Source organism: Bos indicus, chromosome 22, assembly GCF_029378745.1.
Source record: "Bos indicus isolate NIAB-ARS_2022 breed Sahiwal x Tharparkar chromosome 22, NIAB-ARS_B.indTharparkar_mat_pri_1.0, whole genome shotgun sequence".
Taxonomy (NCBI): domain Eukaryota; kingdom Metazoa; phylum Chordata; class Mammalia; order Artiodactyla; family Bovidae; genus Bos; species Bos indicus.
Genome location: NC_091781.1, coordinates 31360381 through 31432469, shown reverse-complemented (window position 1 = coordinate 31432469; position 72089 = coordinate 31360381). Strand labels below are relative to the sequence as shown.

The 72089-nt window shown below is 39.0% G+C and overlaps 1 pseudogene; it reads right to left on the bottom strand.

The window, feature by feature from the left end:
- Positions 1 to 31887: 31887 nt before the first annotated feature.
- Positions 31888 to 36958, bottom strand: LOC109575853 (small ribosomal subunit protein eS25-like; annotated as a pseudogene).
- Between the last annotated feature and the right edge of the window lie 35131 nt (positions 36959 to 72089).

Here is a 72089-nt window from a genome sequence, read left to right as displayed (position 1 = left end):
CTAATAATGAAGGTAAGCTGGGCTCGTCAGGGAAACATAAAAAGCAAAACAAAACTAAACAACAACAAAGTGAACAAAACTTGGCATGAGCTTCAGGGAGACATTCTTACGGTATTTTTGACACAGTATTGATATGTTTATAAAATTTTGTCTAATGTATTTTAAAGATCATCTTTATTTGCAAAAGTGGAACATGCTTACTACGGGACACTTAGATCATATAAACTAAAGAGAATATTTTTAAAAAATGCAGTTTTTATTTTTAATGAACATATATTGTCCCTGATTTACAAAGATGTGGTATTCAAGAGGAGAGTACCAGTGCGTGTTTTTCCTTTACTAGAAAGTCACGATTAATTGACTGTCATCCATTCCAGAATTCTTGTATACCCCCACACTTTTTGAACTAAAGAAGAAAAGGTTGTCTGGATGAATCCCAAATAACTTCACATTTAGGGAAACACACCTCTGGTGTTAAAGAAGATAAATTTTCAGAGAAATGGAGGAGTTGGCTAAGGGTTTGAATTGGCCTTGAAGGCCAGTTGCTTGCCATTTATGTATCGGTTGACTAATTCTGTTTGAGATAAGATGAGATGCTTTTTATAGTTATGCTTGTCCTGGAAAAAGAAGAGCTTAAGAGGGGTATAGGATCACCTGCAAAGAATTTTCATGCGGGTGGAAACGTGGGATAGTATTCCTTGAGGTCGGGTGGCATAAAAGAGCATCCACCAGGTGCACCTGAGACCTGACCTTCTCTGCTGCTGCTGCTGTCAGCCCCGCTGTCTCGGGCACATCACTTATTCTGTTGGTGAAATAGCTAATATGGGAACTGTTCCCCACAACTTGTTTTTCCTCCTGTGCTGGGGGAAAAAGCCCATAAAAAGGTATCTATAGCTCAGAATTGAGCACTATTCCAATATCCAGGGATCCCTGTGATTTATATTCATGCGCCCAGTTAAGTGGATGGTTGAAAGAGAGACGGTAACTTGCTTTTGGAGGGACCGACTCTAATTGGCCCAACGAAGAATAGCTCTTGGATTCCCAACATTCTTAAAACCAACAGGCATTTTCTTTTCCTGTTCAAGAACTGCTGCATTTATTGAAGTCTATCTTTAGACTCTTGATGTGATTTCTGAATCGCCAACCATTTTGTAGACCACAGCATAGTTAAAAATAAAGTAAGAAATATTGACCAAGACTCCTGAAGCCTGCAAGTGAAACAAAGCTACCACAGCAGAGGTTTACTATGGAATCTCTCTCCCGCAGTTCTTGCACTTTGAAAATGACATGATCTATCCCAAGGAATAACTTAAAGCCTGATCCACTTAAAGAGCTGCAAGTGATTTATCAGAAATGTGCTTATTTGGAAGGTTTAGCAAGACTGCTTATGGGAGGTTGTGGGGTTAACTACCAAAATTGTGCATAACTTGGATCCTGTGTATGGCAATTAATCAAGAAATTATATTCTTTGACTTTCTAACAACCCACACAGAGTGCTACATCTGTGGCGTGTTTAAATAGAGAGAGAGAGAGATGAAATATTTCTTCTAATAAAATGCTAATGGTTTTTGTTTTGAAGAAAAATATTGAATTATTGGGGTGTTAGATTTATCTGTAGGAGGGTTTCTCAAGTCACAGTCAATAAGGACTTAGGACAGAAAACCAGCTACTTCATGAAGATGATTTTCCATTCCTTTAAGTGACTTCAGGGTGATGGCGAGAGCCCTTTGTGATGAGGAGGTGAGAGCAGAGGAATAAACATGGTTACAGGGAAGGATAGCGTCCCAGGCCATTACTGTGGGCATTTCTCAACTTTTCAAGCATATTATTTAACCAGCAGCCCATGGGCATATGTTACTAAAGACAGGTAAGACCCTCCCATTATTGCTGGTATTCTGCAGATGTAACTTTCACTTAGTTACTCTGGGACCTGAGTGTTCACAGCAGGGTTTTTGTTGGTGGACACCTCCTGGGCTTCAGAACCCAGAACTTACAGCTCTCCTTGAGGCTAAGTTTCACATATTCAATTTCTGGAAATTCAAAAGAGGTACCATCCTCGTAAAAAGAAAAAGGTTTTGGCAACCAGAATGGTTTCGTAAATGTCTTTTTCACTGCTGGGTCCTTAGTGATGTGGTTCAAGTGGTTTTTAAGTTTTATTTTTCAATCATTAGCTTTTTAAAAATTAAAAAAAAAAAAACATTCATGAGACATCTCTTTTGTACTGATGCTGGGCAGGAGACAGGAAGCTGCAATGGCAGCTGACTCTGCCTTGCCTATCAGGATTTCATATCACAGCAAAACAGAATCAAGAGAAATATTTACGGTCTGGTAGATGCAACAGTAACAAAAAAAGCTTGGTGCTGGATGCTTACTGAGTGCCCGGTATCATTAGTCTCTTACAGACAAGGGAGCTGTGGCTTGGAGGTAGGGTAGATCATGTAGTTAACAAGAGGAGGGACCAGCATTTAAAGATCTGTATGGCTCGGGTTTCCTCTTCTTTATCCTCTACTCACTTCCTACAGTAGAAGTGTATATACAAAGCAGTACCCTAGGTCATGGCTGACATTGGTGTAGAGTGTTGTTACATGTCAGGTTTTTGCACCCACTGCTTCATGTAAACCTCACAGTAATGCTATGCACTAGATACTGTTATTATCCCCCATTTATAGATTAGCAAACTGAGGCTCTGAGAGGTTAAGCAACTTGACTAAGGTTGAGCAGATAGCATCCGAGAAACAATCTGACTCTAGATTCTTAACCACTACACTTGACTGATGTGAGATCAGGGAGACATTGTTTCTGCTTGGGGAGGTGGATAGGTATTAGGACCAGAAAAGGTATAAGGCAATCAGAGAAAGTTAGAGACATGCCCTTGATCAGGACTTGAAAGATGGTAAGACTTAATCTGACTTCCCTCAAGTTGGAGTCAATTGGAGGATGCATTTTTGAACCTTTCAGAAATTTCTTTGAAAGCTCTGTAGATCTAAATTTTAGTGAAAAGCTATTTGATTTCCTTGCATTGTGAAACTCCAACATAATGTCTGGGAATTCAGACTTATAAAACTTGGATAGAGGTGATTTTTTTTTCTTTTGAAATAATTGTAGATATATAAGAAGTTGTAAAAAAACAGCAGAGAGGTACCACATATCCTTAACCCAGCTTTCCTTTATAGTAACACTTTACATAACCACAGTATGTATCAAAAGTGAGAAACTGACGTGCAAAATAGTCAACTGGGCTATAGTTCCTTATGTGATTCTGTCAGTTTTTCAATATGAACAACTATTTTGTATAATTCTATGAAATTTTATCACATGTGTAGATTTGTGTAATTGCCCAAAGGTGATGCTTTATAATGCTGGCATAAAGGAAAAGAAAATGTTTTGAACCCTCAGTTTTTTTTTTTTATGTTTTGGGATTACTCTGTCCCTAAAAGAGTAGAATATTCTTTTAATTTTAATTCACTATTACCATGATGCAAGAATGATTAATCATAGTATAGAAAGGTTACACTTTATAGAAAATGATTCCTCTCAGAGGGTATAAAATGACTCCATTAAAAAAATAAAATTCCCGTACATGTACGGTTTAAACCTTACCTATTAGATTTAATTTCTAAATATTTACAGATGGAAATGACTCTTAACTTTTCTGTATATCTCCTGCACTGAGTTGTATATTGAAGGACATAGCCTTGTGTTAATACGGGCTACACAGTCCATTGTGTGCTTTTGTTTGTAGCTCTTTTTAACTCAGAAGGATATGCAGGCAAAACCCCCAAGTTTTCAGTGTGTTCCCCAAAGCCCCAGATATCAGAGCTTCAAGAGCTTAAAAAAGGGTTAAATTTTAATGAAAATATACCCTCTCGTCATTGTGCTTTAAATTATAATTTTAAAAGCCAATCACTTGCTTTTTTGACTGACATGTGGCATTTTGGAGAAATTTTTAAATCTTCCAAGTCTGTAAGAGATGAATTTGGGGGGCTTGTAGGTACTGTATTTAGAACAGAAAAAAAGGAGCGCTCAAATCAAAGGGGCTGAATTAAAATCCTTTGTAATTCCTCATCACAAAGAGACAGTCTCAGAACATCCATTTATATGTACATCTGTACATCTGTGCTCCTGCCTCTGACCTCAGCTTTCTGGTTTCTGTCTCCTTTCTTTACAAAATCTTTGGTTATGCATAGATACACACATTAGAGAGGAAATGGGGGCAAATGATTTAGGAATGTGCTAATTAATTCTCATTAGGTCCTATGAACCGAAAAAAAGAAGTGAAAGGTTGTCCGCCTGTGCATGTAAACGATGTATATTTCTCCACACTGCTTTCCTTCTGTAGGAAAGTTATGTTCATTTCCCCTCCCGCTCCCCCTCACCCCCCGGTTCTTACACACAGTGACAGCTCGCAGCGTCCAAAGTGCTGACATGATGACTTAGAGATGTGATAAAGAGAAACACGGACGGCATTTTCTGTAAGTAACTGTGGTTCCTGCATCCAGAGAACACACGTCATCAGATCCCTGTTCTTGAGTTTCTTAATTGAAGCATCGTAATTTCTAATGAGCAGGTAGACTGCGTCCTTTGTTACTTTGTCTTTGGTTATCCGTGATGGCCAACCTTTGCTAAACAAAGATCTGTGATCCACCTTGGGATAGTCACAGATTTTCTTTTTTAAAAGGTTTTAACATTTGATAATAGGTTTTCCAGTAGCTTGAAGGGTGGCTTTTAACATTTCTTTTGCAGTTGAAGTATTTCCTGAGTTCTGTCCAAGCCCTCGATACTGAAAGAAAAGGCTTTCTGACATTTAATAGACAATGTTGTGGCTTTTTCTCTTCTTCAGACAAATGTATAGGCATTTAAACAACCACATCGTATTCTTGTAATTGAGACACCTTGCAGAAATGGCAATTATAGGGTGATTTGTGTCAAAAATATTCAGAATAAATTGTATATTACCTGATGTTTTGAAACTTTCAAAGGTACCTCTCTCTTTTCTCTCTGACTTTCTTTTTTTCTTCCTTCTTTTAAATATGAAGTAAATACTTTGCATGTTCACATTTATCCAAGTTGTCCCAGGTTTTCTCTGGATTTAGCAAAAGTCCAAAGGAACTCTCAGAGCAAAACAATCAGTGAGGACTAAGGTGTTCTTCATTCCTGAAATGAAAACAAAACAGATGTCAGGACGCTCTGTTTTGCTCTGGCTCCCAGCTTGGCTGCTTGCTCTGAGAATATTCTTGCTCCCAAGTTAGTTCTAGATTTGTTTATTTCGTCCTGGGCTCAGTGAACTTTCCACAGCCATCCTCTTCAAACAACACTTTTTTTTTTTCCTGAGCTGGAGTTTATTTTGTACTCAGCCCTCATTCCATGGGCCCTGTGAATAATTCTAACACAAAGGAAAACTCTCCTCCCGACCAGTGAAAGGGGAGTCTGAGAATACAGATAAACACTGCAGCTTTAATCCAAAAAGCAAAGGGCTTGAGAATAGAGAGAAAAGGAAAACAACAACAACAGTAAAACCTTTTAATGAAGAATTCAATACAAAACAGGTGTCTGATGAAGAGTAAGAAAAAAATAAACAGCGAGAAACTCAGCAAGATAAAGGCACATCCTTGACATGTATTTTAGCTGTTACGTTGTTTTCATTTATGAGGCAAATATGTATTTCTCCAAATTTGAATGTAGAACATACATTTATATATTGAAGCCTATGGATTTTTTGATTGATAGTATTAAGTGGGGTAATAGCCCTATTGAAAATCACTTTCCATTGGTTTAAGGGTACAATTTTTTGGCTACAAAAATTATTAAAATGATCTTTGACCTCTGTGGAATGTTGAGACTAGTGAAATTTCTGCTTATGGAATTATCCTCCAACTGCCTTATAGGGATTTCATTTTCAAAAGTTAGAAGGGAGAGGGACTCTACTCACATTTATATTCATCCAGTGCCCAGTCGCAGATGAATAAAAACTTGGGAAAGCATACAGGAGCCCAGGGCTCCTCCTTAGGAAGGGCACACTGGCGGTGACAGCAGAGTGGCACTCTTTGGATGTAAATCATTTGTGATTGCAAATGTATGGGTACGAGAGAATGGAATTGTTCAATCCTTGTAGTTTTAGGCATTGATACGTATGTTTTTGAGGCTATCGAGAACAAGAAAACAGCTAGTTGACAAATGAACTATTCAAGTCATAAAGGGAAAGAGACGTATTTTATTTATTCATATAGTGAGTGTCTACTCTTTGCCTGCTCCGTGCTTGTTTTAGGGATTACTGTGGTGGCCAGGACAGATACAGTTCCTGCCCTCATGGAGCTTATCCTCTACCAGAGAGGTGGACCAGTGGAAAGAGTGAAACAGAATTCAGCCAAGCTCAAGTTGAAAAAGAGAAACAATCTCACATTATTTAGGAAGAGGCAGCATCTTACAGTAGTTACCACCCCAGGCTTGGAAGGCTGCGACTCAGATTGGAATCCTGGCTCTGTCATTAACTGGTTCACGGTCTTGTCCAACAGAATGGAAAAGGATCTTTTATAAAACCCAGGGCTGAGAATACTGCCTTCAAAGGAAGGTTCTAGAGATTAGATGGCATACTGTACGTCACTGGCTGAGTTCCTGACAGATAGTGTGCTGAAATTGTTAGCTGCTAAAATATTACTGTTACTATTACCATGATTCTTTTGCCTTTTATGTTCTAGGAGCAGTGTCTGTATTATAAAATAGCTAAGAAATAGTGAATGATGTATTAATCAATCCACAAATTTTCTCTGAAACCAACTACCTAGCTTTGATATTATATAACGCCTTATCTTTTGATGGTTTTTTTTATTTTTGCCCATTCACAAAAAGCAGGTTTTTTTTGAATGTTAAAGTTCAAAACTGTTTTCAATAAACTAAGTGTTTTGGATAAACCAAGACTCTGCCCCATGAGATGCGACTGCTGTCTTTTCCTCCAGACATTTTGAGGACTAAAGATTAAGCCAAATTTCAGTTAGCCTCTTTAAGAGACAGGGAAATTTGTTAATATTTACTTGATTCAGGAGCGATTGAGACATATTCTTCAGTGTGTCTGTATAGAGGAAAAGGAGATCTGTGTCTTGTGAAATCAATCTTACTGTATTAGAGACAAACCCTAGAAGGGTGCTGGGGGAATATGTATTTATATAACTTGATAGCATGGAAGGTGAACTTTAAAAATTAAAATTGTTACTCATTTTTAAAAATCAGGGTGTCTTCTGGTCCATGTTCATGAGAATTTTTCTGTTTCAAAAGTGCTCACATAGCCTCCCCCACATTTGGTCTTCCCCAGAGCAAAAAGATAGGAAAGGTAAAGGTGAGTCAGACAGAATTCAGATCTTTCTGTCTGTCTGTACTGTGGATGCTCCTGTCCGCCCCCACTCCCATGTACCCGCCCAGCCTAGGATTTCGTATCACCAAAACTCTTTTCCATGACTGGTTCATGTACCTTCCAGCCTTCTGGTTTGCCTTTGTGGTTCATTGTGCCTGAAATGCCCTTTCCTGCTGGATTGAAGTGTTAGATATCACTTAAGATCTGATTCCAGTGTCAGCAATTGTGTGATTTCTTCCCCGGAGCCCTGGGCAGAGTCATCATCTAGTCTTGTCTTAGGGTCTCGTACGGCTTTGTTCCTCTCCCTGGTACATAATAACTTTGAGTAAGTGTCTTTCCTGCCCCTCATACACTTTCAACTCCTCAGTGGTGGGCTCTCTGTTTTATTCATTTTTCCGCAACTAGATATCTGTCTTCAAGGAGTTCACAGTCTGGGCAGGGAGACAGACATATAAACATACCATGGTATGTCAGTTTAGAAAGTGATATTAAATAATTGTCTAAATTAGTGCACACAGATGAGCACTAATTTACTAAAGAACTGTATTTTCTTGTGTAAGAAATGAGCAGTAGGCATGTAGGTGTAGTGTGTTTCTTAAAATAGCAATGTTTTCCCCAGTGTTTGTATCAATATTTATATTGTTGCTTGTGCTTTAAAAAAAAAAAAAGCTCTCAAATGACATTGTATATCTAATGGTAGTGATGAGGAATTTAGGAATCTGTTGAAACTGTGAAATACATCAGGCATGATACTTAGTTCTCCAATCCAAATAAAGTACCATTGAACCTGAGCCGTAAGCTAAGACTTTAAGTGCCATTTATTTGTTGAGTTTTGCCACTCTAAATTGCTCACTCTGGCAGACCTTTGAAAGTATTTATAGTTTAATTGGTATGTGGTTTATTTTAACTTAAAATGACCTGCTTGTATTAAAATGACATGTTTTCCAAAACCTAATGTTACCTTCACAACATTGTCCTCGTGGTGAAAGATTTCAAAATGTTATTCTAAAAAGCAAGGGAAGGGATTTCAGACAAAAACACAGCCCATATCTCAATATTTTTGTTTGTATGCAGTTCCCAGGACATAGTTATAAAGTCATTTTCACTTTTATAGATGGGTAGTGTTTGGGACTTTTGGAAAAAAATTTTTTTTAAGTATTGTTATATTTTGGTACCTGTCTTTTTTTTTTTTTTTTTTTAATACTCACTCTGAGTTAGTCAAATTGCAGCAGGCTCGTGACACCGTAACCTTTATCCATATATAGTCAGCCAAAGCTTTCTGCTGTTGAACTTAGGAATACTTGAGAGAAGGAAAGCATTGCTATTCTTGAACAAATTCAGAGAGTTTAGAAACATTATTTTGAAATGTGCTTCCTTAAAGTCAGAAGAACTTAATTAAGTTCCCAGGGTTAATTGTTTCTGAAGTGTTAACATGTCATTTGTCTATTCAAACTCCAAGGCAAATCTAATACGGGATTTAATAACCTGTTTATGTGAATAGAAATTTGGGGTGGGGGTGGCGTGGGAGCAGAGGGAAAAGCTAATAAGCTTTTACCTAGTTAGTGGGTTTAAGGAAGAATTCTTTCTCAGTTTGAAACAAAAGGCACATCCCAGGTTCCCAACTCCTTTTCTTTGAGAGCATAAATTGGGATGACAAGGAAGTTTCTGAACAAAACAGTATTTTTATACTTTGTTCATTTCATATTTATCACTAGCTTGTTTGCTAATTTTCATTTGCAAGAGGCAATTCTTCCAGCTAACTGGGTGCCTCAATGGGCCACTGATTTCTTTGAAGTGACAGTCTGTAAATATGCATAAAAAAGGGATGCAATTAGCGTGTGTGTGGTTCAGTGCAGCCTGATTCCATTGGCAAGTTTACCCACAGTGTTGATAAGCTACATTATCTAGAAAATTGGCCGCTGAAAAACAGCACCTCTGATTGCCAGCAAAGGTTCCAGATAACAGGGTGCTGAAGAGAAATATAATTGAGGTTGAATATATTAACCAAGGTGTCACATGCTCCTTAGAAGCTCTAATTTATCAGCATGTTGGAATTTTTATTAACATTTGGAATGCATTTCTACCACACTAATGAAGTGGAATTGGCAGTCCAGGTTTTACTTATTGTCATTTCTGAGAAGTTAAATGTAATTTCTCGTTAGACACAGTTATGTAAATATATTTGTTCAGGGGCTACAAAAAATTATACATTTTGCAAAATACAAATACGTTGTTAAGAGGCCGTGTGACAAATCGGTGATGGCTCCAGTCCTGAAAACCAGCACGGCCACACACCAAAGGCTGCATTTTGTACGTTACAGCTCTTCTTTGTGGGGAGAATTTGAGAGAAATGAAGGAAGCTTAATTTCATTAACTCTGCAACTTGCTCACCATTGTGAAAAACAGTTGAAATTAGCCACTGTTTTAGCCGACTGGCACATCTGAAAGGATTTTATGATTAAACTATTCTTTTTTTAAATGAAAACGTGCTCAAATTACAAGGTGAATTAACCATTCATGGAAGATGTCTGCCTTTCTTTTTTCCATCCTTTTTGGAAATACTCAAGACTTCTGTTCGTTTTCTAATTCTGATAAGTTTTGACAAATGTTCATTAGCAATAGTATTAATTTCTATCACCTGGAAATCACTTGTGGTGTGCAAACTTGAAATGATTTCAGACTGCACATATATGGGATCAACTATATATTTTTTAAAGCAAGAAAAAGAAATTACAAACTTTGGGATAACAAAAGAGAATGAGTTAGAAATATGAGGGAAAACACACACAGGCAGCTTCAGCTCTAAAATTCTTAAGTTACATGGTGGATTTGAGAGTACTTCATTATTTTAATCCATAATCACATCTTTGGAACATATGTTTGTGTATATCATATATCATAATACAAAACATTTTTAAAGGAAATAGCTGCATTTGTATTGACTTATAAATTCTCTTTTTTTGTGTGTGGAAATGATTATGAAGTCCAGTCTATAGAGCATGGTATATTTGTAACATGCTTAGTATTACTTAGCTCTACCCATCTCTGACTTCAGGGAGCAATGCTAGTATTTTTTCCTTCCATTAGTAATAGATATGATGGTCACAAAGCAGTGGTTACCTTAAGGTGAACGGCCTATCTAAAGCATTTTCTCAACTTTCCCTTTGCATTCACCCCTTAGCAACGGACAGCCTTCTCTTGTCCTTTAGAGCTCGTAATTTTACTACTTCTAACCACTAACCACTACCACTCCTGGCATTCCTTGATCCAACTCTTTATGCCCCTTGCAAATATTCCTTTGTATGTTAAACTTTTTGTATGTTTTCCTCTGTCCCTCAGCTAGAAACTTCTGATCCCTATCACCAGTCCCATGATACACTAGTTATGTTTGTGTGTGTGTGTATATGTGTGTATTGGGGGCCATGAATGGTGTTTCCTTTACCAATAGGGACTTAGGATTGGAACTGGCTATGTCCCAGTGAAGTCTCAAACCTGTTGGACAGGCAGCCTTAAGTTCTCATCAAATAAAGCCTTTCCCAGAATGCCTACTATGGTGAATGCGTTGGTTTCATCTTCCTTCTAGGATCATCAGTTGGGTAGCTAAAATCCACAACTCTCTGACTCTCTTGCAGCTAGGGTTCTGAAAGAACATAGGCCCCTGCAAGTGCATGAAGATGGTGTTTGGAAGACAGAAGCGAACACCTTTCCTGTGACTCCAGCTGCTGCTGGCAGGCACAAGCCTGAAGATGTTGGGTTTGTTTGCAGACATATCCTTGTGCTGTTCACTGACTTCCTGGGGTTGAGTGGCAGTCGTGGTGGCCCTGACCCTGGACCGTACCTGTGTCACTGTGTCTTTGAACTCAGCAGTTCCGTGGCAACTTTCTCGTGGCCCACATTCTTGAGGGAGGCAGAGGCAGAGGCTTCCCCGCTAGTCTGCTTGTCTCGCCTCACCTCACATCCTGAGATGCTATCTAACCATCTCATCCTCTGCTGCCTCCTTCTCCTTTTGCCCTCAGTCTTTCCTAGCATCAGGGTCTTTCTCAATGAGTCAGCTCTTCACATCAGGTGGCCAAAGTAGTTTCATCACTACTTATAATTTTCTAGTTGATTTGTTTACTGAAAAGACTTTCTTGCTGGCGGGACACAAAAGATACGTGTCGACTTTCCAGGGCTACAGTGCCATAATACAGGCTCAAGAAATATTTTTAGGGTGTGGGAACAGATGAAACCGGTGATGGGGATTAAGAAGTACAAACTTCAGTTATAAAATAAATAAGTCACTGGAATGTAAAATACAGCATAGGTAATATAGTCAGTAATATTGTAATAACTTTGTATGTGACATGTGATAACCGGACTTATCATAGTGATTGTATCATTAATGTATAAAAATATTGAATCAGTATGTTATACACCTGAAACTAATATAATATTGTAAGTCAATTAGACTTCAGTGAAAAATTGAAGTATTATTGTAGTGAATCAGTGAATGATTGAAGTCACTTAAAGAAATTTACCAGCCTGTTTTTCATGAGGCCAGACACTTTACCTATTTGAGCTGGATAAATCCAGTACTTTTCTATGAAGTACAAGTGTATACTCATGGGTCTTTTTTCTGAAATTAGTTCTTGTGTAAAAAATATAGAAACTATGCCACATCTAAAATTGAAAATTTAGATTTTGCTTTACTTATTAAGATTACATGCAGTACCCCACAAATTCTTTTATCTGGGTACATTCAAACAGTGAATGAATGACAACACTTTCACTAAACTTCATAATTCAAAAATGTTTGGATAGCACAGAACAGCTAATAGTTTACCTGTTTAATGACTTTGTTGATAAGTGCTGACTTCTTAAAAAGCGACGCAGGACTTCTTGGGTTCTTACTTTTCCATCTTAATGACTTGATTGATAACCAAGACACTTTATTGTCAACACTTCTCTGACAAATGTGCATGTGGTCAAAGCTATGGTTTTTCCAGTAGTCATGTATGGATATAAGAGGTGGACCATAACGAAGGTTGAGCACCGAAGCACTGATGCTTTCAAACTGCGGTGCTGGAGGATATTCTTGAGAGTCCCTTGGATAGTAAGGAAATCAAACCAGTCAATCCTAAAGGAAATCAACCCTGAATATTCATTGAAAGGGCTGATGCTGAAGGTCCCATACATTGGTCACCCGATGTGAGGAGCCGACCCATTGAAAAGACCTGATGCTGGGAAAGATTGACGGCAAGAGGAGAAGGGGGCAACAGGATGAGATGGTTAGATGGCATCATCGACTCAGTGGATATGAGTTTGAGCAAACTCCAGGAGATAGTGAAGGACAAGGAAGCCTGATGTGCTGCAGTCCATGGGGTCACAAAGAGTTGGACACGACTTAGTGACTGAACAAAAACAGCAGCTTCATTGCCACTCAGGACATGAGACAAATGTAGTAGAACAGTCCACTGAGGCTTGAGCATTTATAAGTTTCCAGGCATCCTTCCTTTGCTATGTTACTTCTGTTTGAGGATAAACAGGACTTGAGCTACAGATTGGTGGGAAAGGTGGTTTGTGGGGGAATCCTTATTGGTAAATTCACAACCTGTCTTCTCAAGAAAATGGCGCTTGCACCACTGTTATTTCTGGCCGTCTCCTTGCCTTCATGCATACTCACTTGCCAGTGCTTACCGGGAACATAGTGCAGTCAGTGGGAAAAACACGGAGCAGTTCAGACTTGTGTTTGCATCCTAGCCCTGCCCCGTGCTTAGCTGTGTATTTTCAGGTATCTTTCTTCTTTTCTCTGAACCTAATTGACTAAACAGCTTTCTCTCTGGGGAGTGGGGAGGATCAGCATTGGTCACCCTCCTGATGGCAGATTCGGCTCCAGTGTATCCCGTGTATTCATTTTGTTGTGTATCACGTCCATGTGAGAGAGGTGCTGTTGCTGTCTCCACGTCTCAGAGGCAGAAACGGAGGTGAAAAGCTTGGGTCACTTGCTCAAGATTGCATTGGCTGTCAAATGTTGGAGCTAAAACTCAGCTCCAGACAGTCTGGCTCTAGAGTCTGTGTGTTTAGTTACTGACTCTTGATTTTGTAAAGCAGCTGGCTGAGTGAGTGTCCAGTTAGGGAAACTCGGATAATCTTCACTGCCATCCCCTTGGCCATTGGGAAGTTTTGGACTCTGAAGGCCTTTGTTGTTCTGTGGAACCATTCAGGGGCACACAAGTAACTGGAAGAAGCAGCGTTCACTGTTAGGAAGGAGCTCAGGATTCTAGTGATTTGCCAGAACTGGTCGTCTCGAAAGACTTTTATAGTGTGCCATTTGGCTTTCATTCCGAAGCCACATGTGACGGTAACATAAATACTCTTGAAGGGATATCATTACACTGGAGCTTAAAGTTTACATGTCAGCTCCCTGTCTTTACAGAAAGTGTTGCAGGCCATTTATCTTCTTGTTTAAACTAAAACGAGAACTCGAGAAAGTTGTTCTCTTCCACAGATTTTGTATCTCCCACAGCCGTGACTCTGAGAGGAGGGCTGAAGTGGTCTTACCTCTGCCACCTTTTAGTCATCAAATCTTGGGATGCCTGACCTCCAAAGACGGGACCAGGACCTTTGTTTATAAGCCGTCCTCCTACCACTCCTGGGTTTCCTTGCCTGCTTCTTGGTGTCGAGGGGAGGAAGGAGGAGATGTGCTTCTCGGCAGTGGAGACTCACACTCCTCTTGCTGCCTTTTCCCGCCAAACCTTTCCCTTGGTCTCTGCTACTTCCCTCTCAGGCCTGAGTTCTGCATGACATTTTACAGCATAACCTTCCTTTCCTTTATAGTGGCTGTCATCTTTAGTTAACCTTCTTATATTTGTCACCCAGCACTGTTCACTGTGAACTATCTACCTACCTATTATCCATCCATCTATCCATTAATCCATCCATCTCTTCGTTTATATAATTCATTTGAATGTCTGTCTTTCCAGTAAAATTGTGAGCTGCATCCCAAGTAGGAGCTCTATAAATGTGGGTTGAATGAATGAATGAGTAGAGATGAATGCTGCTTACATAGATATCTTTCCTAATGGTAGCTTTTTCAATCATCCACGTGTAATTAGGATCCTAACCACAGACATTGGTCTTTGCTATGAGATATACCAGCGTGTGCACTTTCCACACATTTCTGTTCCCCATCACACCCTTCCGCTCTGACAGCTTTGCGTCAGGTTATACATTACATACCTGCTCTCACTTTTTTGTCTTGTTTTTCACTATGATATGGATTAATAAACATACCTCACTGGGGCCCTCAGGAATTCCTCCCAACCATTTTGACTGGAGACTATTCAGTAGGGTTTACCTCTTGCCTGCTGCAGCCTTTTGTAGCATCATGTAAGGGTAAAGTGGCGAACAGGAATGGATTTGAAACAGAAACCACCATTGCAATTGACACTAATTAACAGAGCTGAGAAAATCTTTCATTAGGAGCGTTTAAATCTTGCAGCCTGGTTCTCCTCAGAAGGGAAAAAAAGTGGCCTCTGAACCATTTAATGAAATTTGAAGAGATTATTTTTCTTCCTGCATTCTCAGAGGATATATAAGGATTGGAGAAGATACACTTGCTCAGAAGTAGGGTAACAAAAAAGGATGTAAGAACCCCTGCCTTCACGCCAGTCCACACTTTGTCTAGTCCCCATCTCCTGTGCTCTGTGGTCTAACTGGGCAGCTCCCTGCATGACAGAACTTGCTTTCCCTCTTACTTCTAGATTTTGCAGTGCGATAGTCATAACCATGAGACTCGCAGCTGATACTTACAAGCAGTGGCAACAGTTGCAAAATGAGCCAACATCTGTTGATCCCTTACTGAATGCCAGACACATTGTGTGAATTATTTAATTTGTAGCCAATTCTGTGAGATAAATACCATTATTATTCCCTAATTTACAGATAGAAATTGAACCATAGGAGAAGGCAATGGCACCCCACTCCAGTACTCTTGCCTGGAAAATCCCATGGATGGAGGAGTCTGGCGGGCTGCAGTCCATGGGGTTGCTAAGAGTCGGACACGACTGAGCGACTTAACTTTCACTTTTCACTTTCATGCATTGGAGAAGGAAATGGCAACCCACTCCAGTGTTCTTGCCTGGAGAATCCCGGGGGCAGGGGAGCCTGGTGGGCTGCCATCTATGGGGTCGCACAGAGTCGGACACGACTGAAGTGACTTAGCAGCAGAGTTAGTGAAAAAATCAAACTGATAAATTAATCTGTTGCAATGGGTTACAAATTAATCTCTCCAGGACAAAATGTGTGTATTTTAATAGTATGTTCTTATAATTATGATGTCTTACCTTAAAAATGGGGGTGGGTTGGGATGGGTGATGTTGTACAGAAGTCAGTGAGGAGGGCAGAGAAGAGGGTTATTTACCATATCTTAAAAAGAGGTCAAGAAGTTATATTTTGTAGGTAGAAATGTTCAGAGGCCCCTCACACCAAACCATGGAGTGGGTACCATTTTCAACTATGTGCTGACCTGAAATTGCTTACATTCAGAATAAATGACCATTCTGTCACTAAACTTCCTAGTTTTAAAATGTTTTGAGAGCAAGGATCAACTAATAGTTTATCTGCTTAATGACCTTCTTGTTGGTATGGGCAGACTTCTTAAAAAACCATGCAGGACTTCTTGGGTTCTTTCTTTTCCATCATCTTCTTAATGATTGATAACCAAGGTATTTTATTGCCACTCAGGACATGGGACAAATGTAGAGGAAATAGTCCAATGAAGGTTCAGCATTTGTAAGTTTTAAGGCAAAATCCTGCTTTTATTATGTTGCCTACATTTTAGGATGGTCCATATAGCTATGCCATAGCCATGTGTGCGTGCTCAGTCCTGTCTGACTCTGTGACTCCATGGACTGTAACTCACCAGGCTCCTCTATCCATGGAATTCTCCAGGAAAGACTGCTAGAGGGGATTGCCATTTCCTCCTCCAGGGGATCTTCCCAACCCAGGGATCGAACCCACATCTCCTACATTGGCAGGTGGATTCTTTACCACTGAGCCACCAGGGAAGCCCTTTGTATAGTCAGTGGTGCTAATTTGATTTAGATTGATTTCCTACCTTGACTGAATTTTCTACTACAGTGCTTACCCTCAGTTCACTCTTGGGGATCTCTTCCTGATACATTGAAAGAGGTCAACCTTCCCTTTACCCAATCCGACCTCTCCTAATTTTTCTAAAGTAAATTTCATATCCTAATTTTAAAGACTGATGTGATAATTGTTAATATTTTAACAAGAATCTCATCATAACCATTGTTAATGGGTCCATCTTAAGCCCAAAGAGTTCTATCATATCACCAACCTTCAAGGTCATAGTGCAGTTACTAGTAATTTGATGGTCTTGTTCCCCCAAGTAAGAGAAGGACTAATATGAGAGGCACAGCAATTGGACAAGTTCTTTAGACTGGAATATTCCTTTAAAGAAGTCATAATCTGATTACCTTGTGAAACCGCAAACATAGTCTATGACTCCAGACTTTCTGTTTAGATTTTAAGGAAGAAAACAATATTAAGAGCTCTGGTATGCTTACAAATGTCTAAGAATTGACTCTTCAGTTCTTAAAATCATCTCTTTTGTGTGTGTGTATATATATATATATATATATATATGTATTTTTTTTAATGGCAGCTGTACTATTTCCAGAAACTTTCCAAGACAGTCTTATGGGATGTGGCTGGTCATTTCAGTTATCACTAAGAAAAACATGGAAGGAGGCAGACTCTGGTACTGACAAAGAAAATCCTTTCAGGAGGCTGGTTCAAGGACCACAGCTCCCCTTCCCTCTCTTCTCACGTCTTCAGATGTTACAGTTACACTTGCCACCTCTGTCTTGTGGACTTATAGCTGGCCTTTATGGGTGCCCCACTCCCTTTATGTCAGGTCTCAGGTTTGAAAAGTTTTTTTCCTCATTTTAGCCAAAGCAAATTTGAGTGTTTTCAAAAGGATCTCTTACTCAGAAACTAAAGTAAAAGAAAATAAATACAAAGACAGAGAACTAAGCTTGCCCTGTTCAGAATCTTGTCCGAACGTAGTTGAGGTCTTGCTTCATATTGGCTTGCCTGGTAAAGCTCATCAGGCACTCTGCCCTGGCTTTTTTATTTTTGCCACATTCATCCCTGTCTGGGTTAGACGTTAGAACAGGAAGCCTAGACTTTCAACCCATAGTAGGTTTGACTTGGAAGTTCCTCCAGTTCTGGTCAGATTTTCCTGTCCTTTCTGGAAAAAACTTGTGAATAAATTCTGGCCCCAAGTCCTGTACCATATCGTTCTGGAATGCTTTCAGATGTACTTGTTTGTGAAGTCTTCCCATGTATTTCCAATTACCTGTGTTGACTGTGATTATTTCGGATAGCAGAGTTCAAGTTTATTGAGCATTTTCCGTATGCACAGCCGTGTCCTCTGTGTTTCACACAAGCAGAAGTTCATTCCTTTAACACTTGTGATGATCACACCAGGCACCCTAGTTCATTAAGGGGGAAAATGGAGGCGTAGAAAGGATAAAGTAAGTTCCCCACGGTTGTAGACCTCATGGCTCAGACCAGATTCAAGCCATGGCGATCTGACTGAGAAGTTGGTACAATGCAGAGCTGCTTTCTCTGAGCCTGAAAGGTTCCATCTCTGAGTTTCAGGCCATCTTGAACTGGCCCTGGCCTTTCTCCTAGAGGACTCCTAGGGTTTGTTACATTTAAGTTCTCCTCTTGACTGAATCTCTGTGATGTTCTGTTTCTTAGAAATGTTTCAGTGGCCACTAGTGAAAAGCTAGGACCCAGCAAGCTGATGAAGCCCACTTGGCGTCCTGGCTTTGGATGATGTGCTGCCATCCAGGGTGATCAGTTCCCAGCCCATAATCCTGTCTGCAAATAAACGTTAGTTTATTTAATTTGACAGAAAATGATCTTAGAAAGTTTCCCCAAACAGATGCAAATAAAGTTATAGGAGAAGCGCCATATTCCTTCCAGCCTATGCATCCAGCTTCAAACTCTTTTCTTTGTATGCACACATAGGCATGAAATAGACTCCTCATTTGACATGAAGCAGCTGTACTGCCTGAGTAGTCTTGTGGACTAGGCTGTCTTCCACGTGGAGCCCACCGACATCCGAGTAAAGCAACGAAGCATGATCTCCTTAGCAGAGATAACACCTGAGTTATATTCCCCACTCAGTCAAGCCCAGAAAAGAAGAGAAAGAAGACTTTCCTATTTAAGAAATGGAGTGGTCTGGGCAATGCATTGTCTTTGTTATTTACCATTCAAACTGCCTGAGGACGCAGAGAGAGAGGTATCGGGAATGATCGAAAGAGAACCAAGGGCATGTCACTTCTCCAAATCGCAGGTCTGCATCAGACATGCACTGAGACAGGTCACAACTCAGAAGGAGGACAACCTGCTAATAGGTGCAGGCCTTTGTGGATGAGTGCATTAGAGAGAAGGCCAGGACACTCATCCCACTCGGATGTAAATTAAAATGGGGTTTTACTGGCTCACATAACTAAAGAGTGTAGGGAGTAGCATTGCTTCAGGCATAGCTGAATCCAGGGACTTAAATGTTGATAGAAAAGTTGCTTTCTTCCTATTTGGGGTCTGCTTTCCTCTGTGATGGCTTTATTTGCAGGTAGGTTCTTTTCACTTAAGATCTTCAAATGCTGTAGAGTTAGAGTCTTAGACTTAGGATTGGAGTGACTCTAGGGTAAAGACAACCTCTCTCTGCTAATGCTTCCAGTGGACCTAGAACTGTAGTCAGGCTTGGGTTGCACACTAGTCCTTGAACCAGGCATTTCTGCCAGAATGCATGTGTTCTGAGTGACCAAACCTGGGGCCCATGCCTAGTCTTGGAGCTGGGAGTACGTAGTCCTACCGAGTCTCATGAGCTGAGGATGGAAGAGGTATAGTTTTGAAGGAAAACTGGGTTTGTATTACAAGAAGGGAGAAAGAAGGCAGATATTACATATGTTAACCATGGTGTATCCATAATAGAAGTGAGGCAGGAACTAGAGTTGGAAAGCAAAGTCCACAGTTCAGATCAAAATGAGAGAAAGTCTTGTGTATACCTTGGCCAGGATTTCTCTGTAAATTTGGGATGCTTTGTGGAGAAGGTAAGGCAGCAGTTGTACTTGGTACCAGTGAGTCACTGTGGTTGAGTTACTGAGCTTCAGCAGCTTCTTTTTTTTTTTTTTTGTAGCTGTGTGTAATAATATCTCTACAATAGGGTTTCTTTGTGTGTGTGTGTGACTATGAAAAGGATGTTCATGGGATGGAAGTCAAACTGTTCTAAGGTATTATACTCGTCCCTTCTATTCACAAATCTTACTTCTCCATGGCATATGATTCTCCCTTCACGTTGAAGTGGAGATGATAAGGAAATAGAAGTGATCCTTTTGGATCTGAGATGAACTTATATCGATAACGGTGACCTGGGAGATGAATGCTGGGCAGGTAACTAGATGCCTTCATTAGCAAGTGACTTTTTTTTCACTCACAAACCTCTAATGTGATCTGAATTCTTGTCTCAGGAAGGGGAAAAGCAATTCCTTGGGGTCACTGAAAAAAAGAGTCAAAACAGAAGTTGCTAAATGAAAAAAAAAACACATCTCTGCACTGAATTGGGACAATTAAAGACGATGCTTCAAAAAACAAACCGCTTACTACTGAGGATTTTTTGGAAGCATAGCCTATCAGTACCTGAGTTTTATTCCACCCTTGTGCCTGGAAGGCTCATTTATTTGGGGGTGGGTGTCTTTCAAAGTGCCGAGAGAAGCATAGAAGACATTTGCTAAAGAAGGCTGATAGGTTGTGCTGAAAGTCAGTAGTTACCTACTAAAGTAGCATTTCTTAGTGAATGTCCACTATGCAGTAGGTTCTAAATGTTTCATATGCGTCAGTACATACAATCCTCTCAAATTTATGACATAGGTACTGTAGTTATCCCTGGTTTATGGATACGGAAACTGAGTCACACAGAGAAGTAGTTTCAATGAGCTTATTCGGCTTGATGCTGACTGAATTACTGTCCTAAAGCTGGAAATTTTGTAAGCAGACACATGGGGGTTGGACTTCCAGTATGACCACTAGAATCAGTGGAACCTTGGTGTGATCATAGGGAAAATGCGTGTAAGTACAGCACCTACCCCTTTGGGGTAATTTAAGGGATAATAAGGCAATGCTTTTAAAGTGTTTAGTCAGCACTTACAGAGAAGGCTGTTCTCCAGAAATGTTATGTTAATAATAATAATAGTGATGATATACACAGGATTTAAAAAAATATTTGTCCACATAACTTTTGCTCCCATGGGTCAGTCTTCAAAGCCAGAGTGTGCAACTTGGCTTCCTCCAGCCCCATCCCTCTCTTTGGGGGTGCCCCTTGGGCCTCCTTTGATGGATTAAATATTCCTATTAAGCAGATGGCTGGGCGAATGTCCCTGTCTTTGCTGGCCTTACTTTTCTTGAGTGATTTCCTATTATAGGAAGGGAGTATCCCATAATAATGAAAAATTGACAGGCACTATTGATTAAATTCTTTTCTAGCCTCTTTTCCTTGACTTTTCCCCATTAGTTAAATCTGAGCACCTCAGAGATAAATGCAAAGAGGTGAAAAGAGGTGAGCTGGCATTGGGTTGCCTTCTTTCTTTTTAAGAACAAAATATTAGTGTGTTGTTTTGTTCAAGTCCTATCTTGCTAAGAGATCAAGGGAGGAGAAAAGGTTTAGATTACCCAATTACTGGCAATAAATTATTTTCTTTTCTCGGGGCCATATGAAAGCTTGGGATGGCAAACAGCATCTGAGAAATGTTCTTCTTATTTTGGTGGCACAGCAACTCCAGAAAATAGGTTAATTGGTTCAGAGACTTGCTCTTACTGTTAATGGCATTTAGCTTGTGAAATTGAACAACTGCATCTCAAGACAGAATGTTCATAAAATCGATATTCTGGTTGCTAAGTGTGTGTTTTTAAGATATACTTTGAATTAATTTATTCAAAGCCAGCTGGTGCTAATCCCAATATAACCTCTAGGAGGAAACCTCAACCCATGTTGTATCTAAAATAATCGGATTTTCTGTTCTCTTTCTATTGAACTTTCATATTGTATCTAAGTTAGTACTTTTGATATTTCTAAGTTTTTTTTTTAACATTTATGTAGAACACCACATAATTGCAGAAAAGATAATAGTCACATACCCTAGGGCCTACTGTACACTTATGTTAAAAGTACAGCTTTTATTGGCAACTAAAGTAATAACCTTTCCGTGTCAAATTGCTTTAAATTAAACTTAAAAAAAAAAAAAAAAAAAAAAAACGCCGGCTGATACCCACACTTAGTAATTGTCAAACATTAGCATAATGTGGAATAGTAAAACTGCCTAAATCTTAGGTTTAAAAATAATTATTTACTTAGATGAATTTTGTATGCAGTAGCATATTATTAGAAATCCTTCCCCCTCACCTCTTCTAAAAATGCGGGATCCATGTATATATTCGTGTTATACTTAGGCTTCATGTGTAAGTGGAACTGTAACTTATGTTAGCCTCTGAGAAAGGGGTCTCATTTAGTCTCTCCTCATCCATCCATCATGGGCCACATACAAATGGGGTGAATTGATGCTTTGGATGGCTTTGTGCATTGTTCCTTATGTTGGGTGACCTAACATGTGACCTCAGGGGGAAAAATGTGCAAGTCTATTTTTGATGAGGCTGCAACATGGCCTAGCCTGCATAATTTCTAGCCATTTGAAGGCACTTGGGAGATGAGGGTCCTAACTGATTGTGTGTGTGAGGCCCTCAGGCATAGGTCACCACTGCTTTTCACAGGAATGCATTTGTATTTCCCGGATCTCTGCTCAGTCACAGAGCCTTCCATGAAAACAAGCCTTCAGTGATTTTCAGGTGGCAGGATTCATTTGGTTTGCCAGGTCTGACCAGAGATTGAGTACCACCTGAGCATATCTGCCAGCTAAAGCCAGAACAATTCTTGTCTACTTTTGTGGCGTATCGTTAATTTGAAGTGGATCCTTATCAGTAAGGATTGGCTTCCTGTCGTTCACTGACTTGCTGAAATTCCACTTGGTCACCTTGAGCAACTACCTTTCAAATTTGTTGAAAAAGCGTCTAGAAAGGAAGCACTTTCAATACTGAAGGATGCTCATATATGAAAGTGAAAGTGACTCAGTGATGTCCGACTCTTTGTCACCCCATGGGCTACAGCCCACCAGTCTCCTCTGTCCACGAGGGTTCTCCAAGGCAAGAACTGGAGTGGGTTGCCATACCCATCTCCAGGGGACCTTCCCAACCCAGGGACTGAACCTGGGTCTCCTGCATTGCAGGCAGATTCTTTACCGTCTGAGCCACTAGGGAAGCTAATATATAAGGACAGTCTTTAACAAGCACAATGGCCTTCTGAGACTGTCATTGAGTGGAACGGTCTGGCAACACCATTATTTGGGGCAGTGTGCAAATATTTGGTGATGTCATTGGAAACTAAAGACTCAGAGGGCAAGCATGTAGTAGATGCTGGAATAGACTTCAACACTAAACTGTATTCTTCTAAAGGTCAGAAGATGTTACCCTGAAGTTAGCTACGACAATGCACATGCTGGGTTATCAGGAGAAAAATATTCTTTCAGAAACATTGTTGTTGTTCGGTCATCCAGTCATGTCTGACTCTTTGCAACCCCATGGACTGCAGTGGGCCAGGCCTCCCTGTCCCTCACTATCTCCTGAAGTTTGCTCAAGTTCTTGTCTGTTGCATCAGTGATGCCATCCAACCATTTTCCTCATGGAACCTGAGAACATAATATCCAAGAGGAGATTAGAAATGAGAAAGTGAATATCTAGCCAGGCTTTAGATCTTTGTTTCCACTGTGCTACTTGGCTTAGTTTTGGAAATGAACTTTTGGTCTCAGTTTGCCCGAATGCAGTCATGCCTGCTCTGAAATATAAGCAATGAAATGAAAGTATGATTAAGTGAGGGTTTCAAAAATTAAATTTCTTTAAAGCTATATGTAAGTTTTTAAGATTCACAATAGACACTCCAGTTTCCTGCAAATTTGCCTTCCTCATTTCCACCTTTGGCTTATCACTCAGATTGCACCCTGGAACAGCCTCTAATTTCCATTGGATCATCTTTCTTGACCCAACTCTGTCCTTTAAAAGGACAGACGGCATTATCCTTAGTGCTCTCTAATTGCTCTAAAATCCTATCAAACGAACATCTCAACTACATCATTTATCATTTTATCTTGCCTTGTATTCTTAAGCTTGAAAACTGCTATTCCTTGTCCCACCCAAAGAAAAACCATTCTTTGCCCCCAAACTGGAACCTCATGTAAACTCATTCTGCTCTGCATTCATCTACACATTGCAGAGCATGTAGTAGGTGCTTAGTTGCTCAGATGTGTCCATCTCTTTGTGACACTGATTTGCATCTCCTGCCTTGCAGGCAGATTCTTTACCTGATGAGCCATCAGAGAACCCTAATATCAGTTCAGTATCAGTTCATTGGCTTAGTTGTGTCCACCTCTTTGCGACCCCTTGGACTGCAACACACCAGGCTTCCCTGTCCATCACCAACTCCCGGAGCTTGCTCAAACTCATATCCGTTGAGTCGGTGATGCCATCCAACCATCCCGTCCTCTGTTGTCCCTGTCTCCTCCTGCCTTTGCTCTTTCCCAGCATCAGGGTCTTTTCCAGTGAGTCAGTTCTTAGAATCAGGTGGCAAAAATATTGGAGGTTCAGCATCAGTCTTTCCAATGAACACCCAGGACTGATCTCCTTTAGAATGGACTGGTTGGATCTCCTGGTAGTCCAAGGGACTCTGAAGAGTCTTCACCAACACCACAGTTCAAAAGCATCAATTCTTCGTCACTCAGCTTTCTTTATGGTCCAACTTTTATATCCATGCATGACTACTGGAAAAACCATAGCTTTGACTAGATGGATACTGGGTTAATTGCTTTTATTTTTCAGTGGCTGTTCACTTACATCTCATTTTATCCTTTCCTCAATGCAAATGTCCCTTGGTCAGCAAGGAGATCAAATCAGTCAGTCCTAAAGGAAATCAACTCTGAATATTCATTGGAAGGACTCATACTGAAGGTGAAGCTCCAATACTTTGACCACCTGATGTGATGAGCTGACTCTTTGGAAAAGACCCTCATGCTGGGAAAGATTGAGGGCAAAAAGAGAAGGGGGCAGCAGAAGATGAGATGGTTAAATAACGTCATCAACTCAACAGACATGACTTTGAGCAAACTCTGGGAGATAGGGAGGGACTGGGAAGCCTGGTGTGCTGCAATCCATGGGCTTGCAAAGAGTTGGACACTGATATAGTGCCTGAACAACAACAATAAATACAAATCTGCTTTTGTGTGTAGGTGAGATTTGTGACCCTGGCATTTGTGGAATGGTGGCATGAGACAGCCAAATTTAGTGGTCTGTCTCATCAAGTTCTTAGGCAAGAGCCTCTGGATGCATTGTCCAGAATTTTTTTTTTTTTTTAACAAGATCAATGTTCTTCAAATTTTCTTCTGCAGATTTGTGCCAGGACCCTCCTAGGACTGGCATAGTGAAAAAACTGTGAGGAGCAAGGGGACAGAGGGTTAGGGGCCTGGCAAGGTTTTTCCCCTGATTTTTCTCATTACATGCCTTCCTTTGGTCCCTGTCTCTTTCACTAGAGTGTGACATTCCTTTGGTGGAGGTAGTGGTTTAGTCACTAAGTCATGTCCTACCTTTTGCATTCCCATGGACTATAGCCCACCAGGCTCCTCTGTCCATGGGATTTCCCAGGCACGAGTACTGGTGTGGGTTGCCATTTCCTGCTCTAGGGCATCTTCCCGACCCATGGCTTGGACCACGTCTTGAACCCATGTCTTGAACCTGTGTCTCCTGCTTTGCAGGAGGATTCTTGACCGCTGAGCCACCAGAGAAGCCTGAAACGCCTATAGCTAAGGGCTATCTTTTCTCTGACATCTATGTTCTCACCTAATTTTCTGAATATCATCAGATGGGGCATAATCATAATGATGGACATTTATGAAGAACATATTCTGGAGACAGTGTATCATTCATTGATTACGTCTTTCAATTCTCGTTGACTGTTATTATACCCATTGTGCAGATAAGGAAATTGAAGCAACAAAAACTAAATAGAAGCTAGAGAAATGCTCTGGACTAGCCATAAGACTCTAGAGGATTGTGCTGCCTTAATTGCCACTGACTTGAATTGTATATCTTTATGTCTGAAGACAGGACTTGGCTTAGTTGCTTGGAATCAAGATAACCTCCTCTGTATTAGACTTGCACTATAACCACTTTCTGAAAGAAAGAAGATATCTTTAAGTTGATTTCTTGGTTAGCTAGTACACTGTGGGCTCCTCTCAGTGTGACATTCAGAAATGTCCTGCCCACTATGTGCGGGGTGAACATTTTCGATATCAGGCCCAGAGAAGAGTCCTGGACAGTCATGAAAGAAAGGATTTGGGTCCATGAGATGCCATTCAGCCCACGTGGTGGGGTGGAGAGGGCACAGATCTCATTGGTTCTTTAGAGATGCAAACTGAGACTCAGAAGTACTTCTCCAGAGAATGTTTGAAATGATGCCTGGAGCAAAACCAGATTATCCTATTCATGAAAAATATCTGTTTTCTAAAACCAAAGCTATTTGATTTTTAAATGAATGATCGAAGTCCTCAGTCAAAGCCCTTAGGTGCCTTTGGGGGATGTTTTGCAGCCCCTAACCTCTAGTAAGTTTTTTTATGTTTTATGTTGTGATATATGGGGAAACCACAAACCTGACTCTAGGGGCTAACTTTTCCTGAGGCACTGCTTTTTACTTTGAGAATCATGTAACCATCAGCCCGTAGTTGGTGCACGTTGTATAAGATTCAGACTGTACATGAGTGAAACCTAAGAGTTGCTTGTCCTTGATCTCCTCTTTTCGTCCCTTTTTCCAATCCCTGGTGCTTTTCATCTCCTAAGTAGGTCTCAGTTGTGCCAGTTCCCTGCCATCCCCACCAGCAGCTCCTTGATGAGGTCACCACCATTATCTCTCACCTGAACCAGTCTACTTTGCCAACAAAGGTCTGTCTAGTCAAATCTGTGGTTTTTCCAATAGTCACATATGCATGTAAGAGTTGGACTATAAAGAAAGCTGAGTGCCGAAGAATTGATGCTTTTGAACTGTGGTGCTGAAGAAGACTCTGGAGAGTCCCTTGGACTGCAAGGAGATCCAACCAGTCCATCCTAAAGGAAATCAGTCCTGAATATTCATTGGAACCACTGATGCTGAAGCTGAAACTCCAATACTTTGGCCACCTGATGTGAAGAACTGACTCATTTGAAAAGACCTTGATGCTGGGAAAGAGCAAAGGCAGGAGGAGATGGGGACAACAGAGGATGAGATGGTTGGATGGCATTACCGACTCATTGGACATGAGTTTGAGCAAGCTCTGGGAGTTGGTGATGGACAGGGAAGCCTGCGTGTTGCAGTCTATGGGGTCGTAAAGAGGTAGACATGACTGAGTGACTGAACTGAACTGAGCCTATCTAATAGCCTCAGACATCTTTTCTGGACTCCTTTCAGTCTGTTCTCTCTGTGTGTATGTGTGTGTGTTTGTGCTCAGTTGTATCTGACTCTTTGTAACCCCATGGACTATAGCCCACCATACTCCTCTGTCCATGGAATTTTCCCAGGCAAGAATCTGGAGTGGGTTACCATTTTCTCCTCCAGGGGATCTTCCTGATCCAGGGATCAAACCCACATCTCCTGCATTGGCAGATGGATTCTTTACCACTGAGCCGCTTTGGAAACCTGTTCTAGAGTCTAGATCATCTCAAAAAGTGGATATGCTCATGTGAGCCTCCTACTCCCTCCCATCCTTGTTAAACACCTCCAGTGCTATTCCACCTACTGATCTTAACAGACAAAGCTCCCTCATATGGTATGGATGCTCTGTGTTGTCTGGCATCTCTGCTCTCTCTCAATCTCTTCTCGATGTCTCATCTCTACCCCCGTGATCTCATTTCTCTTCTCTGCCTTTAGTCCTACCTTCCTGCCAAAGGGCCCTTGTCATTTCTTCTTCTTGCTCCCTGGAATTCTTGTCTCTCTCAAATAAAGTCTTAGTCATCTTTTGGATTTCAGCTCAAGTGTCTCCTACTGCCAGGTTGGTTTAAATCTCATTTAACCTGTCTTAAGACCACATACCTTGTCTTTGTAGAACCCATCGCAGTGTACACTTTGTACTTGTTGCTGTGAATCAAGGTAAAACTATGTGCATAATGGTTAAAAAGGAGGTTCAACACCCATTTAGGCCAGTTACTAGTGGTGGAATCTTGGGCCACACTAATTTCTTAATTTTCCTAAATTTCTCTTACCCTCAGTTTCCTCACCTATAAAGTGTGGACAGTGATAGTTCCTAGGTGGTGTTGTGAGGATTAAATGAGAATATATATAGTAAGTGCCTAGAATACTAGTAAGTACCTAACCACGGGTATTAATGTGGCTGCTAAAAGACAAGTATAAAAAGCATTCCTCTGGTACATAATTGTGGGATGAATGAATGCATCTAAAATTATCATAAAATTGCCAGAATTTTTGGTTCAAAATTGCTTTTATTGAAAGTGGGCCAACTTTATTCCAACTTTGTGCTCTATTTTTCCAGAAGGGGGCTAGGCAAGAAAGTGTGGATGAATTGGGATAAACTATTACCTGCTTCTAGGGGCTTCTCGGTGGCTCAGATGGTAAAGAATCTGCCTGTGATGCAGAAGACCTGGGTTTGATCCCTAGGTTGGGAAGATCCCCTGGAGGAGGAAATGGCAACCCACTCCAGTATTCTTGTCTGGAGAATTCCATGGACAGAGGAGCCTGGTGGGCTATAGTCCATGGGGTTGCAAAGAGTTGGACATGACTCAGCGACTAACACTTTATTGCCTGCTTCTAGGAAAACTACTCAAAAACTTCTTTAATTATCTTTATGAAGAGCATAGTGTGTATATTTCCATTGAATTTTACAGCTTTGCTTACTGCCTTCTGGTTCAAACCCTCACTTCCTTCTGATAGACCCATAATCAGGATGGCTTTGTATTGGCAAACACTGGGTAGGAAGGCCAAAGTCACTTATACTAAAGTGTTTGCAATTACTGTAGCAAATTGAAACTCTAAATACAATTTGTGTTGTTAACCTCTCAGGGATTATATTTTTGACTTTCTCTTGTGTGACATATATCCGGTCACATATTCATTGTGAACCAGTGCTTAAAATGCATAATCCTCAAAGGTTACTAGCAATTATTTAAAAGACCCCATATTCATCTCAAAACCCAGAACTGGGAGATAAGGTTTACAGAATGGCTGCATAGGACACTGGCATAAACAAACCATTTCATAGTTCTTAAAATAAAGTACTTATGGAGCACAGTTTTATCTACAAAGCTTGAGAAATGAATTTATTAATCCTCACAACATCCCCTGTATTATTATCACCACATAATAAATATGGATCAAGGGTTGAAAGGTTAAATCGTGTCCCCATCCCCACCCCTATAGGGAATTTAGTATTACTTTTTAATTGAGTTGTCTGTTTTGTTTTCCATCTCTAAGTTTGTGTCTCTTTTGCCAAATTGAACCATTTGTGGATATTTTTGAATATAGAATTCTTGAGTTAATCTTGAGACTCAAGTCCAGGTCAAGTTAGTGTCTTGCTGAATCCTCTTTGGAAAGTGCAGGGCTTATGAGTCATTGCTTAAATATATATTATATATTTTTTTCATGTTCTTTTCCATTATGGTTTATTATAGGATATTGAATATATTTCCTCTTGCTATACAGTAGGCCTTTGTTGTTTATCCATTCTCTATATAATAGTTTGCATCTGCTAATTCCAAACTCCCAGTCCTTCCCTCTCTCAGCACCCCCCACCCCCTTGGCAACCACAAGTCTCTTCTCTTTGTCTGGGAGTCTGTCTGTATTCCATGGAAGTTCATTTATATCATATTTTAGATTCCATGTATGTATACAGAAAATAGTATAATGAGCTCTCATATCTCTGCCACTGTGCTTTAGAAATAAAATATTACCAGAAAAAGCAGAAACTCTCAGGGTCTTTGCTCTTACCTTGTAAAACACCTTACTGTGAAGTCCCACATCCCACGTCTATCTTTATTTTGTACTGCATACATATGCATCTCGAATAGTACAGATTATTATGTTACATGTTTTAAAAGTTTATATTACTGACATCATAAGGTGTATATCTTTCTGCAACTTGTTTTTCCTTTTTTTCCCTCAGTATTTTATTTTAGGAGATTTCACCCTTGATATATGTGTGGCTCTGGTTCATTTTCATTGCAGTTTAATATTTCACTCTGATTATGCCACACTTTTTAAAAAATTTTTGTTGATGTTTAAGTGATTTATATTTTTTGAATATAAATACTGCTCCTATAATGGTACTTACAAATATTTATATATGATGTGAGACATTTCTAAGATATATTACAAGGAAGGGAATGTAGGATCAAATGGTATCGATATCTTAAACTGCTATTAACTATTGCTTTTTCTGTAGAATGTTATACCAGTGTGCACATTAATAGTGTATGAGAGTTCTGACTGCTCCGTATTTCATTTTACTTGGTATTGTCAGATTTTTATGTCTGATGGATTTAAAATGGTACCTTTTTATGTTTTAATTTTTATTTTCCTGATTACTACCAAACAAAACATCTTTGTAAGTGTCTTTTTGTAATCATTTAGGCTTTGTACTCTGGAAATTGCCTGTCTGTAGCTTTTGTCCATGTTTCACCTGGATTTCTTTTTATTGATTGGTAAGTGTTCTTTATATATTCAGGATACCAACCATTTGTCAATTATACATTTTGCCAATATTACTCATATCTTCTTTAAGCTTGTTCTTCAATGCGTTCAGGTTAAAATTTTCTAAAATTCTTAGCATGGAAAATACAAACAGGTAATTTTGCCTCCTTTTCTCCTAAATTTTTATTTTCAAACATTTTGCACCTCTTATTTATGCTTTGGCACATAAGCTTCGTCCCTTCAGATTCTTGCTTATGCTGTTTCCTCTGCTTAAAGTGCATGTAACTAACTGCTCCTTGCTTGGCTGACATCAGTCTTGACAGCCCAATCTTTCAGAAAGTTTTTGCCTCCCTGCACCATGCCTTGCATCTGTCCTTGCACCGTGCCTGCCCTGTGCAGACTGGGGCAGAACTTTTAGGTTTTCTCCTCCCAGAAATAATTATTATGAAGAAGAAAATAATATCTGATGACTTTGCCACCTAGTCACCTAGTTCTGGTAACATCTTCCTGAATGGCCTACCAAAAACACTTGTCTACAGATTTCAGGTCCTATATAAATATTCTAATTAATTTAGCCTTGGCAGTATTTTCATTGAATTCCATATCACCATGGTCTTTTGGACCTGCAACATTGATTCCAATTTTCAAAGACACTTATTCAATTGAGAGGAAAGAGCTCCAAATGCAGATATGGAAGTCTAGAAAAAAATTCCACAGCTATTTTCCTCCATTCTTTACCAAATAGCTATTCCAAATGGAGCTTATCAAACAACTTTCTATTTCCTACCTAGTGTGAATCTGTATTTGGGATACGTGTCAGTTTACTCTGTTTTCTTTCTTTTATGAATGACCAGGACCTGCACTGGGACATCTATTATTGTGAAGCTGGGATTTAACCCAACTAAGGGGAGGAAAAAGACCCAACACACCAAACTGTGTATTATTTACACGTTTCACTATTTAATTTCCTGTCTCCATTACACAGATTTTAGTATGCAGATTATTTGCCCAACAGGATTTATCAGTTCCTTGTTAAATCATATTCTCCTCAGGGTACATATTGTTCATATTTATAAATTCTTATTAATTTCAAGAATCACATTGTTTAGCCAACAAAATTATTACAGCTTTGATGAAGCTTTTAAAGTGTAACATGTAAATCACTATTTTCTCACTTTCATAAGCAGCTGAATTTTTGATCTGGTGGATTATTATGGTTTAGAAGATACTTAATCTTAGGGAAAATGCACAAGATGGTGCAGTTGTGTGTAGATGAGGTTATTTAATTAGAACTGCTGTTAATGACAAATTGCTATCACTCTAGCTACCCCTCCTCCAAATTGCCTTTCTTAAGTAGATAAATGAGCAGCGCTTCCCAATGTTGTTCTAAATACGATGGGACTAATATTTAAAGCTATAAATGCTACAATAACAAATGACAGGATGGAAGAAGTAAATGAATATTAAGTGTTTATAATCACTTGTTTTCTAAATTGCATCTTGATTGTGTTACCTGGGAGACTATTAGGGGGAATGTTTAATGAAAAGAGAACTTAAGGAGTTTTAAAAGAAGATTTTAGAGTAAAATAAAATAAATATGTCTTCATGTCTTTGTGACAAAAAGGTAATTTTTTATGAGTTATCTTTTTATTTAATAAAGCTTTTTCTTTTTTTTTCAAAATGTAACATCGGTGGGCCCTGTTCATGCATCTTCACTAGCAGCTGGGGCATCTCCATCCTTGGTGTTTCTGGCGTGAATTACTTGAACTCTGTGCTTTGAAACCAGTTTAATAAGTCCTTTACTAAGGGGTTCCTGAAAGGCTGCCCTGGCCAGGGAACCACGGATCTTCAGTCTCTCAGAGACGACAGCTAGAGTTATAAACTTACAGTTGGGAACTTCTCTACAGAGTTTTGTCATATTTGCTTTGTCAAACAAGACTAGGTTATTGAGCTTGTCCCAGACTTTGCCTTTGGACTACTACTACTTTTTGGGGCTTACCACCAGATTTTTTCACTGGAAGTTTGTCTTTCTTTACCACGTTTCCAGCATGTTTCTTCTTCTTGTCCTGGGCAGCATAGTGAAACTGGGAGAGCAGCTGCAACCCATTAGTTAGGTTCTTATGTGAGACAACAAGCGTTGTCTACATAACACGCTCATGCCTTGCTAGCACTTTATATCTGAGTAGTATCTTACTTTGCCTTTTCCAAACATTTAGATATCCCTTATTGCATCTTTTCCTTCCAGTATCTCTGGGATGATAGAATGCCTCATTTGACAGAGGAAAAAACAGACCAGAAATGGTTATGTGGCTTGAATTAAACTGAAAACTCAATTAATAACAAAACTAAAATTATAATTCTATGGTATTTAATGCCTTCCTGCAAATGTAAAATGGAGAAGATGGAAAAGTTGACTACTGCTTACAAGTCATGAGAATTTATAATACAAATTATGAAGTTCTGGCAGCTTTCGAATGCTAGAGTATTAGAAATAAATGATCAGTTTTCTAATTACAGACATTGGTTTCTCTCTTTGATGTATTTTCAGTATTTCCTATATGTTCTGAAATTAGGTCTTTGCCTTCAGAGTTAATATACAGCTGAGACCAGTGAGCATTCAGTTGAGGTGAAATGCTGTTTAGTGATTCTATAATTAAGGTGATCAGATCTACAATTTTTATTACTGCCATCAGCATTTCATCTTTCTCTGCTCCTCTGTCTTCTTAGTAATGATAAGGTAAGAACCAACCTTCCCTGATGGCTCAGGGTAAAGAGATGGTAAAGAGTCTGCCTGCAATGTGGAAGATCCAAGAAACAGTAACACCTCTTAAATCAGTGGCCATGTGCTGCTATCCAGAGAATGTAACTAAATCATCATGAAACTGCCGCAGATGTCTGCTCATCGCATGATGTAAAAACACTTGAATCTGCCATCCAAACACTCTGTTGAAATTGTCAATGTCTAATGTACTGACATGAAAGTTCTATGAAATTGGAGGACTATTTGTAATCATTTCTGTAGGTGCCCCTGGAGTTTTTTGGGAATCTGAATTTGTATTTTAGTGGAAACGCCCCTGGAGAAGCATCTCCTTTTCAGGTCCCTACCTTTTTTCCAGATCCTTCCTCTGTCCTTGATCAGTGAGCTGAGGGCTCTGTTACACAAGGTGAATTGGGCAAAGGAGGGAGAATCTTTTCCTGTTTCTGTATGAACAGCTCCAAGTTCAAGCTCATAGTCAGTGGGCTTGGAGAGAAAGCTTCTGGTTGAAAGAACTGCACCTTGTCTCTGGTCTCTAAAAGCTTGCTAAGTGGTCATCAGGAGGTGACCACCTCTTTCTGGTCATCAGGAGAAAATGGGCATGTGGACTGAAAATTAATGTGTCTATTTGGTTGTTCCTTAGACTTTTGTCAAAGGTTTATCTTCTCCTATGTTTGATTTGGCCCTAAGCTCACTCTTTCCCCTCCCTTAAGTACTATGTGTATCTCTGTTGAGAGACACTGGTTAAACAGAAGCATGCCAGCTGCTTTGAGGGCCAGTTTGGAAAACTTTGGACCAAAAAAGATTTTTCTCTTTCAGGGATCACAAGCTGAAATGCATAGTGAAATAAGAAACATAAATTAGTAAATCAGGCTGAGGATGACAGTAGATGGTGATAAGGGCTATGACAAACTGGCCCGGCCTCATCTAAAGGCATGGTTTGGTCTTCACTCAGCTTCAGCAAATGGGTGTTTTCTTGAAATGCCCATGGTTACCTTGAACCTCTGATTTTATTCATCAGAACCTAGAAATCTTTTTATGTGATAGCTCTTGGTTGAACAAATAAAAATAAATAAATAAATCATCTGGTAGGCCATACAAAATATGCCATGTTGCAACTGCTTTTTTCCATAGGTATTTGGAAACCTGGTTGAGGGAGGGAGGGAGGGAGGGAGATGAGCCAAAGCCCATGGAAAACCTGCCCAGTCAACATATTGTTTTCTATACCTATACTTATGAAGTCATTGCAGACTAAGAGATTTCCTGCCATATAGACATGGCAGAGCAAAGCCTCTTACCCCAGTGTATGCAGAATTTTGCACACCTCTGTGTTTTTGTGGGGAAAATGTCCATGACATTCTCAATGTTATGACAGTCTCAAAAAGTCTGTCAACCGAAAAGATTGTGAGTCTCTTCTGTCCCATCCTTGACAAGTTTGTCTAGTTTCTGCCTGTTTCTCTAGGGACAGGGAACTTACCACTGTGCATTCCTGTTAGAAGCAGTCTGAAGATAGGAAACTTCTTAATAGCAATTTTTTTTTTTTTCTCAACCTTTTTGTTATTGGCAGCTGAAAAAGCCACCTAATCTTTAACTAGGAAAGTGCGTTTGAAAAAACAGTCTTAGAAATTAAGAGGTAGCTATAATTTCCTGTAACTATCACCCATTCTTAGAAAAAATGAACATTATTAAATTGTGATAGTTACTAATGGAATTTCTAATTCTTTTACAATTAAGGTCATTGAATCTTTATGTCTTGACCTTCATTCGGAGACGATTTACATGAAAATAAGGACTCCAAGTTTCCTCGTGTTCCGTTGACTCATTTAAGCTTTTTTCTGTCATGATTTCTAGAAATGTGAAACTGGAAATGATACGAGCAGCTGTGGTAGAATGGAAGCTCTTAAAGTCAGAAGATATTGAACTGATACTTCTGCTGCTTATTCAGTATATGATGGGAAACTGGAAGTATTGGTTTCCTCTTTTGAATGTGCGAGTCTGATAAAGTCTCTGCAAGTAGTGTGAAAAACAAATATGAACAGACAGTATGTCATAGTGTAACAAGAGTGTGGCCATGCATAACCCGTCGCATGCGGCCTGTGGCGCCCCATTGCCAGGTGAAGGTTTGCTGTTGCTGTTGCTCAGTCACCCAGTCACACCTGACTCTGCAACCCCATGGACTGCAGCACTGCCAGGAAGGTTTAGTTCAGTTCAGTCGCTCAGTCATGTCCAACTCTTTGCGACCCCATGGACTGCTGCACACAAGGCTTCCCTGTCCTTCACCAACTCCCGGAGCTTACTCAAACTCATGTCCATTGAGCCAGTGATGCCATCCAACCATCTCATCCTCTGTGGTTCCCTTCTCCTCCCACCTTTGATCTTTCCCAGCATCTGGGCCTTTTCAAATGAGTCACTTCTTTGCATCAGGTGGCCAAAGTATTGGAGTTTCAGCTTCAGCATCAGTCCTTCCAATGAATATTCAGGACTGATTTCCTTTAGGATGGACTGGTTGGATCTCCTTGCAGTCCAAGGGACTCTTAAGAGTCTTTTCCAATACCATAGTTCAAAAGCATCACTTCTTTGGTGCTCAGCTTTCTTTATAGTCCAAATCTCACATCCACACACGACTACTGGAAAAACCATAGCTTTGACAAGATGGACCTTTGTTGGCAAAGTAATGTCTCTGCTTTTTAATAAGCTGTCTAGGTTGGTCATAGCTTTTCTTCCAAGGAGCAAGCCTCTTTTAATTTCATGGCTGCAATCACCATCTGCAGTGATCTTGGAGCCCCTCCCCCCCCCCCAAATAGTCTGTGACTGTTTCCACTGTTTCCCCATCTATTTGCCATGAAGTTATGAGACCGGATGCCATGATCATAGTTTTCTGACTGTTGAGATTTAAGCCAACTTTTTCACTCTCCTTTCACTTTCATCAAGAGGTTCTTTAGTTCTTCTTCACTTTCTGCCATAAGAGTGGTGTCATCTGCATATCTGAGGTTATTGATATTTCTCTTGGCAATCTTGATTCCAACTTATGCTTCATCCAGCCCAGCATTTCTCATGATGTACTCTGCATATAAGTTAAATAAGCAGGGTGACAATATACAGTCTTGACATATTCCTTTCTTGATTTGGAACCAGTCTGTTGTTCCATGTCCAGTTCTAACTGTTGCTGCCTGACCTGCATACAGGTTTCTCAAGAGGCAGGTCAGGTAGTCTGGTATTCCCATCTCTTTTAGAATTTTCCACAGTTTATTGTGATCCACACAGTCAAAGGCTTTGGCATAGTCAATAAAGCAGAAATAGATGTTTTTCTGGAACTCTCTAGCTTTTTTGGTGATCCAACAGATGTTGGCAATTTGATCTCTGATTCTTCTGCCTCTTCTAAATTCAGCTTGAACATCTGGAAGTTCACGGTTCATGTACTGTTGCCAGGAAGGTTACCTTGGGACTATTAATGGTCATACTCTGCCACTGGTTGGCTTGGTAATGGGCCCCTCCCCCAAGTGAGCATCTGTCAAAGAGTGAAGGTGAGTGGTCCCACTCAGCCACTGGTTGGTGCTACAGTAGGCCCCTCCCCCAAGAGACCAACTGTTAAAAAAGTACCTACTGGGCTAGTCTGTCAACAGTCAGCACAGCTGTGGTCCTGAGGTAGAGAGTGAGGTAAGAGATGGGTCCTGGCCTTCTCCCTAGCTCTCTAGCTCCCCTGGCCCCTGGCCACTGGGTGAGCTGAAGGCCCAGGGAACGGGATGGGGGATGTGTCCTGCAGGGTTCCAGAGCCCCTGCCAAGTCCGCCCACTAGCCAGGCCCAGACCTTGAGGCCATGGTGAACCTCTCCCCCATCCTTACCTCTGAGGCCTAGAGGCAGCAGTTGTCTGCTTGGAACATGGTCTGTGGGACTTGCCCCCACTGTGTGGGCAGCCTGAGTAACCCGAGGGCCTGGAAGGTCCTGGTTGCCTGACTCCCTCAGCAGTGGCGGGGCCTGAGGACTGGCCCTGAGGGAGCTGCTAGCTGAGATCTGCATTCTCTCAGCCAGGACCTGGGCCTCAGAGGTTAAAAGTTGTGCCTTGAGATCCTTGCCCTTTCTTGTCAGAACAGAGAGTAACTTTTGTTTGGTGGCGATTTACGGGATCATTTGTGCCCTGACCATGACTCACCTCAAGAACAAAGGCTCTCACAGCAAGAACTTTGCAGGAACTTACCATACCCCTCCCTCACCTTTCCTATGAAAGGACTTTCCTGAAAGCTTTTGGGGAGTTTGGGGTTTTTAAGGCAGGAGCCATCCATCTCCTCGCAGGGCCCTCAGTAAACCTTTAACTGTTCGCAACTCTGACGTGTTGGTGGTGTTTGGCCTCATGGTGTGTTGGGCACAGGGATTTCATTTCACCAACTGTAGGAATCATCAAAATCCAGATTTTATTGGCTGTGGAACTAAGTACTAGTTATTTAACTTTTCTAAGCCTCAGTTTCCATATCTGTACATTGAGAAGTAAACAGTGCTGGCTTATAGGAATATTTTAACTGTTAAATGAGAGTGTGTGTGTAAAGAGTTCCCATAATACCTGACATACAGTATGTATGTAATTAATGTTGGCTATTAATGTTTTGATGATGCTGATCAACGTAAAAGCACTGGGTAAAATGTAACATTTAAAACTATTGTGATCACTCAGACCTTTTATTTTCAGTGTGGAGACGAGGGTATGAGCAATCCCATGGTAGGAAGAGCTGGGTCAGGCTGTATTTGGAAGCATGAGGAACCTTTAAGAAATGCCAATTATACTTTGTGGCACGGAGCTTAAAATATTTTTAGAAAATCTTTAAAATAAACAGATACATTGAGAAATAAAATGAATTGTAAGGAGTTTTTGGATGCAACAAGAGTTTCACAGAAATTTTGGTAGTACATCAAGCCATATGCCAACACCTTGGGTGCATATCTTTGACTGTGGGTGGGTTGGAAAGCCTGCTTTCCAGGTTCCTGTTTTTCAGATATGGGGTCCCAGTGGGAAATGATCTGACAACTTTATGATCTTGTTCCTTTCAATGTGAATTACTGGGCAGCAGACTCTTTGCTGTAGGTTCTCAGTATCCTGAATCACATGATGAGTATATAAAATAGTGATTATGTGTGGATTCAGAGAAAGAGCAGGAGGAAAAAGAATCAATATTGCAGAAGTAAATAAAAATTTGTCTGCCCAGGAGAGTGGGGCTTCCCTGGTGGCTAAGATGGTAATGAATCTGCTTGCAGTGCAGGAGACTAGGGTTCAATCCCTTAGTGGGAAAATACCCTAGAGAAGGGAATGGTTACCCACACCAGTATTTTTGCCCAGAGAATTCCATGTACCGAGGACCCTCATGGGTTACAGTCCATCGGTTTGCAAACAACTGGACATGACTGAGTCACTAACACTTCTCTAGGAGACTGACTCAAACACTTGTCAAAGTTTGTTACTAGACCTAGAATCTCAGAGAGATTCTTGACAGAATCAAGGGAAATGGAATCCCAGTGAAAAAGATGAGGTGAAATTCTAAGGACGTGATCTTTCCTTGGACTAAGTCACTTTGCTTTCCCACTGTTTAAGAAAGAAGTTATTGCTTTTATGCTTTGTTAAAGGTAAAAGGAATATAAAACAGCAGTTATTTTTGCCACTGGCTTGCCTGCCTTTGTTTGGGGGTGCACTATGGCAGAACAAAGGTCTTTGTTTCAGAAATTACGAATCAGAGGAAGCAGTCTGTGTATTGCATAATTTATACACAGTACTTGTATAGAGAGTACACAGAACTGTTTTATTGGGGGATTGAATATTTGAGGGTTAAGAGCACCCCTCCCCCTGAAAGGACAAAGACCCTGACGTGTGGCTGCTCCCTCCTCAGTATTTGAGTGGCATATCGAGATCTTTCCAGCTCGAGGTGCATAATGTACTGTGCAGGCTGACTCCCATGTGGAAGAGAGCACACAACTTCCTTATGCATGAGGCATTTTTAGCAAATTGGACCCCATTTCAATCTTGATGAAACTTGATGACATTTCCAACTTACAAGTGCACAAAATGAAAAAGCAAATTTTTAGCTATTTATGTGTCAGAACATCAAAAGCTCAAAAGCCATAATTAAGGGTGTCAGTGTGGCAGGAAGACCATATTTCTCCTCTTTTCAGGGGTCTTCTGGATCTCCCCTCAGAGGTTATAGACAAGCTTCTCTTTCCCTTGAAGACTTGAATCAAACGGTTTGGATTTCATGAGCCCCACCTGGGAAGCTACCACTCAACTTCCAACCCTGTCATGTCCATATTCAGTGTTTTTCTTCATTTTTTAATGAGAAGAGGAATTTTACTAACCACTAGATAGCTGGTGTTCCCCATTCCTGAACAATCTTTCTGTGCTGCTTTTTGGAAAGCTGAAGGCAAAATGTAAGAAACAGTGATTTGATATGTTATTTAGATTCCTTTTTAATTTTATGTTTATATTACATTCAATTAACTTTCAGGTTTTCAATCCTACTAAATATACTAAACTATGTACCCATTTAATAAATAGATGGACATAATATATCCAGACATAAATATATGTCCAAATAAATGGAATCAAATGAATATTTAAAATTTAATAAATATCCATTTAAACATTTGGACTGGAGCTTCTAAACGTCCATTGTGTATATTTGTTAAAGTGCAGATCTGATTCACTGGGTCTGAAGGGTATACTGATATTCTGCATTTCTAATAAGCTGCCGGGTTGAACCACGCTGTTGGTCTCTGGCTCACACTTGAAGTGGCAAGGCTTCACATATCTTTCTAACTAAGGGATGAATTTTAAAATTCAGCTGTGGTCATTATGATGATCAACAGGTGCACTTGTCTGGGATATACATATTTTGGTTAAGAAAGCCTTTGAATTTTATAGCAGAAATATTCTTAAAATTAATCCCTAGTCCTGCTGCTGCCTGTTAATGATTCACAAAAATCCCTGCCTAATAAGAGCTATTTTCCTAAGAGCTCACATTGAATTGCAAATAGTACATACAATCTGAGTGACATCCACAACTCACTTATGTAGCCCGAGCTGCAGATAGAGCAACTTCTCTAAGTGCTGGATCCTGTTTTGTGCCGTGCATCCTCTCGAGGGCTGCGTGGAATCACAACATTGCATAAGGCACATATCCGCCACCAAGAAGCTTAAACTCCATTGTAAGTGGAGTGAGGGAGACACAGTGTATATGCGTGAAAAGTAGCATGAAATGGAGATTATTTAAGGTGATGTAATAAAGACCCAAATTAAATGTCAATTGAGTTCAAGGGAAAGAAAGAAAGCTCCTCTGATGGTGGAGCCCCAAAGAATCCTTATGGAGAGGGTAGCATTTGAACTAGGACTTGAATTATGAGATTGGGTATGTAGAAATGAGGCTGTGAAGTGTGGACTGAGGTGAGAATATATTATAGGGAGAGAAAGCTTGAGAAAATAGATGGTAGGAAAAGTAGCATATGTGTCATAAACTGGGAATAGTTTCATTTTGGCTGAAATGCGGATTTCATGCAGGGATTATGTTTGACAGTATCCTTGGAAACGAAAGTTGGGTTTACAAATGGAATGACCTCAAAATCCAGTGAAAGATGTTTGGGTTGAATTTTAGTAGTCACTGGGGAGCTGTTTTTTAACCCAAGCCACTTATTCTTATTTCCCTTTCAGAACTTCTTTAGTCTTTTTCATTTGAACTATTGTGTGTGTGTTTGTATATGTGTGTGTATGTGGGCAAATAGATGCTCTAATTGTTCTCAAATATTTTTTTTTCTTTTTTAAAAATTATCAGTTTGAGATAACTCAAATTTGAAATAACAACTCAAATTTATTTTGATAGTCTGTAAATAAAGAGATTATGAAAGGAAGGGATTTGTCCTAGGAATCAACAGGATATGATGGATGGAAAGAAGGATCCTATGCACTACCTTTTGAGGAGTGACTCTGTCTCATAAACCGTAGTGAAGGGAGAATCCAGAGATGTGGAGTTTAGTTGGGAATTATTTGGATTTATGCCTCTTAAGTTGATGGCATCCTACAGTATGTTGGTAAAATGAGAAGGACAAAATAAACCTGGGGCATCTTCGTGGATCATCAGTTTCATTCGATCATAATTTTACTCTACAGTATGTAATTTAAAGTCTTTTAAAATATTTTAGAAACAATTGTATTTATCCTTTATACCAGTAATTAACAATAGTCTAAAATCAATCAGAAGTATCATTTTAGATTTAAATGTGTTTATCTCTAATTTTTTACATGTTGATGTTTACCCATGCTGGTTGTGATAGACTATTCTAAGAGCTCTTTCTCAAATACACACACACACACACACACACACACGAAATTTAAGAAGCATATTAATCCCTCTGAATTCTCAGTTGTTCGTTCCCATTTCTCTTATAGAACTGCTGTGTCTTCTCTTTGCATAGTATGGAATCCAGCCACCTTATACGTCCCAGGTTTAGGTACTGTACATTCAGCCACACGTAAAGACTAACTTAGCTTCATTCCATTTCAGTTCTAATTTTCCCATAGAGAGTATCTTTTTGGCCCAGCTTGGATCAGTGGAAACAAGGCTGTTGAGGACTTGTTCTTGTGGAGATAGGAAAGAGGTGGTGAAAGGCAGTTCCCAGAGAAAGAGGAAATTATTGTTTTCTGGCATTTCCTGAAGAAATGCCACCTATCTGTAGAGTTGGAAGGATGTCCTTGGGTCTGGCGGGACACCTCTACCAGAGCATAAGAAATTAGTAAATAGGAAGAAACCTTCTTTGATCAAGTTTAAGACCCTCTGAAGCCATTTGCTCATAATGTCCTTGGCTTTCCTGGGGACCTCTACTCCTCATTTGATCAAAGTCATGTCTCTTAGTTTAACCTCACTGATGAATCACCAAGCACTGTGCTATTGATCTGAGATCTTTATATAACACTGTGGTGTGTGGACTTCTTGGTCTTATAATACAAGGAACAGAGTTAATGAAGGAGTTTTTCTGACCTCACATGAGAACATATGGATAGGCTGGATAACATTAATGATAAAACATTTTATAGCTGAATTAAAAAGAAAGATGGGGGAAATATCTAGGTTCCAGGGATTTATAGAGGCAACTCTATCCAGTGTAGTTAGCAGGATAGCAGTTTGTATATAATCTTTAATGACAAGAGGCTGGATTCTTAACATTGATGGGGGAACTTAGTTTAGGCTCCCCACCTGCCAAAACCCCAAAACTATACCATGGAGTTGTTATTATGATACATAGTGCATAGAACTCCCATGGAAAAATAATCTTAGCTGGAGCTCTGTTTGCAGTAAAAAAAAAAAAAGGAAAAAGACAAATCATGCAAGGAAATGAACTATTAATAGAATAAACTGATTCTACAAACAGAAGGATTGACACTGAAATGAATCTGAGGTATAAGAAGGTTTTATACAAGTAAGTTTAAGTTGATTAAAGACTTCATGAATGAGGAGGGACTGTATAAATTTAATAATAGGCAATTTTGATTTTAAAATCAGGAGTTACATAAAAGAGGAATACAGTCCTATAATAGACCTCAGTGAGTAAGTAAAAAAGCAGATTAGATATATGGGAGGTGAATGGTAGGGAGAGAGAGAAGAGGGACTTACAGACATTATAGCAGTTGCTATCCTGATGGATTAAAAAAATTGTAAAATAAGGTAGAAACATTAAAATATATGGCAGAGAAAATGAGACAGTCCAAGAAATTTACTGGATTTTCTAGAAGGAAATAATATAGTGATTGGGAGGTAAACTATATTATATTTGGTTGATAATTTTAAGTGTAAGTGAAAGACATGGATCTCCTGATTGAAGAGTTACAGTGAATCCTAAGCAAGGTAAATAAAAGCAAATCAACACCTAGAAACAAATAAATTGTGAAATGCCACAGATAAAGTGAAAGCCTTATAAAGAGGTAGAGAGAAAAGATAGATTACTTACAAAGGAGCAGTGCATTCACTCAGAGTCAAATTCTCAGCAGTAGTAACAAGTGTCAAAAAAAAAAAAAAAAAAAAAACAAAACAAAAAAAACAACCCAACCACTAAAATACCTGCAAAGTCCTGAGGGAAATAATTATCAAATTACAGTTATGAATCCAGGTCATATGCTACGCAGGAGTAAAAGTGGTAATATAAAGCATGTTTCCCTCATAGAATCTTGCCAAATAGTAACCAAAAGATGGGCTTCAGGAAGAGGAAATGGAACCTCAGGAGGAAGGAAATAGTGGAACAGAAGGAGCAATGGTGAACCAAGATGTGGGAAATGGTGGGAGTTACCTAAACGGATATTGATTTGAGGGTAAAGACTAATATGATAAAGAGTGTAAAACAGCATCAAGCTGCCATATTCCACAACAGAAAAAAAAATGAGTAGAATTTAAGTATTGTTGGCTATATCTTAAAATTTTCCATGCTTTAAGATAGCATGGTAAAAATTTAACAAATAATTTTCTTTATTTGGGAGGGACAAAAAGAAATCATGGTAAATATTTACAATTTGCAAACTATAATGGGAGAAAGAAGGACAAATATTTTAATAACCACAGTTCACGTAAATGAATCAATTTGCCAGTTGATGGTCTGATATTTATGTTGGTTTAAAAAATTCCAGTTATATACTCTTTCAAAAGAAAGGTGTTGAATACAAACACAGTTGGACTTGATCTCTTTTTAATCTTTGAGGATCTTAAGAAAGTCACTAAAACTCCATTTTCACAATAAGGGTTGCCAAAACTCACACACACCCATATTCTGGGGTGCCTTCTATGAACAAGAAATAATAGCAATTGAACATGGCTGGATGTAGGATTCCAAGTATTTTAATGTTTTATGATATCAAATTGAAGAACTGCTGGTTGGTGTTTGCCACAGGATTAGTTTTCACAGATGGCTTAGAGTAAAGCATATGAAGGGACATATACATCTCCTTTCCGAACAAAATGGACACATATAACAGCATATGGTAGAGTTCTTTTAATTAGGAAGTTTTACTGCACCATAATGATAAAACAGAAATTTAAAAGGCATGAAGACTTTAATTATCTGTGATTATGGTATGACATAACTCTCTTGTTTTCACTAAATCAACTTCCCCATGCTATTAGGCTGCTGATATTTTGATCATGTACATAATTCTTAAAAGCTAGAGTAAATAATAGGCCAGGTTATATTCATGTAACTGCACACAAGCCAAATTTACAATTACCAAAATCAATATATATACAGAGGCAAAATTAGATGAACTGAAAAAGCAGGTTATCAAGTCTCACTAAGTTTTTATCTCCAGACATTATTATTTATATTTTACTTGACCACTGATTCAACTAATGTAGGAAGAGCTGGCCCAAGGGATTTGATCTAGCATGCTCATAAATGAAAAATGATATATATGAGTTTATCTCCTGCTGTGAGTTTTGGAAGTGAGATGTGGTACTCTGACACATTATTATAGACTGAATGTTTGCCCCCCCGACCCCATTCATAAGTTGAATCTCTAACTCCTAGTATGATATTTGGAGATGGGGGTCTTTGGGAGATAATTGTGTTCAGATGAAGTCATGAAAGGGGAATTCCCATGATGGGATTTGTATCCTTAGAAGAAGAGGAAGAGAGATCAGAGCTTCTCTTTCTTTGCCCTGTGAACCCCTGGTTAGAAGCCAGGAAGAGAATCTTCACCAGGGCCTGAATCTGTCAGCATCTTGATCTTGGACCCCCATCCTCCAGAGCTGTGAAAAATAAGTGTCTGTTGTTTTAGCAACTTTGTCTGGGGTATTTTATTTTAGCAGCCTGAGCTGACTGAGACAACAGGGCTCCCTGATGAGGTTGGAATCAACAGGTAGATCAAATTGGAGGCACCAGTTCATTCATCTCAGTTTTATACCCACCATAGGAGATTGTGGGAAGAAGAATTGAACCTTGAGTAGCCTGTGAACTCCATGAATCTAAATCTCTGACGTGTGCTGGTCTAGTTGTTTATGTTCCTGATGGGAATGTTTAAAACCAGATCTTACCTTATATTTTGTTGAGTGTTACAATGAGTAGGTTACCCTGTGTTTCTCAACTTATTGGACTCTCAAGAGGAATTGATGGGACATCTAGATCCTTTTTTCATAGCTGGATGTTCCTTTTGACCTCAGGTAGACAATATTGGGTAATCTTCTTTCTCCAACTAAACCTCTTTGTAAATACAGAAAAATATAAATAAAAATTGAAAGGGAAGTAGTCAAACATAAGTTGTTTATGCAGATGGGCATCAAAAAACATGAATCAAAGGCATTTTTAGTAACTTTTGTATTTAGAGTATTTGTCAAGGCACTCATTTAAGCTAAAGTGGGTAGAAGTCATTTAGTTTCACAAAATGCCCACAAATACATTTCAGTGCTCATGGGTGCCTCTGTTTAGTGTTTTTCTCATTCATACCTCTTAGCCAAAAAATGAAGTCAGGGAAAAGAAGAATTTTTTTTTAGAAATCAAGACATTGGGAAAAGATTTTTAAGACAATATCTTTGACAAAGCCAAGTAGAAATGATGAACAGTGATCTCTGAAATAAAGAATTTAAATAGTGATTCAAGTAAAATATGGAGTTCAAAGTATCACTATATGTAAAGATGTTAATTATGCAAGTGGAGATTTTAACTAAATATTCAAATTTGGTTTAAAAGTAGGCTTACTTTAGGAGATTCTTCCTTTTAATGCTGGCAGGTAGTGCTTTATTTTCATGTTTTTGCTGAACACTTTCATAGTCACAAATGATAATCTTGTCATATCAATGAAACTTATGTTAATATTTCTCTAGAGATAGGGAGTTTTCCAAATTTGCTGGCATGTTGAGTGCAGCACTTTCACAGTATCATCTTTCAGGATTTGAAATAGCTCAACTGGAATTCCATCACCTCCACTAGCTTTGTTCATAGTGATGCTTTCTAAGGCCCACTTGACTTCACATTCCAGGATGTCTGGCTCTAGGTCAGGGATCACACCATCGTGATTATCTTGGTCATGAAGATCTTTTTTGTACAGTTCTTCTGTGTATTCTTGCCACCTCTTCTTAATATCTTCTGCTTCTGTTAGGTCCATACCATTTCTGTCCTTTATCGAGCCCATCTTTGCATGAAAAGTTCCCTTGGTATCTCTAATTTTCTTGAAGAGATCTCTAGTCTTCCCCATTCTGTTGTTTTCCTCTATTTATTTGCACTGATCACTGAGGAAGGCTTTCTTATCTCTCCTTGCTATTCTTTGGAACTCTGCATTCAGATGTTATATCTTTCCTTTTCTCCTTTGCTTTTTGCTTCTCTTCTTTTCACAGCTATTTGTAAGGCCTCCCCAGACATCAGCAGTGGCCACAGGACTAGAAAAGGTCAGTTTTCATTCCAATCCCAAAGAAAGGCTATGCCAAAGAATGCTCAAACTACCACACAATTGCACTCATCTCACACGCTAGTAAAGTAATGCCCAAAATTCTCCAAGCCAGGCTTCAGCAATATGTGAACCGTGAACTTCCAGATGTTCAAACTGGTTTTAAATTGCCAATGTCCACTGGATCATGGAAAAAGCAAGAGAGTTCTAGAAAAACATCTATTTCTGCTTTATTGACTATGCCAAAGCCTTTGACTGTGTGGATCACAATAAACTGTGGAAAATTCTGAAAGAGATGGGAATACCAACCACCTGACCTACCTCTTGAGAAACCTATATGCAGGTCAGGAAGCAACAGTTAGAACTGGACATAGAACAACACACTGGTTCCAAATAGGAAAGGGAGTATGTCAAAGCTGTATATTGTCACCCTGCTTATTTAACTTCTATGCAGTGTACATCATGAGAAATCCTGGGCTGGAAGAAGCACAAGCTGGAATCAAGATTGCATGGAGAAATATCAGTAACCTCAGATATGCAGATGACAGCACCCTTATGGTAGAAAGTGAAGAGGAACTAAAAAGCCTCTTGATGAAAGTGAAAGAAGAGAGTGAAAAAGTTGACTTAAAGCTCAACATTCAGAAAACGAAGATCATAGCATCTGATCCCACCACTTCATGGGAAATAGATGGGGAAACAGTGGAAACAGTGTCAGACTTTATTTTTTGGGGCTCCAGAATCACTGCAGATGGTCCTTGCAGCCATGAAATTAAAAGATGCTTACTCCTTGGAGGGAAAATTATGACCAACCTAGACAGCATATTCAAAAGTAGAGACATTACTTTGTCCACAAAGGTCCGTCTAGTCAAGGCTATGGTTTTTCCAGTGGTCATGTATGGATGTGAGAGTTGGACTATAAAGAAAGCCAAGTGCTGAAGAATTGATGCTTTTGAACTGTGGTGTTGGAGAAGACTCTTGAGAGTCCCTTGGACTGCAAGGAGATCCAACCAGTCCATTCTGAAGGAGATCAGCCCTGGGTGTTCTTTGAAAGGACTGATGCTAAAGCTGAAACTTCAATACTGTGGCCACCTGATGTAAAGAGTTGACTCATTGGAAAAGACTCTGATGCTGGGAGGGATTGGGGGCAGGAGGAGAAGGGTACGACAGAGGATGAGATGGCTGGATGGCATCACCGAATTGATGGACATGAGTTTGAGTGAACTCCGGGAGTTGGTGATGGACAGGGAGGCCTGGCGTGCTGCAATTCACGGGGTTTCAAAGAGTTGGACACGACTAGCAACTGAACTGAGAGATAGGGAGAGAGAGAGCAATGAAGAACAGAACCGTGCAAATCATAAAGAATTATGGAATCAAATATACAGTGCTGGATTTGAAAGAGATTTAATTTCACATGAGACCATAATTTCTGTTGATGCAGGTCAACTTTGACAAGATTGGAGAAGATGCCTTTTTACTTCTGATTATTCATTACAACAATTTGCTAGTCATTAGCTCCTGTTTCTTAAGGGCTTGCTCTGTGCCAGATGCTGGTCTGAGAGTTTCAGATATGTTTATTGCCTTAGACAGCTCAGAATTCATGAGATAGCTACTATTGCCATCTCCACTTGCAAGAAAAAGAAATAGAAGTCCAGAAATGTGAAGTTAAAGCTTTTTGGTAATTGATCAAGCATGAATTTGAACCTATGTCTCTTAGACCTGAAGAACCATGCATGTAATTGCTACATTGTGCGTGCTAAGTGGCTTAAATCATGTCTGACTCAGCGACCCAATGGACTGTAGCCCACCAGGCCTCCTCTGTCCATGGGATTTCCCAGGCAAGAATAATGGAGTGGGTTGTCATTTCCTCCTCCAGGGGATCTTCCTGAGTCAAGGATTGAACCTGTGTCTCTTAACATCTCTTCACTGGCAGGTGGGTTCTTTACCACCAGTGCAGCTGGGGAAGCCCATAATGGCTATATTGCTATATTAGTTCTACCTAAATTCCAGCAGTGAAGGGCTTTTCAAAATGGTTTTCTAAATAAAAGTTAATACTACAACGATTCTTCTTGAATAATTTCATGAAAAAGATTGTTCCTCTAATATTCATGCATTGATACATACTTAATTATGTAAATTAAATTAAACTCATGAAGAGTTAGGCATCAATATCTTATCTAGAGAGGCAGTGCTGAAAGATGCTCCTTAAGAAAAAATGTGGATTCTGTTTATTTTGTCATTAAAGTATCTGTCGTTGAAATAAACCTGAAGCATTTTATAAAGTGGCATGATTGAAGGTAATAGATGTGGCTGTTAGAAGGTATTTCTTATCCCAGCTGAAACAGGGTTCACAGATACTGGGATTAATTCACTTACTCTTGCCCTAATCTAGTTTCCTATTACAGTGGAGAAACAATTTCTTTCCTTAAACACGATCTGAAACAAACAAAAGACCCAGGAACTTAAAATAATTGTCAGAAAACACTGAATTTGACATGTGCCTTCACAGTTTCCACAACATTGCCATCCCAAACATGTTGGCTTTGGTTTGTGAGATAAATTGGTGATATCTGTTGGAGGAAAAGTTCAGATTTCTGTGTTAACTGAACTCAAGAACACTTCCCATAAATATTCTGAAAGTTTGTATTATAATATGTTCTAGAATTCTGAACACAAAGTGTTGCAGTCACGAGTTTTCGTTGAAAGAGTATTGTACAAAGCTAGTCACCAAGTTAAATGTGTGACTCTCCCTTCAGTTTTAAGACATGAAGATTAAACAAATGTAACTAAATTCCTGTCTAGAGAAAGAGTGAGGAGGTAGATTGAAAAGAATCTAACATTTATCTGAGCACAAATATTGGAAATTATTGCTAAGGGAATATAGAAAGTGACTAAGTTAAATATTTTCAGGTTCAATGAGAAAGGCATTGCTTTTTTTTTTTTTTTTTAAAGAAAACTGTTGCCTTTTTTTAAATATTTGTTTTGACTTAAATTATTTTCTATAGTTTTGCTGTATTCTATGTAATTTCCAATAAATGATGTATTTATTTATGTGAAAAGTAAGATTTGCTAATGCAAAGGTAACATGAAAGACTTTTTACTACCAATTTTCTAATGAAAATCAATGACATTTTTTTTAAAATTTGGTTCTAGGTTTCATTTGCTTAAAATGAAAAATGTATTCTTAAAACTAAATAAAAAATATCATATTATCAGTATTTCTGGCAGCAAGTGAATGAGGACTCGTTCTGAATAGATCTCTCTGAATGGCTGCTCTATAACTACTGTGTTTTGTTAGAAAAGTATATTAAAAAGTAGAAACAGCATCATGAAAGAAGAAAAAGGATAGAAACAAAGTATAAAATATGTAATCTTTTAAAAGGACTTTATCAAGGAGAATCTTAGTGAAACTTTAAATGGGAAAGTCACACAATCCTAAGACTTTCCCATTTCCTATTCAATGAATAATTTACTTTTTAGATGAGATTTGCTAACATTATTGCAGAATAACTGTAATTGAAAATTATTAAAGCTCCATCTTTATTGCATTAAAAATCCTTGCATTTGGTGTTTGACCAGGTCTGCCTCATCATTAAGAGTTTTGAGGGAAAGCAAATGTCTCCCAAAGAATAAAGAGCTAAAACCTTAATTGCTTTCTTGTTTCCCACAAAGATGCTAATATGATGAACTGAATGTCAGGAATAATAAGACAAAATGATGGTGTACACCCTGCAAAGAGAAAATAAAACATCTTTTTATGTAAACTGTCACCAGAACCTCAAGGAAACTCTTTGCTCTTTCTCTGCCCTGATTTTGAACCGCTTCATTAAAAGTAATTTTGTTTTTCAGAAGGAGAACTCCCACATTATTCTATAAAAATAATTTTAAGAGAAATCTTCAATTAAGAGGTTATTGTTGTCTGAAAGATTTTTCCATAGTTGGTTGGTAGCTGAAAATGTGATCTTCTCAAGTTTGAATGGAAATATGACATTCATAATGGTTTAAAATAGATGTGTCTTGTCTGTTTGAAATGCCAATGAACTTGGTATTATTTATCAGATCCTTTGAAAATGTTGGAATTTTCAGAGGACAGAATTTTCAAAAAGGAGAGAAATTAATCATCAATTCTTTCTGTCTTCAAAGGATCGAAAAGTTAAATTAGATTGATAAAGCCCTGTTCAATGCAATACTTTAGCTTTTGAGAATCAAAAATAAACAAGAAATCATGGACTTCAGCTACACCTGCCTGAAAATATTCCTTTTATTTTATTTTTGGGGGGGAAATATAGTAAAACTCATCTCACTGGCCATCTTACCCAGTGCTTATCCTAAATTTAGATACCTGCTTGGTCTGTAGTCCAACTTGATAAATGTTTGGATACATAAATGCATATAAACCACTTGCAACAACATCTCAAATTCTTTTTTCAGTTGAAATATAGGTGGCATGCATTATTTTGTTAGTGTGAAGTGTACTGCATAATGCTTTGATGTTTATGTACATTATGAAATGATCACCGCAATGAGTCTAGTAACCACGTGTCCCCATATTACTGACCGTATTTGTTACGCTGCATATTATATTTCTGCGACTTATTTGTTTTACAACTGGAGTTTTGCACCTCTTAATCCCTTTCACCTATTTTGCACCCATAATCCCACCCTGGGGAGTCTCTAATCTTAGTTTAAAAACAATTCTGGACAATGTATTTACTTAATAATTTATCCTCCAGAGAGTTTCTTCTTCATGGATATAGGAAAAGTAAACTTGTCATTTCAGGCCATGGAAATCATTTTGCAACTGAAGCAACAGTGACCAGAGTTAGCAAAGAGTTTCCCAGTTCTTGCGACATGGTTTACATACACAAGTTGAAGTGTGCCGTAAAAGGGTTTCTCTTGACCTAAGATGCCCCTTAGAACCACCATGCTGCAAACTGTATTTTGGGAAATGCTAGTCTCTAGAAATACTCATCATAAAAATGTTCCAGTTTAAATAATTCTGTGGCATTCTAAACATTGAGTTGTACCTGAGATTAAAAAGATACCTGAACCTATCGAAGGCTCTGGGAAGGTCTGCATTCTTTTCTGCCATCTATTTACCATTGTTCAATGCAGAATGAATTGTTTGGTATTGCATCTTCTCAACTTATTTAACCATGAGAACATCTCCCTGCCGTTTAAAAATCTGAACAACCCTAGTTAGGTAAATGGTTTTTTTTTTTTTTATAGGTGGGAAGAAGCTGAACTCAGTGAAGTTAAATAACCTGCCTATGGTCATGCAACTGTTCAGTGATATAGAGGTAAGATTTGAAGGCTGAAGCCTGAAGCTCTATCAAAATCTGTCACTGTGATCTGAAAATATAAGAAGCTACATTCTTGAGCAGTTTTTTTCTTGTGCACTCCTTAATGGATTTCTTTTTACCTCATGTCCATGATATTGGGATTTTGTTTAAAAAAAAAACAACGCTAATTACATACAGTATATTTACTTAGAAAAAGGTTATTAAATTCCATGCAATACTGTAGTTAGAATTGAGCCCAAACTTATAATCAATATGTAAAGACCTGGAGTCAAGAAAAGCCTGTATATTATTTAAAGCCAGGAATGATGCTCAGTAAAATAATTGTAAGTCAGTAGAACAACATGAAGACATCAATTTGCCTTTAAGGACCTTGTTTAAGTTCTAATCTTTTCAGATATTGAAAAGATTCAATTTTTTATATGATATTCAAATGAAAATAACATTGAGAAAAAGCATTTACACTCATTAAGAATTCCTTCATAGTGAGAAAAATATATATGTGCTCTTAATTTTTATATAGACCTGTTCCTTACACGTGTACTGTAATTCTCTATGCATACTTGTGTATTTTTGTGGTTAGAAGCATGTACATGTATATACAAGTATATATCTATATAAATATATTTAATAAAAACAACATTGTGTCTGAATTGTTAAAATATCAGTTTTTGTTATTTTAAATGTAATATAATTTTAGACTCCTTTAATACATGTCCAGTGGACAGATTTATTATTATTATTATTTTTAATTTCCTGCATCAGATCTAGGTCTTTGATAAGTGCCACAGACAACCCCAGCAGTGTGGGATGGGCTTGACAGTTCTTCAATAAAGGGCTGTGTAGTTTTTTTTTTGTCAGTGTCTTCCTCCTAGTGACAGCTGCTTTGTTCTTTTCTAGTCAGATTTTCTAGTTAACACATCAAAAGTGTATCTGTGTATACAAAGTGCGAAGAAAACAGTTCAAAGAGGTAAGAGATTCACTTTTAACTCTTCACTACATTTTCCCCACCCTTGTCACAAAAGACGTCTCCCGTGGAAACTTCAGAACAAGGTGAGGAGTTCATGATGGAGCACCAGGGTGTGTATAACATTTAGGAACTGGTGTGTTAGAAGGCGAGTTGGTCAGGCAAAGCACTGATAGACTCCACATCAGTGAGTGCTAAGCTGCGGTGAGGACATTGTGTTTTCCCAAGAAAACCAAACCAGACAGGCTTGTACATTCAGTTTATTGTCAAAGCCTGATTTCTTCTTCTTGGCATATCTTGATGATGGTAGTCGCCTGCTTTATGCTCACAACTTTGGAGTTGTATCTTGCACCAGTGCCAGCTGGAGTTCACACTCACACGCACATACAGATACACACAGACACACACACACACGGACAGTGCTTGCTCCCATGCTTAAGCAAATGTCGTGGTGCTGAGACTCCCAAGATCTTTTTGACTAAGATAGTTAAACCTGGATTGGTTTTAGAATATTCACACTTAGGAGACAAGGCTCTAGCAGATTTTTAGTGATATGTGGAAGCTTAGTCAGGGATGTATTAAAGCCAAGATCGACAGAAAGACAGACTTCCTTTTCCCTTTCCCAGCCGTACTTCTGAGAAGCCCTGAGTTGGAAAAATATGGAGAAAAGTCTAACACTCTCTTCAGTGAATCAGGTTGAAATAGGCCAGCCCTGGATCATGTTGTATGCATGTTTTTAGTGTACCAAGTGAAGCCAAAACAATAAACATTTATTTTAAAGATTTTTTTACATTTGCTCTTTTAACAAAGCCTCAGAGTAGTAGTCATGAGAAAAATAAAAATCTTGTTGGACTTTCGTAGGCTTAGTTTATAGTTGAGTATAGTTTTAAAACTAGAAATATGTCATCTTTTCAGTACTCTGGGACTCTTTAAGTCTTAAGCCAGGCCAGCCAGAAAGCCATGTGCACAGCGAACAAAACAGCCCTGCATTTGCCGAGCATTCCTGGTACCTGTTGTGTTCCTAGTTCTCTGTTAGGCTCCAAGGAGGGGAAGAGACGTGGGCTGGATAAAGTCTGCCTAGAGTCAGCTGAGGCAGCCAAGTGGCTTGGCCTCTTTAACATTCAGTTCTCTTACCTGAGGTAGGGATTCTAATGATCCAGCACTCACAGTGGATTTTTTTTTCCACAGTGGATTTGTGTGTGTGTGTGTGTAGGGGTGGGAGTGGAGAATTATGCATGAAAAGCACTTGACACAGTCCAGACACAAGGCATGAAACTTGTAAAAGACTCGGAGGGACCATGTTCTTAACACAGGGCTCCACAGACCTGGGATTTAGCAAGCGTCTGTTGGGTTCCACAGTGTAGCTTATTAGCATGCTTCTGCGGGATATCTATTTGTAGTCAACAAGCAGTAAAAAGTCATAACCATTAAAGGTTTTGTTTTCACCTGTACTATATGCAGTCTATAATCAAGAGTGTGATGGTCTTTCTAGCTCTTACCTCCTTCCTATTAATTTTCAGTTATTAAACAATGTAAAGCACAGATAAGCTTAATTAACAGAGATATACTCATATTATAAACATTTAAAATACAGTAATACTTTAAGCTAGTGTTAAATGTAAATAGAATAAAATGCCACACATTTATCTGAGATAAAAAGCTCTCTTTTTATCAGGACATTTATTTAACAGAACCTTTTTTTAACTATTTCAGGCATGTATTCTTTAAATTGTTTTATTTTAAAAATCATGGCTTTAGAATAGATAACTTTAAAAGATTAGGTTTGTAGGTGTCAAAATAGGCTCAATTTGTGAAATAAATGTGTTCTTAAAAACATCTTATAGTGTAACTTTTGAATGTGTTACTATTGATAGCAATACCCTTCAGTTTGTGAATTCTCTGGCAGATTTCTCTCCTTCTCCAAGGCTTTTTCCATTGTTTTGTTTTGTGCATTGTTTATCTCCCCTTTCTGAGGCATTCCAAATAGTGTTTGGAGCCATGAGGAGTACTCTCCTTTTGGTTCCCAAACTCATTTGTCTTCAAAGTTACCTGAGGTGCTAAAAAAATAATTCCTAGCGCCTACTCCATAAATTCAAGATCAAATGGTTAGTACCTCAGAAGCATTTAGAGTGCTTATTAGAGCACAGATCACTAGGCTGCACCCACAGATCTTCTGATCCAGTGCATCTGGGGTGTGGCCCAAGATTCCTTCTCTTGGATGTTTCTTTCTCCTAATTGAAGGATGGTTGCTTCACAATGTTGTGTTAACTACTGTTGTACAGCAAAGTGATTGTTATACACACACATTTTTAAAGATATTCTTTTCCATTATGGTTTATTATAGGATATTGAATATAAATCTCCGTGTGGTGCAGTAGGACCTTGTTTATCCATCTTTATATAAGGCCTTATATCTGCTAGCCCCAACCTCACACTCCATCCCTCTCCTAACCCCCTCCGCCTTGGCAATGACTAGTCTGTTTCTATGCCCGTGATTCTGTTTCTGTCTCATAGGTAGATTCATTTGTGTCATATTTCAGATTTCATGCATAAGTGATATTGTGTATTTGTCTCTCTCTTCCTTCCTTCACTTCGTATGATAATCTCTATGTCTGTCCATGTGGCTGCAAATGGCATTATCACGTTCTTTGTGGTGCTGGATAGTATTCCGTTCTGTTTGTGTGCCTCATCTTCCTTATCCCTCAGTGTACATTTAGGCTGTTCCGTGTCTTGGCTATGGTCAGTAGTGCTGCTGTGAACATAGGGGTGCATGTACCTTTTTGAATGACAAGGTTCTGCATTTCTGGTAAGTTCTTAGATGGTCCTGATACTGCTGGACTGGGGACAATATTTTAATCATCTCTGTGCTAGATTGTGCGTTTCTAGGAAATGTTTGTTTTTAAGCACTACCCCATCCCCCACCCCCAGGTGATTTTGGTATTCCGCCAGGCTTGGAAACCAGTGATCTGGTGATAGTTCCCTAGGACGTTAACTACTCACATGTCACCTGGTCAGGGACCTTCAGTTCAGTTCAGTTCAGTCACTCAGTTGTGTCTGACTCCTTGCGACCCCATGAATCGCAGCACGCTAGGCCTCCCTGTCCATCACCAGCTCCTGGAGTTCACTCAGACTCACGTCCATTGAGTCAGTGATGCCATCCAGCCATCTCATCCTCTGTCGTCCCCTTCTTCTCCTGCCCCCAAACCCTCCCAGTATCAAGTCTTTTCCAATGAGTCAACTCTTCGCATGAGGTGGCCAAAGTATTGCAGTTTCAGCTTTAGCATCATTCCTTCCAAAGAAATCCCAGGGCTGATCTCCTTCAGAATGGACTGGTTGGATCTCCTTGCAGTCCAAGGGACTCTCAAGAGTCTTCTCCAACACCACAGTTCAAAAGCATCAATTCTTCGGTGCTCAGCCTTCTTCACAGTCCAACTCTCACATCCATACCAGGGTTAAAAATTAAGGTGCCTCCAGGTTTGGGGGGCAGGGGAGGAGGGTAGGAACAGAAAGTTTAAAGCCTGGAGGCTCTGCATGGCCTCTGAAGATTTCTCTTTCAGAATAGTTTTGAGACATTGTCAGAGTAAAATGGAATCATCATCTGAGGGGTGAAATGGGCACACGGCCAGTACCTGGAACTCTGTGGGAAACATTATCAATTTTGTTACCTCTGTACAGGATTGGGAGGTATGCGCAGCGGGCTGGTTCACCAACTAACTTAATGCCCTGGTCCAATCCCTAATTGTCTTGGTTTTGGTTGCTTAGACTTTTTTTCATTTCTTGGGTTCATCACTGTGATTATTTGTGCATGACTCTCCCCAGACTCTATCTTATCTTACTCACCCTTCTGTTTCTAGCATGTAGCATGGAGCCAAGCTCATAGAATTTGTTGAATGAATGAATGAATTTCTATTCAATCCCAATCAATATCCAAGTAGTTGGCTTAGAATGGATAATTCTGTAAATATTTGCCGAATGAATTAATGAATAGACCTGTAAGTTAGAGGTGTGACTAAGCACAGATTTCACCATTTGGGAAAGAAACATATATATATATATATTAAAGTTCATTCAGTAAGTGCTGGAGAATCCCCCCCTGCCACACACACACACAGTCTTATATACACATACATATAAAAGTCCAAGTCTTCTAATGTCAGTTGAGAATATTTTTATCTAACACATAAGCTTTCTTTCATGATTAGACTATTAAAATACTGTACCTGCCAAATTTGAAGGTCCAGTTCTCTATGAAATTTGCCTAAAAGCAAGTATATTAGAAATAGACATTTTGTTAAGTACATTTTACTTTAAAAATTATCTATCAGAAGAAAGTTTCATGTAATTGTTTTGGATTGAAAATTTTCTCCTCCTCTCAGTTATTTGGACTCACAGCCTTATGTGGCAAGATCAACTATGTAAAGCTGAGCAAGGCTGAAAAAAAATGACAATTTTAATCAAGTAAAATTAAGTGGAACATTTTAAAATGTCAAAGATAGACAGAGTATGTTATCCTTATGTGAATGAGTGTTTTAAATAATGACCAAGACTATCCCCCTGAATACAGGCTCCCTGGTGGCTTGGTGGTAGAGTCCACCTGCAATGCAGGAGACATGGGTTCAATCCCTGTGGTATACTGAAAACCCACTCCAGTATTCTTGCTTGGGAAATTCCATGGACAGAGGAGCCTGGCAGGCTACAGTCCACGGGGTCTCAAAGAGTTGGAGACGACTGAGTGACTAGACAAAAATAACAACAAATACCTCTGAATACAGTGAGCTTCAATGTCTCTGAGAATTTTGGTATCTAATCCAGAATTTTGCAAGTAATATGTCATTTGTTTTTATTTGAAAAGGAAGAATAAAGTGTTTATAGCCAAAGCTTTATTGTCACTATTATTATTTTTAACTTTTAGACTCCATTCATTACATTCTTTCTTATAAGGGAGACTTTGGGACAGAATCCAGAGAAGAGCTGTCTGTGGATTTATTAGGCTCATCATTGTAAACAGTCAAAACTTAATGGACCCGCAGTGCAGGATAAAGGTCCATCTAGTCAAGGCTGGGGTTTTTCCAGTGGTCATGTATGGATGTGAGACTTGGATTACAAAGAAAGTTGAGCACCGAAGAATTGATGCTTTTGAACTGTGGTGTTGGAGAAGACTCTTAAGAGTCCCTTGGACTGCAAGGAGATCCAACCAGTCCATCCTAAAGGAGATCAGTCCTGGGTGTTCATTGGTAGGACTGATGCTGAAGCTGACACTCCAATGCTTTGGCCACCTGATGTGAACTGCTGACTCATTTGAAAAGACCCTGATGTTGGGAAAGATTGAGGGTAGGAGGAGAAGGAGACGACAGAGGATGAGATGGTTGGATGGCATTACCAACTCAATGGACATGAGTTTGAGCAAGCTCTGGGAGTTGGTGATAGACAGGCAAGCCTGGCATGCTGAGGTCCATGGGGTTGCAAAGAGTCAGACACGACTGAGCGACTGAACTGGAGTGCAGGATAGCAGCTAGGAAGTCCATATGTTATCACTTTCTCCACCTGAACCAAAGGCAGATGTGAGTGTATGACAGTGGTTCTACTTCCCAACATGTCACAAATGAGATAGAAGGTTTCACTGTCTTTAAAGAAGTATTATTAATAAAAAGAGATGGAAGTGCCTGTGATTGATCAACAGTGACAAATTAAAACTTACTTGACCTTGAGTTAGTCTGTGCCCCAGGTTTTTTGATGATAGTTCATACTCTGGAATAAAAGGATTAGTTGGCTGTGGATGAAGTCTCTCAATTGAGCACTTTTAGAGTTCACTTGTTGAATAAGTTGAATAGCCTGGAGAATTTTGCAGGATGAAAGAAAATAGTGTAAAGCAGAGTAAACTTACCTGGGGTAGCTTCCCTCTTCCTGTTCCCACTTTGCAGACATTATTGTCTTGCTGTTGATACCAACGTCTGGATATTTCCAGTTGCCAACTAATCTAGGACTGTCTACTGCAGAAATGCCTCCATGCCTCTTACTGTCTTTCCAAATCAAAACTACCATTTCTACCAAATCTGTTTATCTGACACCATTGTGTGAATTCTTGATAAACCCACCCCAACACTCTGTGAATGAAAACTAGTATTCCAATGAATACTAGTCTAGGAAGAAAAATAAAAATGAATTTCAGTTCAGTTCACTCAGTCATGTCTGACTCTTTGTGACCTCATGAACCACAGCACGCCAGGCTTTCCTGTCCATCACCAACTCCTGGAGTTCACCCAAACCCATGTCCATTGAGTTGGTGATACCATCCAACCGTCTCATCCTCTGTTGTCCCCTTCTTCTCCTGCCCCCAATCTTTCCCAGCATCAAGGTCTTTTCCAATGAGTCAGCTCTTCGCATCAGGTGCCCAAAGTATTGTTGAGTTTCAGCTTCAACATTACTCAGGACTGATTTTCTTTAGGAGATGAATTTCAAGGTTAAATATATCTGTGAAATTCTTCATGAACCCTCCTTGGAGACTCTCAGATGTTAACTCTGAAAAGTCCTATGGTGATAAAACCAGTTTAATTTTTTTTAACTTTTTGTATTTTTGAAAAGTAGCTTGGTGGTTCTCTGTACTGTTTCACAGTGGCTGAAGGGGGTCAGATGTACAGTGATGGATGGTAACATACCTTTGGTGGTTATCACTTTGTAGTGTAATTCGACACAGATGTTGAATTATAATGCTGTAACTTGAAACTTATATAACATTATATACTAATTTTACCTCATTTTTTTTAAAGGGAAAAGTGTAGCTTGGTAATTGAAACAAGGATTGAAATAAGGATATCATGTGACAAGATTTTTCTGTGTCCCTCTACTTTTAGTATTCACTTCTCGAATTTTAGAAATCCTCATTTGAAAAGGAAAGGTTGCCCTTTTCTATTCTTTAAATTGTCTAACTCTTTAAGAAAGGAAACCAGTCCTTGGCTGTGCTCTGGGGTGACATGAGGTTGAGAGGGCCAGACAAGGAATTCTTTTCAATCAGGAGCAGATAAGAGGCATTTGGGGCATGAAATTAACATTGTAGTTTATTACTAATGATGTCTATTAATAACCCTCAGTATCTCATAACCATTCTTGCCTGATATATCTGGTAATGCAGAAAAGTAAAAAGTATTAAAAGTGTGGAGAATATATAGCAATGTAGAAGGTAATATTTCATATGGTAGGGAGAAGTAGCAATTTTTAATTCTAAAAACTGTCTTACAGGTTTATGTAAGCATCAAATGTGTGTAAATCTTTAATACCACTCCTGATATCAATAAATATTTACTATTAAAAATAGCAAAGAATAATTTCTATTCACATTTATTTGAGACTAAATTTGTACACATCTCAGTTAACATTTTGATAAAAGTCACCTCTTTCACAACATTTGCTTCCCAAACTAGTATGGTGACTTTATACTCGATTAAATTAAAGGCAATATGCATTGAGTACTTATTATAGTTTAGGTTTTACTCTAAGCTTTTCTACATATATTATTTTATTCTCATAATGACCTTAAGAGGGAAACGTTGTTATAGTCATTTCACAGGTGAAGATTCTGGTATTTAAACTTGGTCTCTGGGTTGAGAAGATACCTTGGAGGAGGAAATGGCAATGCATTTCAATATTCTTGCCTGGAGAATCCCATGGACAGAGGAGCCTGGCAGGGTACAGTCCATAGGGTTGCAAAGAGTTGGACATGAAGCACAAGGAACAAGAATCACACAGTACCTGATGGAAAATGTTCACCCATCTTTTAAAATAGATGAGTTATAGAATATTTGACATGTGAAGAACTTTAGAGATCATCTGTTTCAAATCTTTTATAAATAGTACTTCTGTTTTTAAATAAGTAATGATACTGAGACCTGCAGAGGAATAGAATCTTTTTCTGGATGACCCAGCTTGTGGGCAGACACAGGTCTTTAATCTGCCCCATGCTTTTTATTCAGTGATTTTTGTGCTGCTTATAAATTATAGTGTATAGAAATAAAAGTGTTCCTAATCAAACAGATCTCCAAGCTTGTTCTAGCAGATTGCACTTTCCATAATGGCCATATCTCCATATATTTCATCCTGTATGCCTATTTTTACAGTATGAGACAGATGCCATTCCATCATGGGTGATGTCTTTCTTCTCTCGTCTTTAAACTGGGTGGACTTTTGTAATCAACCAACAGATAATGGCAAACATGACATTCCGTCTAATTCAGTAAAAGGGCTCTTGCATTAAAAGGGATGTGACTTCTGACCGGCTTTGCTCTTTCTCAAGACTCTTGCTTTAGAATCCATGAAACATGTTATGAGGAAGCACAAGATATGTGGAAAAGCCATGTGTTGATATCCCTGGTAACAGCGCCAGGATTAATTTGCAAATAGTTAAGACTTGGAAACCTTCAGGTGATTTTGTCCTCTAACCTTGGGGTCTTCCTTATGATGTCCAAGAAATCATGGAGCAGTGACAGGCCATCTCTGCTGTGTCCTATTGTATTTCTGTTAGCACAATAACCAGTTATTTTATGCCAGTAAGTTTGGGGTAAATAAGTGTTTAACTGTAATAATAGGAATATGTTTTGTAATGTAGTGAGGAGATCCCATGGCAAAAATCTGAAATGTTCTGTACATCAGTGTCTCTTTTGCTGTCTCGTATACAGGGTTATTGTTATAGAACAGTCTTTTGGACTCTGTGGGAGAGGTAGAGGGTGTGATGATTTGGGAGAATGACATTGAAACACGTATAATATCATATATGAAACGAGTTGCCAGTCCAGCTTCGATGCACATTACTGGATACTTGGGGCTGGTGCACTGGGACGACCCAGAGGGATGGTACGGGGAGGGAGGAGGGTTCAGGATGGGGAACACGTATATACCTGTGGCGGATTCATGTTGATATATGGCAAAACCAATACAATATTGTAAAGTTAAAAAAAATCTGAAATGTATGAAAGTGGCTTTGGAACTGAGTAACAGGTGGAGTTTGAAGGGCCGTGAGGACACTCTTAGTGCAAACGTGAGGGATCTCTAGGAGGATTTTGACAGGGTATATGGGTTGCAGAAGTCTTAGGACCCTGGAAGAAGCTATTGGTGAGGTCTTTAAAAAAGTGAAGAGAATGACACTGAAAGCTGAAAATGAAGAGCTCTTGTTATATTGTGGTGGAAACTGTATCAACACCTGGATTCATGTGCAAAATGGGAAATGTACCTAATGAGCTTGTTGAGTTTTCAAGAGACATTTCAGGGGAAACATTAAGGAATAAGACTGCTAAGTTTAAACACTAAACTGTTTCTTATTCCATACTCTCTAAAGTTCTCAGATTAGAAGATGTTTTCCTAATCAAATGGTGGAAATCAAGTACAGGATAATTTAAAAAAATTATAAAGATACAAGCAGGAGTGTAACTATGAAGCCTTTTATTAAGACCTCAGAAATGTTTGAAGTACCACTTCAAATGGTAGGAATTTTAAGGGTCCTAAAGGTGTTATCTCATAACAACCTTATAGGAAACCCAAGTGTAGAGAATGGGTCATCTTGAGAGATATGGAAGTACGACAACTTTTGTCTAACAGAGTGGATTATAAATTAATTTGTAAAAATAAACAACAATTTTAAAAGAATTAGATCAGTCTGTAGTGAAAGGGACAGACACAATAAGTACAAATTGAAAAAGGGAGCTTTAGAGTCTGTAGGCAGGAAGCAGGGTTCATTCTTGCTAACACGGGCTCCATTTTATGGAAAAAGAAATCTGACCCCAAGGCTGGAACTAAAGGTCGTAGTATTAATAAAAAGTTCCTAGGACTAATGTCCAATCAAAGGATGTATTAATTTTAGACCTGCAGTGGAGCAGTGATGGCAGTGAGTCTCCCTGTCCTATACTTACGAATAAGGACCATCTTTCGCAGTTATTCTGTGTCTGTCCCACCTTTGGATGGTGGAAGTATCAAGAGCAGATAACTTGCCTCTTTGGCTCACAGTTCTTAAGATGGAGAGGAATATGCTTAAGGGTCCGTATTTAAGGAAGTGATGTTCAGAATCCAGGCTTTAGGTATACACCTAAAGGATGTGAGTTTCATCAACTGTTAAGTGGAGATAATGTTATTTACCTTGACAGGGGGTTACGAGATTAGATGAAGTACTAATTGTGTGTGTATTGTTCCTACACATAGAAAACACTCAAGAAATGATTACTGTTATTGGTTTTTATAAAGCTTATTCCTTATGTGGAAAATTCTGAAAGAGATGGGAATACCAGACCACCTGACCTGCCTTTTGAGAAATCTGTATGCAGGTCAGGAAGCAACAGTTAGAACTGGACATGGAACAACAGACTGGTTCCAAATAGGAAAAGGAGTATGTCAAGGCTGTATATTGTCACCCTGCTTATTTAACTTATATGCAGTGTACATCATGAGAAATGCTGGGCTGGAAGAAGCACAAGCTGGAATCAAGATTGCCTGGAGAAATATCAGTAACCTCAGATATGCAGATGACACCACCCTATGGCAGAAAGTGAAGAATAACTAAAGAGCCTCTTGATGAAAGTGAAAGAAGAGAGTGAAAAAGTTGGCTTAAAGCTCAACATTCAGAAAACTAAGATCATGGCATCTGGTCCCATCACTTCATGGGAAATAGATGGGGAAACAGTGGAAACAGTGTCAGACTTTATTTTTTGGGGCTCCAAAATCACTGCAGATGGTGATTGCAGCCATGAAATTAAAAGACACTTACGTCTTGAAAGGAAAGTTATGACCAACCTAGACAGCATATTAAAAAGTAGAGACATTACTTTGCCAACAAAGGTCCATCTAGTCAAGGCTATGGTTTTTCCAGTGGTCATGTATGGATGTGAAAGTTGGCCTGTGAAGAAAGCTGAGCGCTGAAGAATTGATGCTTTTGAAGTGTGGTGTTGGAGAAGACTCTTGAGAGTCCCTTGGACTGCAAGGAGATCCAACCAGTCCATCCTATAGGAGATGAGTCCTGGGTGTTCATTGGAAGGACTGATGCTAAAGCTGAAACTCCAATACTGTGGCCACCTCATGCAAAGAGTTGACTCATTGGAAAAGACTCTGATGCTGGGAGGGATTGAGGGCAGGAGGAGAAGGGGACAACAGAGAATGAGATGGTTGTATGGCATCACCAACTCGATGGACATGAGTTTGGGTGAACTCTGGGAGTTTTTGATGGACAGGGAGGCCTGGTGTGTTGCAATTCATGGGGTCGCAAAGAGTCGGACATGACTGAGCAACTGAACTGAACTGAATTCATTATGCCACAACCTGGGACATGGATAAAAGTTTAAAATGCTACTTGGATAAATCCTTGCTTTTCAAGATTTTTATTAATTGTTCTGATTAAGAGTTCTGATGACATATAGTATTTTACCAAAAGAAATAAAGAATATATTTCTTAATGGATATGTACTGGAAACAGCAGTCTGTAATACTATGTAAACATATGGCTAAACTTGCAGGCTTTACAGTCAAATGTACTTATATATTCAGCAGAAGCCACAGCTAAGGTATTTCATTCTTAAAATGTATTTGACCTAACAATATATTACAGTATATAATTTAAACCCAGTAAAATAGGAAAGCACCTTTATAACATATTTATAATTTATTGTTATTTTATTACTTATACATATGATACATATTTATTTCTAAAACAAATATATATCTTTGGCCACCTATTTTATTTTCTTAAGTTACAGGCAGTACATTACTCATGAATGGCAGAGTATGTCAAATTATTTATCTTTCCAAAGTATCTAAAAGTGAATGAAGCTTGAATTGAGCAAGGAAGTATCATAAATTAAAAAGTGAATTCTCTAAGAAAATCTGGGAAAAGGTTTGAATATAAAATTAAAGTACATTTTGCCATAAAATGTAACTGTCAGGGTGGCGTGAACCCAAATATGAATTATGATTGGACTGAATTTGTTTTTTTATCTGATGGAGCACCAAAGAATCATTTTGAAATCATTGATCTTGGCTAGCTTGAATCTTTATTTTTCTGATAATGTGTCAATGAAGTATAAAGCTGGTGAGAGACAATTTAAGCCTCTGCATTTATTTGTCAATAAAATGTGTGCTCTATTGGTTTTTTTCTCAGTTACATTGTTTTATCATGTCAATATTTCATAAGATTATAGGACTGACTAATGGGAGTAGCTATTACCACTGTTGATGTACTTTGAAACAGCAATCCATATTTTATGGACCAGAAAGATACAAAACCTTTACCTTTGACCTTATTGAACATAAAAGTAAAATAATGCAAATGAAATTTGCTTCTTATTTTACCTATTCACAATTAGTTTCCAGTAGCCTCAGGAATAAATGTTAGAATAGGTAACTTATCCTTTTTTGGTTTGTAAGAAAGAGTGATGAATCTCAAATAAAATTCTTCAGAAGGCAATTTAGGTAACAGAAATATCTTAATGCCAGGCAGAAAAATAGACTATAAGCATTTTTACATGAGTCTTTTCTCAATATAAAAGTGATTGATTCATGTTCTCTGCGGATGTCCTAAATAAACCCACAAAAGCCAAAAGGAAAAAGTCGTGTCCAATCCAAACACTCAGAGATTACTCTTAATGTCACTTGTATGCTTCCAGTCTTTTTTCTATGCATAAACATTTTTATTCAAAAATATATTCTATATACTGGTTAGTAACCTGAATTTTTAACAAATTATTTTTTGTACTTTTAATTTTATACCAGTTTGCCAAGAAAATAATAAGCTAAAGCAGGCAATTTTTATAATATAAAGTTTTTGCACTGATGCCCTCTTATATTTATTCACTTGCCCATGGAATTTATACAGATAGCTAATGGCTCAGTCAGAGAAGGCGATGGCACCCCAGTCCAGTACTCTTGCCTGGAAAATCCCATGGATGGAGGAGCCTGGTAGGCTGCAGTCCATGGGGTCGCTAAGAGTCAGACACAACTGAGCGACTTCACTTTCACTTTTCACTTTCATGCTTTGGAGAAGGAAATGGCAACCCACTCCAGTGTTCTTGCCTGGAGAATCCCAGGGACGGGGGAGCCTGGTGGGCTGCCGTCTATGGGATCGCACAGAGTTGGACACGACTGAAGTGACTTAGCAAGTAGCAGCAATGGCTCAGTGATAAAGAATCTGCCTGTCAATTCTTGCAGAAGAAACAGGTTCAATCCCTGGATCTGTAAGATCCCCTGGCGAAGGAAATGGAAACCCATTCCAGTATTCTTGTCTGGGAAACCCCATTGACAAAGGAGCTTGGGGGGCTACAGTCCTTGGAGTCACAGAGAATCGGACACAACTTTGCAACTAAACAACAACAGTATGCTTGTATAAACAATTCCCTGTGTTATCTAATTGTTTTAAAATACTGACTTGTTGGTTGTCATGTATTTGACAGTTTGTAGTTGTGTGCTTTTAACATAACAAAGATTTTTTTCCAAACAACAAAATTAAAATACTTTTAAAATCAGATATAAAAATAGATTTAAACCATACTCTTGACTGTCTCTAGAAATATTTTTGAACATCTCTGTGTTAGCCAGTTTCTAAGTTGGTGTCCAGTGACTGTTGCTTCTTGGTATTCATGTTCTGTATAGTATCCTCCTACCTTTAAGTGGGACTGACCTGTATATCCTTAGGAAATTGTGGTTTTGCAACTTCAGGGCCTAGGCCAGAAAAGGCATTACCGCTTTCACTTTGCTCTTTTGTAACACCCCTTCCGGGGGAGTTCATGATCTGAGCCACAGTCAGCTCCCAGTCTTATTTTGCTGACTGTATAGAGCTTCTCCATCCTCAGCTGCAAAGAATATAATCAACCTGATTTCGGTATTGACCATCTGGTGATGTCCATGTGTAGGGTCATCTCTTGTGTTGTTGGAAGAGGGCATTTGCTATGACCAGTGTGTTCTCTTGGCAAAACTCAGCCTTTGGCCTGCTTCATTTTGTACTCCAAGCCAACTTGACTGTTACTCCGGATATCTCTTTACCACTACTTTTGCATTCCAGTCCCCTATGATGAAAAGGACATCTTTTTTAGTGTGTGTTCTTGAAGTTCCTATAGCTCTTCATAGAACCATTCAATTTCAAAGAAAGACAATGCCAAAGAAAGTTCAAACAACCATACAGTTGCACTCGTCTCACATGCTAGCAAATAATGCTCAAAATTTTCCAAGCCAGGCTTTAACTGTATGTGAACCGAGAACTTTAGATGTTCAAGCTGGATTTAGAAAAGGCAGAGGAACCAGAGACCAAATTGCAAATATCTGTGGCATCATAGAAAAAGAAAGAGAAGTGCAGAAAAACATCTACTTCTGCTTCATTGGCTACACTAAAGCCTTTGACTGTATTCAGTTCAGTTACTGATCAACATTTCAATATGAAGTCTTTGTGGATAAATGATTTACCTTTTGTGGGTTTCTTTTGAATTTAGTTATGTTTTATCAGGATTTTAATTATGAGTCATGATTGATTCCATTGATTAGGGAAACTTGACATAGACAATGTTTTCCTCTTTGCTTCCAATCTTATGTCCAGTGGTAACAGGTTAAGTAAATAGATTGGTGTATATTGGAGCTTCAGCTTCATCATCATTCCTTCCAACGAACACCCAGGGATGATCTCCTTTAGGATGGACTGGTTGGATCTCCTTGCAGTCCAAGGGACTCTCAAGAGTCTTCTCCAACATCACAGTTCAAAAGCATCAATTCCTTGGTGTTCAGCTTTCTTCACAGGCCAACTTTCGCATCCATACATGACCACTGGAAAAACCATAGCCTTGACTAGACGGACCTTTGTTGGCAAAGAAATGTCTCTGCTTTTGAATATGCTATCTAGGTTGGTCATAACTTTCCTTCCAAGGAGTAAGCGTCTTTTAATTTCATGGCTGCAATCACCATCTGCAGTGATTTTGGAGCCCCAAAAAATAAAGTCTGACACTGTTTCCCCATCTATTTGCCATGAAGTGATGGGACCAGATGCCATGATCTTCGTTTTCTGAATGTTGAGCTTTAAGCCAACTTTTTCACTCTCCTCTTTCACTTTCATCAAGAGGCTTTTTAGTTCTTCTTCACTTTCTGCGATAAGGATGGTATCATCTGCATATCTGAGGTTATTGATATTTCTCTCAGCAATCTTGATTCCAGCTGTGCTTTCTCCAGCCCTGTGTTTCTTATGATGTACTCTGCACATAAGTTAAATAAGCAGGGGGACAATATACAGCCTTGATATACTCCTTTTCCTATTTGGAACCAGTCTATAGTTCCATGTCCAGTTCTAACTATTGCTTCCTGACCTACATACAGGTTTCTCAAGAGGCAGGTCAGGTGGTCTGGTATTCCCATCTCCTTCAGAATTTTCCAGAGTTTATTGTGATCCACACAGTCAAATGTTTTGGCATAGTCAGTAAAGCAGAAATAGATGTTTTTCTGGAACTCTCTTGCTTTTTTGATGATCCAGCAGAGTTGGCAATTTGATCTCTGGTTCCTCTGCCTTTTCTAAAACCAGCTTGAACATCTGAAAGTTCATGGTTCATGTATTTCTGAAGCCTGGTTTGGAGAATTTTGAACATTACTTTACTAGCATGTGAGATGAGTGCAATTGTGCAGGAGTTTGAGCATTCTTTGACATTGCCTTTCTTTGGGATTGGAATGAAAACTGACCTTTTCCAGTTGTGTGGCCACTGCTGAGTTTTCCAAATTTGCTGACATATTGAGTGCAGCACTTTCAGAGCATCATCTTTTAGGATTTGAAATAGCTCAACTGGAGTTCCATCACCTTCTGTTATGTCCATACCATTTCTGTCCTTTATTGAGCCCATCTTTGCATGAAATGTTCCCTTGGTATCTCTAATTTTCTTGAAGAGATCTCTAGTCTTTCCCATTCTGTTGTTTTCCTCTATTTCTTTGCACTGATTGCTGAGGAAGGCTTTCTTATCTCTCCTTGCTATTCTTTGGAACTGTGCATTCAAATGGGTATATCTTTCCTTTCCTATTTGCTTTTCGTTTCTCTTCTTTTCACAGCTATTGGTAAGGCCTCCCCAGACAGCCATTTTGCTTTTTGGCATTTCTTTTTCTTGGGGATGGTCTTGATTCCTGTCTCCTGTACAATGTCATGAATCTCCATCCATAGTTCATCAGGCAGTCTGTCTATCAGATCTTGTCCCTTAAATCTCTTTCTCACTTCCACTGTATAGTCATAAGGGATTTGATTTAGGTCATACCTGAATAATCTAGTGGTTTTCCCCACTTTCTTCAATTTAAGTCTGAATTTGGCAATAACGAGTTGATGATCTGAGCCACAGTCGGCTCCCGGTCTTGTTTTTGCCAACTGTATAGAGCTTCTCCATCTTTGGCTGCAAAGAATATAATCAATCTGATTTCGGTGTTGACCATCTGGTGACGTCCATGTGTAGAGTCTTCTCTTGTGTTGTTGAAAGAGGGTGTTTGCCATAACCAGTGTGTTCTCTTGGCAAAATTCTATTAGCCTTTGCCCTGCTTCATTCTGTACTCCAAAGCCAAATTTCCCTGTTACTCCAGGTGTTTCTTGACTTCCTACTTTTGCACCCCAGTCCCTTATAATGAAAAGGACATCTTTTTTGCATGTTAGTTCTAAAAGGTCTTGTAGGTCTTCATAGACCCATTCAACTTCAGCTTCTTCAGCATTACTGGTTGGAGCATAGACTTGGCTTACCATGATATTGAATGGATTGCCTTGGAAACGAACAGAGATCATTCTGTCGTTTTTTTAAGATTGCCTCCAAGTACTGCATTTCGGATTCTTTTGTTGAGTATGATGGCTACTCCATTTCTTCTAAGGGATTCCTGCCCACAGTAGTAGATATAATGGTCATCTGAGTTAAATTCACCCATTCCAGTCCATCTTAGTTCGCTGATTCCTAGAATGTTGATGTTCACTCTTTCCATCTCCTGTTTGACCATTTCCAATTTGCCTTGATTCATGGAGCTAACATTCCAGGTTCCTATGCTCTTTACGGTATCGGACCTTGCTTCTATCACCAGTCCCATCCACATCTGGGCGTTGTTTTTGCTTTGGCTCCATCCCTTCATTCTTTCTGGAGTTATTTCTCCACTGATCTCCAGGGAGTTCATCTTTCACTGTATGGATCGCAACAAACTGCGGACTGGTTCCAAATTGGGAAAGGAGTACATCAAGGCTGTCTATTGTCACCTTGCTTATTTAACTTATATAGAGACTACATCTTGAGAAATGCCAGGCTAGATGAAGCACAAGCTGGAATCAAGTTTGCTGGGAGAAATATCACTAACCTCAAATATGCAGATGACATCACACTTATGGCAGAAACTGGAGAGGGACTAACGTGCCTCTTGATGAAAGTGAAAGAGGAGAGTAAAAAAGCTGACTGAAAACTCAACATTCAAAAAGTTAAGATCACAGTACCCAGTCCCATCACTTCATGGCAAATAGATGGGGAAACAATGGAAGCAATGACAGATTTAATTTTCCTGGGCTCCAAAATCACTGCAGATGGTGACCCCAGCCATGAAATTCAAAGACGCTTGCTCCTTTGAAGAAAAGCTATGACCAACCTAGACAGAATATTAAAAAGCAAAGACATTACTTTGCTTACAAAGGTCCATCTAGTCAAAGCTATGATTTTTCTAGTAGTCGTGTATGGATGTGGGAGTTGGACCATAAAGAAAGTTGAGCACTGAAGAATTGATGTTTTTGAACTGTGGTGATAGAGAAGACTCTTGACAGTCTCTTGGACTGCAAGGAGATCCAACCAGTGCATCCTAAAGGAAATCAGTCCTGAATGTTCATTGGAAAGACTGAGGCTGAAGCCGAAGCTCCAGTATTTTGGCCACCTGTTGGGAAGAACTGACTCTTTGGAAAAGACCCTGATGTTGGGAAAGATTGAAGGGAGGAGGAGAAGGGGATGACAGAGGATGAGATGTTTGCATGGCATCACCGACTCGATGGACATGGGTTTGAGCAAGCTTGGGTAGTTGGGGATGGACAGGGAAGCCTGGCATGTTGCATTCCATGGGGTCGCAAAGAATTGGACACAACTGAGTGACTGAACTGAACTGATCAACATTTCTGTATGAAGTCTTTGTGGATAAATGATTTACCTTTTGTGGGTTTCTTTTGAAATTAGTTACATTTTATCAGGATTTTAATTATCAGTCATAATTGATTCCATTGATTTGGGAAACTTGACACAGACAATGTCTTCCTCCTTGCTTCCAATCTTATGTCCAGTGGTAACAGGTTAGGTAAATAGATTGGTGTATATTCATCCTTCCATAGGCCTCTGGTTATTTAAAATTAAATAAATATATAAACATAATTTTTTTTTCTTTTCTTGACATATGAAATCTCATTCTATATATTATTCTGCAGCAGGTTGTTTTAGAGAAAGTACATATTGTACTGACCTAATCCATTCTTCTCAATACTGCTTAGTATCTAAAGCAGGGGTTGGCAAACTGGCTTTTGGGCTCATTTGTCCTGCCACCTGTGAGTTAAGAATTTTTTTTACATTTTAAGACTCTTTGGGAAAACAATAAAGAACAGTATATCCTGATGTGTAAAAAATGTATGAAATTTAAATTTTAGTGTCCATAAATAAGGTCTAGTGGACATATTTTTAAAAAGTAAAAAAAGAAAATTTTAATTTTTAATAATATTATATTTTAGTTAACTAAGCACATCTAAGGTATTATTTCAGCATTGCAATAATATGAAAATTGTTTATGTGACATTTTACATGCTTATTTTTCATAGTGTTTGATATCCAGGGTATATTTTGCACTTACAGTGTGTCTTGACTTGAACTGGCCACAGTTCAAGGAATTATTAGCCACATGTTGCTAATAGAGACTCCTGTATTGGACAGTTTAGTTGTATAGTTCACATATGTATCGCTTGTTGATATTCAGATTGTGTCTAGTTGTTTTTTGTCATTATAAACATAGGTGTCCTTATACATACTCATTTCCATAGGATACAAGGTACCAGAAGTAAAGGTGCTGAGTCAAAGACATGGACACCCGTAATTTAAATAGATACAAGAATTTGTTTTGGGAGTGAAGTTCAAACATAAAAGCATGTGGGTTGTAGATTATCACAACTTTTTGTTTTGTATTATTTTTTCTCAGTGTTGTGAGAAGAAAAAGTATTTTTTTTGGCACTTTCAATCTGTATTAGTGTGAAATTCTCATAATTTTTTGTTTGCTAACCAGTATCGGTAGGAAAAATAGTGTATACTGTAGAATGTCTTGCAGTTTCCAAATAGTTTCAAAAACAGTATTTCCCATGGTTCTTTGGCAACTCCGTATAGAATGGATTTTATCCCTATTTTATGGCTGATGTGCTTGAGACTCAGAGAAGTTAAAAGGTCTCCATGATAACACCACACAAACGTTAGAGCCAGGACTTAGGAAGTCCTGGATCAGATTTCACTATTCTTCCTAGTACCATATTGCCTGTTTAGTTCA